The 72,089-nt window shown below is 37.9% G+C and overlaps 1 protein-coding gene and 2 pseudogenes across 1 annotated transcript; 2 read left to right on the forward strand and 1 right to left on the reverse strand.

The window, feature by feature from the left end:
* Positions 1–13,792: 13,792 nt before the first annotated feature.
* On the reverse strand, positions 13,793–21,010 carry LOC100723605 (olfactory receptor 2T11-like; annotated as a pseudogene).
* A 14,909-nt stretch (positions 21,011–35,919) lies between these two features.
* Positions 35,920–36,815, forward strand: LOC106025686 (olfactory receptor 2T8-like; annotated as a pseudogene).
* A 16,484-nt stretch (positions 36,816–53,299) lies between these two features.
* Positions 53,300–54,238, forward strand: LOC100735888 (olfactory receptor 2L5-like). The gene has a single exon (XM_003479749.3). The coding sequence runs from the start codon at positions 53,300–53,302 to the stop codon at positions 54,236–54,238; it is 939 nt and encodes a 312-aa protein (XP_003479797.3).
* The last annotated feature ends 17,851 nt before the right edge of the window (positions 54,239–72,089 follow it).

A 72,089-nucleotide genomic window follows, 5' to 3' on the forward strand; every position in this document is an offset into this window, starting at 1 on the left:
TATTGCACTGCATGAGGATACAAAAGTGAAATATATTAATTCACCAGAAAATTTCAGTATGGGGAAAGATGTAACAAGTTTCCTCAGTATTTTCCTACTAAACTGTATCATTAGGAGTTACCACATGGGTGATGGGAAATGAAGGACCCATCCATTTACCAAGACCACATGGTCACACTTTAAAGATGGAATCCATTGCTCTAGAAAGAGTTGAGCAAAACAGTATTACAAAACACAGATGTAGATATCATACTGCTGGCTGTTGGGTCCCCAAAGTGGACCCTCCCCTGGACAAAACACAAACAAAACCTCCCTGGAGCAGGTCTGTGTTTCACCCTGCAGGAGTCTAGCATTCAGCAGGAAGCTGGCCACTGTAAGAACTGATTCCACAAAAACCCCGGCAACATCCTGTGCCCTAGTCCCAATCAACCCCTCATACCTGTCCCAGAAAAGGTTAAAGTTTCTGCCCCCTCAGCAGGACCCATCTCCTACCTAAACTCCCCTATAAAAATTGCTTCCTCCTTGCTCAAGAAAGTGGTCTTTTCACCGTTGGCCCAGCTACACCTGGTCCACAGTAAAGGTATCGCTGTTTGCTTTGACCTTGCCTGCCTCAGTGGTGTTGGTTGTGCTCCACCTTAGCCTGACACTGGTGTTTTCCACATAGCATTGTGTCTGCAAGCATGGTTGACAGAACTGAGACTGGTACATATGGCATAGAGTCAGGCTGTATTTTTCAACAAGTAATGATGGCCAATGGAAGTAAGTATTTTAATAAATGACAGGAAGTCACTTGGGGGAAAGTCAGAGAGATCCTGAAGTGATATGTGGAAAAGAGTAAAAATCCCATGTGAGTGGCTGGTTCATGGTAGGGTCAGGGGCCAGAGGGAGAAGCCAGGAGCAGCTCATATAAGCAGCCAAGTGTCCCTTCTGTGGTGACCACTGCAGCCCCAAGAGGCCAAAGCAGGCTGCCAGGGTCCAGCTTTGGGGACAGCAGATTGGGCTCAACTGAGACCCTCCATTTTATTCTCCATCCACAATGTTGAGATCACTGATGCCTTTCCAGAAGCACAGACCAAACACCCAAACCTCAGCTTTCCTAAACCCAAGCTTGCCCTGTGACCTGGCACTAGGGACAGGTGAAGTCTCTGCATAGAGGGACACTGAACGCAGAGCGGCCATCAGACTGTTGTTCCTCTGTCTCCATTGGTTTTATCGTGTTGTACTTTACTGGATTTTATTATATGTGATAGTTTAAACAAAATTTTTTATTGGCAAATAGATTATATAGAAACCATTATTCATTTTCTGTTAGCTGGTTCTAAATACCCTGTAATATTTTCATCCACTTGAAGGTTTCACACTGTCTTGATATGTGTGATGCTATAGTATGCAAAGTTATATTCAAATATTTCAAGGAAAGAGACACGATGGTAATTACTATTAAGTTGGGTTATCTTATGGTGAAGCACTAAGTTGCTGAAATTGTTATGTTTTGACCTGTATTATTATGTTGTTATGTCCTCTTTTATCTCAATATCTCCCTTTTTTCTTAAAAAATATTTATTTTTTATTATTATCTCTTTAATTAAGGAAAAAGTCAAAAAATAGCAGGATATATTATAGTAACTTTTATTTCCTATTAACATTATTTGAAGCCCTGTAGTACTCCCACTAACTTGTTTTGACTGAATTTACTCTGCTCTGTTCTGTTTGATAGTATCAAGTTTCAGGACATAGGCAATTACTTTGAAGGCAAAGAGATTCACTATGATGCCCATTCTGGTTTGACTATTATCTTCTTTTGAAGTCCTGTAATGTCTCCAATGTTTTGGTTTTATTGGTTTTGTTCTGTACTATTTTGGTCAATTTTGTTGTAACTGATGATATAAGCAATTCTTTTTAAGATAGCAAGAGGCATTATGGTAACCATTGTTGATCAACTTGTATTCTGTTTTTACATCATGTACAATGTCTGTCCATTTGATTTGACTGACACTGTTTGGTTTTGTGACATTTTGTTTTATTCTCTTCAAAAAAAGTAATAAGAACTGTGGGAGTAATCACGGGAGCTGAGGGCATGTGAGTTGAGTTCCAGTATATTGATGCTAAATGAGGGAGAGTTTTGGACAGTTACACAGTGGTCAGGAGTCTTCCCAGCTTCCTGAAACAGTAGAGGTCGCAAGGGAAGTCCTGTGACTGGACCACAATTAGCTACCTCAGTTCATTCCCAGGAGCTGTGGGCCTAAAAGGCAATTTCCAATATGCCCAGGAGAAGCTTTGGAATATTACTTGAAACATGGAAATATAGGAAAATTACAAGACGAAAGACCAAAATGTAATCTCAAACCTCCAACCTATTCAAAGAAAGCCTAGGAGCCATGTACACAGAAGAAGATATAAGCTGTACACCTGAAATACCTTAAATAATAGCAACTGAAATAAAGAAGCAACTCTGGGAAGCTTTAAAGGAATTCAAATTAGAGATAATCTCCCAGGAAGAAAAGAAATGATAAAGGAAAAAACTTCTGAACACAACTAAAGAAGACACAGTTAAAAAAATTAGAGGAACAATGCAAAAAGATAGAATGAACAATATAAGAAATTAGAAGATAGAATGAGCAATATAAGAAAAAGAAAGAATACATGGAGCAGATTCAAAGAGACAGAGAGGAAATTGAAAATTCCATTGAAAGTTGTCAAAACCACCTTAATGAAAGTAAAAATAGAATTTCAGACCTCGAAGACACAGTTGCAGTTAGTGAACAGGAAAGGAAAGAGCTTTCTAAAATGACAAGGAATCAGGAAATAACAATTCAACAGTGCAAGATGATGCATAAAAAACAATATAAGATTGATAGGGATAAATCAAAATGAAGAAGGTAACACAATTCGTATCAAGAGGCTATTTACAGAAGTAATAGCTGAAAATTTCCCAAACATGAGAATGGAGACTGACATCACAATCAGTGAAGCATATAGAACTCCAAATAGCCATAATCAAAATAAATCTATAACCAGACATATAGTAATCACCATCCCAGAAATCCAACCTAAGAATAAAATCACCGTCCCAGAAATCAACATAAGAATGGAATATTATAAGCTGTTAGAGAAAAAAGACAGGTTACCTACAAAGCAGAACCTATCAGAATCACAGCAGACTTCTTTTTTTTTTTTTTTTTTTTTTTTTTTTTTTTTTTTTTTTTTTTTTTTTATTTAAGAGGAAAAAGAGAAAAACACAAAACAAACCAAAGCGGTGTAAGGGTACACGTAATACAGAACTACATAAACAAAACAAAGCAAAACAAAACAAAAACAAAGCAAACAAACAAACAAAAAAAAACCATAACAGTAAGAAATCACCTGTTAGTATATTACATATTATCATCTTGAAAATAGTTCCTCAAATCACAGTATCAAAGAATACAAGGTGGACATTCAAACAGGTAGACTGCAAACATCTGTGTTCAATGATCCACAAACATTGATACAGTCAGCTATTTAACACCCCTAAACACACTTGCTGTTATATCCGTTAGAGCTCTCTTTTTTTTTTCTTCCCCTCTCTTTTTTACTACAAAATTCACACCCTTTGGATTTCATTACTCCTTAGTGCTTATTACTTTTGGGGAAGGGGGGGAGAATACAGTCAAATATGGCAAAACAAAGCTGTCAGTCAATACCAAGGATAGACATAGCACATGGTGTAGAACACAGTACAAGTTTATCAACTATGGTTATCAACGTTGTCCCTTGTTTCCTTAAAAAGAATTGTCTATCTCATTAGATATTATAAAGTTGGACAAAACAGTAGAGAACAAGACCAATACAACTTAGGCATTGTAAACATTACAGGACTTCCAAAGAAGACAATAGTCAAACCAGAATGGGTATCTTAGTGAATCTTATTGTCTTCAAAGTAGTTGCCTATGTCTTCAAACTTGATACTACCATATAGAATGGAACAGAGTCTAATCGTCTAATCAGTCAAAACAAGATCGTGGGAGCACTACAGGACTTCAAAACAAGTTAATAGGAAATCAAAAAGAGTTATTATTTATATATCCTAATTATTTGAATTTTTTCTTTAATTAAGACAAACATAAGAAATGACTAATTTTTTTAAAACAATAAGGGGGAGATTGAGATAAAACAGGACATAACAACATAACAATAGAGGTCACAGCATGACTGTTTCAACAACCTAGTACTTCACCACCATATAACCTGACTTAATAGTAGTTACCATAGTGTCTTTTTCCTTGAAATATTTGGATAAAACTTCATATACTCTAGCTTCAAATATTTTCAAATCAAGAAGCCCACAGCAGACTTCTTGACACAAACAAGTCAAGAAGGATATGGCGCAAAGTATTTCAGAACCTAAAGTAAAACAACTTGCAACCTAGATTGACATACCCTGCAAAACTATCTTTCAAAATGGATGGACATAAGACGATTTCATGACAAAGAACAGCTGAAGAACTTCACGATCATGAAACCAATCCTGCAAGGAATATTGAAAGACATTCTAGATACACACAGAAAAAACAAAAAAAAAAAAAAAAAACAAACACTAAGCAAAGCAGAAAAATAAAAATGTGAAGGTAAAGATGCAACAGCAGAAAGGTAACATATCAACAATAAGCCAATATATAACAGTTATAAGCATTAATATAAATGGTCTCAATTCACCAAATAAAAGAAAAACATTGACAGAATGGATCAAGAAACTACATCCAACCATATGGTGTCTACAAGAAACTGATGTAATCCAAAAGAAAACCCATAGAGTGAAAGTCAAAGGATGGAAAACAATATTTCATGCAACAGGAAGCCAAAAAAATGTAACAATGTGAACTTCAAGAATGATCTGTAGAGATAAAGAAGGTCACTACATACCAGGTGGGGGAAAATTTCAAGAGGAAGAAATAACAAACTTAAATATATATGCACCAAATTTCAGAGCACCCAGGCATACAAAGCAAGTGTTAACAGAAATGGAAAACCATATAAGCAATAACAATTATAACAGGAGACCTTACTACCCCATTGACACCAGAGGGCAGGTCATTCAAACAAAATAAGTAAGTAAATAACATAACTGAATCACATCTGTGAACAAATGGATTTGATAGCCACATAAAACTTTTCCATCCAACAACATCAGAATATACCTTCTCAGCAATACATGGGACATTCTCTAAAATAGACCACATACTAGCCCACAGAACATATTTAAGTAAATGCAAAAGGGCTGAAATTATCCCTTGCATGTTATCAGATCATAGTGCCATGAAACGAGAAATTAATGATAAAAGAAAGTGCAAAAAAACCCGCAAACATATGGAAATTGAATAATACACTAGAGCAATCAGTGGGTCACAGAGGACATTAAAAAAGAAACTAAACAATACCTACAAAGAAACAAAAATACAAATACAACTTCCTGGAATCTGTAGGATGCAATGAAAGCAGTCCTTAAAGGAAAATTTATTGCACTAAGTTCCCACATCAAGAAAACAGAACAAATACAAACGAACTACCTGATGTTACACCTGAAACATCTAGCAAAAGAAAGGCAGGTCAAGCCCAAAGACAAAAGAAGGGACCAGATTGTGAAAATCAAAGCAGAAATTAATGCAATAGAGACTAAGAAAACAATCCAAAGAATTAATCAAAGAGTTGGTTCTTTGAACAAATTAAAATTGACAAGCCCCTTGCCAACCTTATTTTAAAAAGGGAAGAAAAAAACTCCAATTCATGCAAAAAGGAATGAAAAAGTTGAAATCACTACAGACTGCAATACAGAAATACAGAAGATCATCAACACCTATTTCAAAAATTCTACTCTCAAAGGTTTGATAACACAGAAGAAATGGACAGATCCCTAGAAACATTTGACGTAATAAAGCTGGGTCAAGAAGATGTGAAACTGCTAAATAACCCAATTTCTATTAATAAAATTGAAAATGTAGTTAAGTCCTTACCTACAAAGAAGAGTCCAGACAGATTCATTGCTTGATTCTACAAGAAATACAAGGAAGACTTAATGCGAACACTCCTCAAACTCTTCAATGAAATCAAAAGGGAAGCTATTGTTCCCAAGTCATTCCTGGAATCAAATATTACTCTATACCCAAAACCTGAGAAATACCCAACTAAAACAGAAAATGACAGGAATATCTACCTAGTGAACATAGGTGCAGAAATTCTCAATAAATAAAATATTGGCAAACAAGGTGCAGCAAATCATCAAGAAGATTATACACCACAACAAGTGGAATTCATCCCCGGCATTGCAGGGATGTTTCAATATACATAGATCAATTAATGTAATCCACCATATCAATAGAGCAAAATGTAACAATGATCTTTTCTATAGATGCAGAAAAACTTTTGATAAGGTCCAACAGTCATTCATGATAAGAAACTTACAGAAAAGTGGAATACGTGTCATTACCACAATATGATAAAGACCTTCTATGACAAACCAACAGCCAGTATCATATTAAATGGCCAAAATGTGAAGGTTTTTACCTTAAAATCAGGCACAAGACAACGATGTCCCTTATCACCATGCCTATTCAAGAAAGTACTAGAAATACAAGCTAGAGAAATTAGATGAGAGAAATAAAAGGTATAAAGATAGGAAAAGAGGAAGTTAAATTATCATTGTTCACAGGTGACATGACACTCTACACAAGAAGGCCCCAAAACTCAATTGAAAGACTCCTAGATATGATAAATAAATTCAGCAGTGTAGCTGGATACAATGTCAATACTCAAAAATCAATAGCAACATATTCAATAGCAATAAAATAACAAAATCACTGACAGAGAAATGAGAAGCCACACTCTTCACACTAGCATTCAAAACAATGATATACTTAGGAATTAATCTCATGAAAGAAGTAAAAATCTATACAGGGAAAATTCTAATAACCTGAAAAAGAAATTGAAGAGGATCGCAGAAAACAAAAGACATCCCTTGGTCATGGATAGGAAGATAAATATTGTGAAAATGGCCATTCTCCCAAAACTGTTATACATATTCAACACAATCTCAGTGAAGCTATCACTAACATACCTCATAGATCTAGAGAAACTACTCCTAAAATTCATCTGGAACCAGAAGAGACCTAGAATAGCAATTCTAATCAGCAATTCTAAGGCAATTCTAAGCAGCAAAGCCAAGGCAGGAGGCATCCTGCCTGACTTGAAATTATACTACAAAGCTGTTGTAATAAAATAAACATGGTACTGGAATAAAAATAGATCTGAAGATGAATGGAATAGATTAAAACATACAACCACAGCTACAGACACATTCAGCAAGCTTATCTTTGATTAAGGTGCCAAAAATGTTCACTGGAAGAATGACCATTTCTTTAATAAATGGTGTTGGAAAAACTGTCTCTCCATATGCCAAAAACTAAAACTAGACCCATGCCTATCACGAAACACTAAACTATAATCTAAATGGAACAAAGATCTGAATATTAAAACATAAACACTAAATTTGTTGGAAGGAAAAGTAGCTAAAAATCTTGAAGTTATAAGGGTAGGTAGAGAATTCATGAACAGGAATCAAAGCACATGGGAAATACTTCCTAGAGTCATTAACTGGGATCATGTCTTATTAAACAGTTTTCCATGTCAAAAGAACTATCCACCCTAGTGAAAAGAAAGTGAACAAACGGGGAAAAAATCTTAATGGTCTATCCCTCAGACCAAGGACTTCTGTCTAAAACATATAAAAATTTTAAAAAAATCAAACCCCCAAAATTCAAAACCCCAATCCAAACATAGGCATCTGAAATGAATACACAGTTCTCAGATGAAGAAATACAATTGGTAAATAAATACATGAAAAAATGTTCATCATCATTAATCATTAGAGAAATGCAAATTAAAATCACACTGAGATTCCATCTCATTTCTGAAAAAGTTCCCCGGATCAAGAAAACTACCAACTACTTTTGCACTGTTGGTGAGAGTGTAGACTGGTACAAACACTGAGGATGTCAGTCTGGAGATTCCTCAAAAACTGGGATTGGAAGTCCCATTTGATCCAGCTATTCCATTTCTAGGCCTATTCCTAGAAAAACTGAAAACATCATACCACAGCGATGTATGTGACCTCATATTTGTAATAGCTAGATCTTGGAAAAGCAGCACAGTTTGTAATAGCTAGATCTTGGAAACAACCTAAGTGTCCATGAAGTGAGGAATAGATTTTAAAAAAAGCTGTGGTATTTTCATGCAATGGAGTATTACTCAGCTATAAAAAATAATCACATTGAGATATTTATAAATAAATAGACACAGCTTGAGACCATACTCTTAAGCAAAATATATCAAACTCACATGTATAAGTACTGTATAGTCTCCATAGTGTAAGAAATGGTAATAGTACCTAAGATTTTATGGTAATCATAATCCCCCCATTGCTTTGAAGACTTATAATGTTTTCATTCATTAGTTGGAATGGTTTTATTCTGTTTAGTTTGATTTTATTATGTATGATGGTATGAACAGCTATTTTGTAGAAAAGAAGACATTTGGACAGCCATTGCTGATTTAATACTATTTTACTTTGAAATCCTACCATGCTGTTCTTTTTTTCCATTGGTTCTATCATGTTGTAACTTATTGGATTTTAATACTTGTGATAGTATAAATAAATTTTTATGGAAAATGAAATAATACAGTAGCCATTGTTCATTTTCTGTTGTTTTTGAATGCCCTGTAATACTTTCATTATCTTGTACAGTTTTATACTATTTTGTTATGTTTGATACTATTGTATGTGAAGTTTGCCCAACTATTCAAAGAAAGAGACATTATGGTAGGTACTGTTAATATCAGGTTGTCTTGTGTTGAAGTACTGTGCTGCTTATGTTGTTGTGCTCTGATCTACTTTGTTTTGTTCTATTTTGTCTTAATCTTTAAAATAAAAAAAGTATTAAAAATTAAATAAACTTTTAAACAGATGAAATTAAAGAAACAAAGCAATACCTGCAATTCAGTTAAAATGCATGAACAACATACTCTAATCTTTTGGATGCAGCGAAAGCAGTCTTAAGAGGGAAATAAATAACAATAAATTTCATATCAAGAAAACAGAAGAAGCACAAATAACCTGATGCTTCATCTGAAACGTCTAGATAAAGAAGGGCAAGTTAAACCCAAAGCTCATAAAAGAGAGAAAATTATAAAGATTAGAGCAGAAATAAATGTAATTGAAACTAAAAAAAAGAATTAATCAAAAAGCCAATTATCTGAGAGAATAAATAAAATTGACAAACCTCTAACTACCCTTATAAAAAAAGAAAAATCCCAAATTCACACAATAAGTACTGAAATGGGGGAAGTTACTGCAGATCCCACGGAAATTCAAAAGGTGATGAGTACTTACTTTGAAAATCTTTACTCACATAGAGTGGAAAACAAAGAAACATATGAACTACCAAAGCTCAACCAAGAAGATACAGCAATTTTCAATATCCTATATCAGCTATTGAAATGAAAATGTATTTACAAACTTACCACCAAAGAAAAGCCCACATCCTGATGGATTCATGGCTGAATTCTACAAGAAATTTGGAGAAGATTTGGTGCCAATAATCCTTAAGCTCTTCAATGAAATTGAAAAGGAAGCAGTCCTCCCTAAATCATTCCTGGGGGCAAGTATTACTCTGATACCAAAACCAGAAAAAAAAAAAAAAGACTCAAGCAGAAAGGAGAACTGTAGGAAGTCTCACTAATGAACATTAATGCAAAGATTCTCAATAAAATACTGTCAAATAGAATGTAGAAATTATCAAGATTATACATCATGACCAAGTGGGATTCATCCCAGGCATGCAAGGATGGTTTAGCATATGCAAATCAATAAATGTAATGCAGCACATCAACAGAGTCAAGAACAAAATCCACATGGTCATCTCAATAGATGCAAAAAAAGCTACCGATAGAGTGCAATAAATGTTCATGATAAAAACCCTTCAGAAACTCGGAATAGATGGTGTTTAACTCAATCTTATGAAGGCTATCTATGATAAACCAACAGCAACATAATACTAAATAGACAAAAACTGAAAGCTTTTAGTTTTAAAATTGGGAACAACGCAAGGATGTCCACTATCACCACTCCTATTCAATATAGTTCGGGAAACACTAGCCAGAGCAATCAGACAAGAGAGAGAAATAAGAGGAATAAAGATAGGAAAGGAAGAAGTTCAATTATTACTATTTGCAGATGACATGACACTATAGAAGACACAAAACCTCCATTAAAAGACTACAAAAGGTAATAAACAAATTCAACAGAGTAGCTGGATACAAAGTCAGTACTGCAAAACCAATAGCATTTCTGTACACAAACCAAAAACTCACTGAGAGAGAAATTATGAAAATATTACCCTTCAAAATACCATCTAAAAAATGAAGTACTTAGGAATCACCCTAACTCAGAATGCAAAAGAGCTATATACTGAAAAGTATGCTATACTAAAAAGCAGATTTAAAAGGCTGTTTAAAAATGGAAAGATATTCCTTGCCCTTGGCTACTAAGACCCAACATTGTAAAAAAGCACATCCTCCAAAAAACTGTTACACAGATTTAATACAATCCCAATCAAAATACCATTAACATAACTCAAAAATCTAGAGAAAACACTCCTAAAATTTATTTAGAAACAGAAAAAAAATCTAGAATAGCAAAGGCAATTCTGGGCTACAAAGGCAAGGCAGAAGACATCTCAATTCCTGACTTGAAAATATACTACAAAGCCACAGTGATAATATCAGCATTGTACTGGCAAAGAAATAGACCTGAGGATCAATGGAACAGATTGGAAGATTCAAACACAACTCCAAAGACACTGAGCCACCTGATATTTTACAAAGGGGCTAAACATTTCCACTGAAAGAAGGATAGCATCTTTAATAAAAATTTGGCTCTCCACACGCTGAAGACTAAAACTAGACCCATACTTATCACCATGCACAAAACTAAAGTGTAAATGGATTAAAGATCTAAATATTAAAACAGAAACACTAAATCTACTGGAAGACAAGGTAGGTAAGTCTTGGAAACATAGGGATAGGTAGCGACTTCATGAACAAAATGCAAACTTCATGGGAAACACTTCAAAGAATCAACAACTGGGAACTCCATATTATTGAAAAGTTTAAAGAAATCACCAACAGAGTGAAAAGAAAACTCAAAGAATGAGAAAGTATTTTAGCCAGGAATTCCTCAGAAAAAGGACTTTACTCAGAACATACAAACAATTGAAAAACATCAAGGCCCCCAAATTCAAGGACCCTCTCCAAAAATGGGCATTTTGGAGATGAACACACAGTTCTCAGATGAAGATATACAAATGACAAATAAATGCATGAAGAAATGTTCACCATCACTGGTCATTTGAGAAATGCCAATTAAAACAGGATTGAGATTTCATCTCACTCCAGAAACAATAGCTGCCATCAAGAAATCAACTGATAACAAATGTTAGTGAGGCTGTGGGGGAAAAGGAACACTGCTCCACTGTTGGTGGGAGTGTAGACTGATGCAACCACTATGGAAATGAGTATGGAGAATTCTAGGAATACTAGGATTGGAAGTTCCATTCAAACCAGCTGTTTCTTTCCTGGGTATTTTCCCAGAAAAACTGAAAAGGTTATATCACAGTGATATATGTGCACACATGTTCATAGCACAATTTGTGATAGCTAAATCTTGGAAACAACCAAGATGTCCATCAACTACGTGTGGATGAAAAAGATGTAGTATTTTTATACAATGGAATATTACTCAACTATTAAAAGGATGATCTTGAGCCCTTCATAGACAAATGGAGACAACTTGTGGCTATCCTTTTTAGTGATATAAATAATAATTTATAAATATTACATCGTGTCTCTAGTGTGATAATAAGAAATGCAGGAGTCATAAAACCAAAATGTGTAGTTGCTGTTGTAAAAAAGAGGAAAAGAAGGTGCTGTATAGGATATAACTGCATGTATGTTTAAGTGTGTAGGATTGATAAGCATATTATTAAATTTTCATCAGATAGTTGAACAGAAATGTTTGCAATCTTGCTGTTTGAATTCCATCTTTGTATGTTCCACTTTTGTATCTTGAACAACTATTTCTAAGAAGACAATATGTAATTATCAACTAATGATTTCTTACTGTTTATTTTTTTTTAATTATGTATTATCTCTACCCTTTTTCTGTTTTTTCTTTAAATAAAACCAAAAAAATAAAAATAAAGGATGTTGGGAAAACTTGGGAGTTATGCAGAAAACTGAAACTAGATCCCTGTCTCTCATCTTATTCTAAAATAAAATCAAAGTGGATTAAAACCAGATATAATAACAGAAACATTGAAATGCTGGAAGATAACAGGAGAAACACTTGAAGATACAGATAATAGGGAAAGACTTCCAGAGGAGAACTTTTAATAGCACAGAAAATAATACTGATGATGAACAAATAGGATTACATAAATTCAAAAGTTTCTGAAGAGCAAAAGGAACAACAAGCAGAGTGGAAGAACAAGCTACAGAATGAGAGGAAACATTTGATTCTAGTAGGAGACAAATGTGTAGAGTATATAAAATACAACAACACTTTAAAAATGACCAAAAAAAAATGTGAGCAAATAGATTGAATAGATTCTTCTCAACAGAAGCAGCAAAATGACCCATAAGTATAGGAGAACTCATCTTCAGGTTCTGCAGGAGGGGTCTCATCTTACCCCACTCAAAATGGCTACCATCACGAAGATAAAATGATAAGTTCTCGCTTGGATATGGGGAAAAATTTATCCTGCTACATTGTTAGTGGGAAGATAAACCAGTGTAAACACTTTTGAAATTAGTGTGGAGATGCCTAAGAAACTAAAACTAAAAATGCCATTTGATTTAGCATACACTCTCCCAGGCATATACTAAAAGAACTGACGACAGCATACATATGAGCATTTATTTATAGATGCAAAATTCACATTACCTAAGCTGTCGGGGAAAAAATTCTAGTAGCCATCGACAGGTGAATGAAGAAGATGTGAGATATTATATAATCTAGACATAAGGAAAAATGACAGTATGTCATTTGCTGGAAAATTAATGAATTGGGAACATGACCTTAGAAAAATGAGCCAGACTCCAAAAATTCTATGAGCTAAAGATTAGCAAATGAACAAATAAATGAGAGAAATCAGGGCATGAGAAAGTAGACTTCGGGAGATTGAAAAAGGGATCAGAGTTTGTGCATAGAAAAGTGTGGGAGTAATGATTGAAACTAATAAAGATATGACAGATGTATGTATCAGATGCCTCAAAGGGACCTCATCCATCTGTATTGCATGCAATAATATATATATATATATATATATATATATATATATATATATGAATAATATAAAATAACTGCAAGTTAATATCCCTAAGCAAATGTTTCCCATTGTTTTAAACCTATAAAAAATTGAGGGAAATTGACTATGAAAAATATTTCTAAATATATGAGGCATTTTAAATACATAAGTATATATTTAAAGTTCTACAATTTGATTATATTGATTCTTACAGAATAGATCTTAAAACATTTTAAAGTAATGAAATGAACTAATCATAGAAAATTTTCATACAAGGTATAATTTCCTAAGTGTTTGTTCAGCAGCTGCAGAGTGGAACTGATTCAGAGCAGGTAAAGATGCACTCAAGTGTTGGACCTGCATGCCTGGGTCTTCGATCCAGATTTACCCAGAATGCGCTAGGTGGTGGTGATGATGATCCTGATGATGATGTTGATGATGTTGAATGATGCTAACAAGAACTGAGATCCAGCACAGAGCTCCACAAATTTTAACACATTCCCTGCTCATAAAGAGAAGAAATTGAAGCACACGGTTGGGTAATGCCCATGCCATGAGCAATGGAGCTAGTATGAGACCCAGATAAGCTGTGCTCTCAAGTGCAGAAGACCTCTGGTGCCAACACACCTGTGAGAGCAGAAAATGCCCTGAAAGGGTAAGGGGGCCAAAAGGCACCAGTTATAGGATTCAGCTCTATGTGTTTGTGTGTGTGTGTGTGTGTGTGTGTGTGTGTGTGTGTGTGTGTGTGTGTGCTTTAACTGGAAATTATTTACATTGTTTTAAACAAACCAGGAGCAGTGTTATTCAGAGATGGTCACTAACCACAGGCAGGATAATGTAAAATTTGTCCTATAGTACCACCTTCTGCTCACGTCCAGAGAGACACTGAAAATGCCTGGGGAGATTTTGTTCATTGTGGAGACAGATCAGCCAGGCAAGGCAAAGGTGTAACTTTAAAAGTCTCAGACAAAATAGCAAATGACCTCGACTGCAGTTCCTGAGGTAGAAACTATTTAAGAATCCAGAAAGGCTCTATCTAGCAAGAGCTCTGAATAGAGAACCCACATAATGCCAATGGACCAGAAGGCAAAAACAGAGCTGCTTGCCTCAAGCTCATTAGCTGCAGCTCATTGTGCATCTGCCTTAAGAAGCCACTCCCATATTTTCCATGAGATTAACTCTCAGAAATACATAAATGATGGCACAGAGAAGTTGAATAATATACTCACAGGAGCACAGCTTGGAAATGAAAAGGCAAAGATTCAAACTCAGGTGGATTTCCTTCCAAGAATATGGCTTTAGTACCATTAAATTCCCTCTGAAAAGGGAGGATGAAGTAAAAATTAAATACAAGTAAAATATTAAGTTGAGACTGTGCATTCAAAACCTTGAGTAATAAAGAATTGGAACAAAGGTAGGAGATGGAGTATTTTAAAGAAATATACTAAAAGGAACAGGAAATTTATTGATCACAAAATGTATGTTTAGGGCAAGAAATTTTCCCCCTTTTAAATGGAAACTCTACTGTCCCAAAGCCATCCAGAAGCCTAGATTACAGAGGGAGGAATATTTTAATCTTCTAAACATGAATACTCAGGATCTGGAAGTGAAAGGTTGTCACTTTACGATGCCAAATAATTCTGTGTTCTCCAAGAAGCCCCCATCTGGCAAGGATGTTACATGTATAGTTTTTAATTGCCTCCAAAGATCAATTCATTGAAACAGAGATGTGACACATTCATTGCTTGCTGCAATTTTAGGCATTGGAAAAGCCTAAGTGAGTGTGAGATGTTGTTCTTATAGAAGCAATAGCGTTTATGGCAATAATGATAAAAAAATTTGCTGTTTCTTTATTTGTCTTGGTTGTTATCATTCATAATGAGAGTTAAAACCTGGAAGCTTACTCTTCACTAGGCACCCTACTGAGTCTATATCATGGGAAATCTCATGACAGGCTTACATGGAATTCATGAACTCAATCCCAAGTTAGGAGAAAGTGAGAGACTTTCTTTGTTCAATTTCTCCACTGTCTTTAAAACCATTAAAAGCTTTATACTCTATTCAACTTGTCAGATCCTACTCTTTTTATAACTTGAGTTCATTTTCATTGCAAGACCATCTCCACTGAAATTGCTTGATTAATATCTCAAGTGATTTTCCCATTTCTAGAACAATGATCACATATCATTTCACAAGTTATTCCAGTAAACTGTACTTGCACTAGTTGATTGTCCACTCCTTCCATATCTACTTTCTTCATTTGTCTCTCTGAGTGTTGTTTTACTTCATCAAATGATCTCTTGATCCATTTAATTCTAGTTTGGCCCAAACTGTTTCATGGTGAGTATGAAACGTTTTCCTATAAGAATATGACCTCAGCTAACTTTCGAAGACCACTTGAATTGACTATGTCTGTGTCTGTCAAAATCCTTACATCCTAAAGATTGTCAAATGTATTCCTGAGCTTAGAATGCCAATCTGCACTCCACTTGACTAAACATATGACTATATCTTTAATAGGATTTAATAATTATATTTAAAAAATTTATATTGCTATTCTGTGTCTTTCTACTCTAAAATAATACATTATTGATTACATACAAGATGAGGTGAGGTATTTGTAAAATATCTGATAAAATAATTGATATACTTTATTCTACATGAGATGCAATCTTAGAACCCCTAGGTCTTCTGGAGTGTTAAATTGATCATTTAAATTAAACTACCCAATGGACTTAGAGTTGTTATGTAAAATCACATTAAAAATGAAGGCTCAATCTTACATTTTCCCAGAAATAATTATCTTGACAACAAATGAATTGTTAATAAGCAATGCAGAAGTCTCTAAAACTTCAAGAAATAAATCTTCATTTTCTGTTCACTTAAATAAGAAATTAGTGTGTTCCAATTTTTCTACATTTTGTTTCAACATATATAAATACCAGTGAGCTAACTCTTCTTTGGTCTCTACCCCACACCAGTTTATTTGTCTTCCATAAAGCCTCTGGTGTTTTCTTTCTGCATCCATATTTGTTTCCTGATCTTTTCTCTGCCCCCACCAGGGATTTTTAAAAATCATCTTATCATGTCACACCCCTGAAGAAAGCTCTATGGAGATTCTTCCTATCACACTCAGAACTGAACCCCAAGTGCCTTCATGTGCCCTTGTTGTGTTCCATAGAACTGGAGAATTTTAAGTTTCTGCCCTTGGGTGCATAGCAGGTTGTCATTTGACCCTCTAAGCAGGGCACAGCAGTGTTCTCATATGTTAAATGTTAGTCTCTTCCTCTTGAGAATTTGTCTGATGTGTGATGCTCATTCATAATTGGTTCCATTAAATTTGTGCACTGATTATGGGCCAAGTATTGGGTAGTTGCTGTACTCATCCCTAAAGATTCCAAATTGATCAGAGTGTACAGTTCATTGGTATTAATTCCTAAAGGAAAACACGATTAAATTGTGTGATTTGCCTCTTTTACTTTGTTCATACCAAAATGACAATGGATATTTGGCACACCAAATTGGTAACTGTTTAGTATTTTTGTTTGGTTCAGCCAAGCATAAATATTGAAGGCGACCTGGTTCGTGGTGAAAGGGTTGCTGTGAACTCTGCTATTTCAAGTTTTTTCTCTAGAAACAGGAACCGAGAGCTGATCAATATTCTTGGTAATAGATTGGCTTTGATAATTTGTCCTCAGTCTTTATGCAACTTGTGAAATACTCTCTCACCTTTCAGAGTAAGACTCCAAATACAATGACTCCTTTTAATGTTCAATAGAAAGTCCATTGTGATAGCTGAGCAAATGGTCCCATGTGGATCAGAGATCCTGGAGGAAGCTCTTGGAAAGACCTGTCTTCTTGTGACTGAATATCTAGCTGCTGTGCATTCTTACTTTCTGAGATGAAGAGCACCATGTGCCTAGCCTCCAAAATGCCCCTGTGACATCCTTGTTTCTGAGGCTGTAGATGAGCAGGTTAAGCTTGGGCATGATGATGATATAGAAGGCAGACACCACTTGTCCTGCTCAGGCATGTGGAATGACTGGGGCAGCACATATGTGTAGATGGCAGCCCCATAGAAAATGCTGCAACAGTCAGATGGGATGAGTACATAGTGAAGACTTCTCTCAGCCTTCCCCAGAGCGCATGTGGTGGACTGTTAACAAGATGAGAGAGTAGGAGGTGGAGATGATGGAGATGAGGATTAGCAGCATGAGCTCACAGATGATGTACATTAGTGTCTCATGGGATGTGTCTGCACAGGCCAGCTTCACCACCACAGGTATCTCACAGAAGAAGTGGTTGATACTGTGGGAGCCACAGTAGGGTACATCATGGTAATGCAGATAAGCAGAATGCCATCAAGAGAGCCACCAAACCAGGCACCAGCAGCCAGTAGAAGGTATACCTTGTGGTTCATCAGAACTGGGTACCTGAGAGGGTTGCAGACAGTCACATAGAACTCATAAGCCATGAGTCCCTGCAAGAAAACTCTGAGCCAATCATGGTCAAGTAGAGAAAGATTTGGATTTCACAGCCCACAAAGGAGATGGTCTTCTCTGTGGAAACCATGTCCACCAGGAGCTTTGAGACAGTGGTGCAAATGAGAATGGTGTCCATAATGGAGAGCTGGCTGAGCAGGAAGTACATGCAGGTGTGGAGTTGAGTGTCCACCTGATTCAAGAATATCATGACCAAGTTTGCTGTTACAGTTGCCACAAAGATAGCAAAGATAACTGTACATATGATCCCTGTAGCTTCACTGTTCACCAGAAGAACAGGAGTGTGAAGTCAGAGGAGGAAATTGTGTTTCTCACTGACAATGCCAATGGTAGCTGCAGGGAGCAGGGGCACAGGAAGAAAAGCAAGACTCAGTGCTTCAATATTTGGAGATCGTGTGATGCCGATCACACTTCACAGGGTCCTAGGTAGGATGCAACTTTCCAGGGTAGAGCACTAGAGAAAAACAAAAAGAATTGTGCCACATAGAAGTAACTGTGGCTGTCTCACCTGATGGAGCTCAGCTATTGGACCTTGTATTTATGCCTCTAGGCATAGTTTATATAGTTTATGGAGACTGCCTGATAGAAGTGGGGCATGCTATGTGTGCAGCAGAGTTTGATCACCTGTGTTCATTCCCCATCTCTCAGGTTCCGAGGAGGTCTAAGGGATTCCAATTGGAGAAAAAGGTGGGCACTTCACTAATTAAATGATTGAAGATGAGTGAAGGGAATAACTCAGGGAGTGAAGGGTTAGGATATCCACAGATGCTCATGGATTACATCTTTCTTGTCTTTCCATTTTTGTTTCTTGTTGCTGCTGTTGTGGTTGTTACCTTAGTACTGCCTGATAGCTTATCTCATCATTTCATCATTCTCTAGGTGTTTTGCAGTCAGCTGCTGTAATTAGACTTTTAAAGAGCAGTTCTGATTATGCCAGGCTCCTCATTGTTCCTCATTACTACCATGAAATGTACAAGAGGAAAGATTCAGCCACTCTGGAGATCACCTTGGGTTTCTATCACCAAGAGACAATAAGACTAAGGAGTAGACCATGCTGTTTGTCAGCCTGGAGCTGTGACTAAGAGGCCAAGATCAAAGAGCTAACCTTGCCACGTGGCTGCCAATGTTCATGTGCACTGAAACCAGGACTTAACTTGGGATTGGAGCACAATGGAGTGGGTATGTAGGAGCAAGAGAGCAGCTGGCTGCATGCAGGAAGGGATTTTGTTCTCTTGCTCTTACCAGATGGATGAAAGATTTTTAAAAAGAGAAAAGGAAAAACAAACATACTCGTACTGAATTGTCCTCCTCCTCATGCAGCAGTAGCCCTTGTGACTTAAAACCAAATTTCTATGTATGTCAGAATTAGATTCCCATCCACATGAAGGCCAGGAACAAGGTGCAATGTCATTGTTTCTCCAGTCATAGTACTAAGGCCTTGCCCTATAATCTAGTGCTGCCTGAGTCAGTGAATAAAATCACACGATACTCAATATTCTCGCCTGTCAGATAAACATTTAAAATTCCTTTATTGTAAGTTTGTGTGACACATTGAAAAAAAAATTACCATTTATCTGAGATTGGAGTTTTATTGGTTGTGCTTTACTGTGTCATTCATACTAAGCTTTACAACAATTCAAGATTTATAATGCCAATAATAAAATTACAAGCACTTTCAGTAAAGCCTAATCAACTGCTTTGAGTACACCTTGAGTTTCTGGCAGCAGAGTTAATGGCCCTGGTCCTAACTTCACTGGGTGACAGATCCTGATGACTTTGTGGGCAGATGCAGGTGGGGCCTCCTTCACTGGCTGCTCAGAAGTAAGGGCTTCGTAGGAGGTCCCAGCCACCCATCCCCTCATGTGAGTTTTATCTCCAGGACAAGTGGAAATAAATATTATCTAAGAGACTTTTGTTGACATTTGTGAGTAAATATAGCATTCTATTTCAGACTTAAAACTTCTTAATAAATGTAATCCATACTAAGAGTGAGAGAACACATCTCATAATTATACTAGGGAATTCACACAGTTGAAATGAAGCATGCACACTTCTCAGTACACTCAGGGCTAGCTCCCAGTCTAATTCATCGTCATCTGTACCTGGTGTTCTAAGAGCTGTCCTCGGGCTCTGTTCTCGTGTCTTAACATGGATATCACATTGATGTTGGGACCCACTCTGCACCTTGATGCTCTCCATTTTAGTGCTCATCTGGTTCAGAACTCTTTACCTCATGCAATCTGTTTCAGTGTCAGAGATACAACACTCACTTCCTGCCTTTGTGCTGAGTACCCCCAGCTCACAACACCAGCACCCACTGGTCACCTAGCTGGGCCCCCACATCTGTGAAGGTCATGGTTTCATGTTCTTTAGGGCTTTGTGCAAAGTCACATCCCAGTAGGTGGCAACTCTCATCCTCCTTGCCAATCTCTGCTTCTACCCATTTTTTGACACCACTGGACATACTGTGTGATTAGCTTGCTTAGCATTTGTCTGTGAATTCTCCATGGGGGTGAGAGTGTTGCCTATTTTATGAACTGGGTACTCCTGTCATCTTAAAGAGTGCCTGACACATTGTAAATATTTTCTCAATCAATAAATGAAGGATATCAAAACACACAGTCAATACAAAGTAATTGTGGATATTTCATTTCTCTTAACATGCTATCTTCCTAGTAGTATTACCTAAAAATTCTGCATTTTTACATAAAATATGCTGAAGGAAAATACAAATGCCAGCCCTTCTTTTTAAATTCAAAATAAAATGCCCTACTAAAAAGACCTACCCCTATTTCCTAAAGCTTAATTATAGGAAACAAAAATGAATCACAAATTTCTGAAGACAAGTAGCAATAAAATTTAGTTCCAAATCATTGATATTAATATACACATATTTGTGACAAGTCCTTCCTGTGGCTTAAAACCAAGACATTTGTTGGAAATAACCAGGTTATCAACAAAGTTCATAAGAAAGAAGAAACTAGGGACTGAGGTGTAGCTCACTGACAAAGCATGTGCTTTTCATGCACAAAGGATAGACTTCAATTCTGGGAACCAAGATACAAAAATGAAGACAAAGAGACTCACCAGTTCCATGTCCTTGGAATCCGCCATCACAGTGGAAGCTCTTCATCCAGTTAAGTCCCAGTTATTATGAATAAGATATCTGTAACCTTAGAATTTTACACATCCATAGATTACATTGTGGATGTTGATAATATGAATTGAAGTTATATTAATAAGATTAAAAAACAAAATTATTCCACAGAATGTGTTAGCAAACTTTTACCTTCTAATATTGATAATATATGCCTTAAAATATTCTAGAGATTAATAATAATGTGCCACTTTGTTATTTTAATAAGTCTGTGTCAGATTTAGCAAGCATTGCATAAAATTTGATTTCCATGATTTCTATGTCCTGTTCTTCAGAATCAAATCTATTAGCCTTCTTTAATATATGGAAAAAAAAAACAATGCACACATTTTTAACTTAAAAACCCTGAAATGAGAACATTGCTCTGCATTAAACCATTGGCCTCTATGTGATCAAAGATTCTCTAATGAAAGAGGCAGGCAGAATAGTCTGAGAAAGTGTGATATTGGGAGCTGAGGTCACAGGGACACAACCTCTTTGGCTTCAAAAACATGAGTGGCTTCTTAGGAATTGGAAAAGATGGAACAACATAATCTCCCTTAAAGCTTCTGTGAAGGAATCCAGCCTTTCCAACACCATAGTTCCAATCAAGGGCACCAGTTTAACAATTCTGACCTGGAGAACAAGTGATATAATAAGCTGAATTCATAGTTGCTTGATACAACAGATATGGCCAACTAACATACTGATAATTCTTTTCTCAGATATTAAGCAAAATGAAGGAATTTGCTGCTGACAACCTGGCCAGGCATTATTGTACATGCTTACATAGTTGGGCATAGTTGTTTGAATGATCAATGTGCTCAGTTTCTGCAGTTATCACCGTTCTGCTAGGCGTAGAGAAAATGCAGCTCATAGCATTGAAAGCAGAGAGCTGGGGCTAAGCCTGTGAATCCTCAGTTTTGCATGATTTGGGGTGGTCGGTACAACTTCACCCTATACACTTTGAAGAAGGTTCTAAAATTCCAGGCTCACAAATCTCATGGTTGAATGTGTACCATTAAGAGTTACTTTTTATCTCCATGCAGACATAGTAATGTCCTCCACCACACACACACACACACACACACACACACACACACACACACACACACAGTCCCTTTAGTGCCACAGCATTGGGTGAGCAGCACCACAATGAGTCCTGCTTTTTGAGGGATCTGATAGTAGATGGGTGTTTCTGCAGTGTGTGGCAGGAAGAGATGGCAAAGTTCTCACAGGCACAGATGATCCCTAGGGATGTGACCTATACTCACAATTGAAAGAAGGAAAAGCAAAAAAGACCTTTCAAAAATTGACATGCAAGTATGAATCTAACTGAAGTATTCTTATGCAGAATAACTTGAAATGTTACCAGAGAAATCCCATCAACGATTTACTGAATGAAAACAATGAGTTAGCAGCACTTTGTTTATAGAATTGGCTTTAATTATTAGGTTTTCCTAGGTACAGATCTCCCGCAAATGGAGGGCAGGGATTTTTGAATATCAGTTTGAATATGACTCAAAGGAATATGGTAGTAGCTCTGTTCTTCAATTCCAATATTCTCATAGTAATGTTTAATCTTGTTGTAACCCACATTTCCATCTTTTCAGTAGAAGATTCCCTAAGGGAATTTTGGAGTTACAGCCAGTCAAATCTCTCTACCATAAACCTGAGAGGACAGCGGTTACACAGGACCAGAAATTTCCGGTATGCAGATTCACTGCTCATTCTTATCATACATCAATCACTGCACACCTGGTTAGGGAACACTTTTGACAGTGCCACTTGCACAGGCCATTCTAAATCTTGTTCTCAGACTCTGTTTTTAGTGAGGACAGCAGGGTCCCCTTCCAATCCCACCCTTGGGCACTGCCTTCCTATGCAATTAACTACCTGCTAGCTCCAGAGGAGGAAGTATCTCTGATAAATCTGGAAGAAGCCAGTGATGGTTCTTTACATGAGGCATAACTAAAAACAAAACAAAACATAAATACTTAATAGAAATCAAGGGGAATCAATGGAGTGGGAATGATTTTCACTACACTACTTTTATTTTCATTTTGCTTCTAAACGTCCAGTTGTATATTAGTTTGTCAAACTCACCAAATTCAATGACCTGTTTCCACTGAAATTTTTCCAACCTTCAATGCCAAAAAAAAAAAAAATCAAAAGAGTGTTAGAAAATTTAACATTTATACTTTAAAATGCTAGGCCTTGTAAAATAAAATGGCTTTGTTTCCTTTTCGCCTAATCATTTCTGACAACATATTCAATGTTAGGAAAATGTCCAGGTGTTTGGCATGCAAAATGAAGATCTCACTTTTTGTTTATGTGATGATCAAATCAAATAAAATAAGCTTCAGAAATGACCAAAGAAAGAAAAACATAATGTAGAATAACCTGAGTTGACACTATAAGCATCTCTCATAACCTTGATGGTCTTAGCTACTTACTGACAAAGCTGGTCCAAACTACCAGAAACAGTGTCTCCCTAGAGTCTGCACTTTAGCCTGAAGCACTGGTGGCTCCATTGGAATTTTAAGGTACCATGTGTAAATGCCTTTACAGAAACTTAATCATGGCATGGTCAACACACATGGGTCAATCTTTCAATAAAATTAACCAGGTACTTATATGTGCTTTAAAGATCTTGTTCTTGAACCATCTCAGCAAATGAAGCACATCGAGTTCTAATTTGCACGTAAGGCCCATGAGCCTCAAGTACAGACCGTCAGTAAAGTGATGCTTTTATTTTGTATGCAGTAGATGACAGCATTTCTATAAATGTTGTCAATAAAACATTGTATCATATAGACACAATTTCTCTTTCATTCATTGATGAGACAAAGCACTCAAGAAATGCTTACTCCAGTGGAAGAAAGTCTGTGTGAAGAGAAAAATAGAAAACCAAACAAAAATAATATTCCCACTACATTATCTGAGATAACAGTGACTGAAGCTGAGCATACCCACATTGTGGGTCCAGCACATCCAGGTCATGTTCTGCTAGAGAAATTCATAATGTTCCCCAAGAGACAACCACAACAGGTGAACTGTACAGGCTGCCCAAAGCTCACTGAAATGGACAACGCACTGTAACATACTTATACCATAAAAGCAGATGTTCTACTACTCATGCAGCCACGTGGACCAAACCTAGAAAACACTATTTCATATGAAAGACATCATAAGAAATAATTTACAGGGTATGTATACTAAGTTAAACTAATTATTTTGCTTGGAATACTTATTTCTGGATGGGTGTGTGGGCAGGCTCCTGATTATTGCTACTTTCATTTTTTTTTCTTATGTACACTCATTACACACCCAGGGATCAATTTTACAGAGTTAAAGTTGAAAACTTTTGTGTGTCTAATATGTTAAAATTATGCTTCAATAAAATGTTTGTGATACAGCTCATGATGTAACTTTTATGTGATATAACACAGGAAATACAGTGACACGGTGGGTGTTGGGACAGGTGAGAGGCTGCTTAGTGGTGATGTTCAGAAAGGTGCCTAAGGAGATGGCATTTGTGCAAAAGCAGGGCACAGGAAGATGCAGGCACAGAGCCCTCCAGGGAGGAAGTGCAGCAGATACCACTGTCCTGCAACAGGGATGGTGCATTCAGACAGTGGGACAGAGTTTGGGATCCAAAATAAATGAGCAAAGAAGACGAGTCTGAAAACACAGAGAAAACAGATGAGGGAGGGCCTTGACTGTTGTGATGTGGAAATGGAAAGTTTCAGTTGTTAGAAAAAGCCATTGTAGGGAGTTTCATAAGGAGAAGACTGATCAGGATAAGTTTTGGAGGGTGTTATTACAACTACTTTATGCAGAGTGAACTTCAGGGAAAACTCCAAAGCAGGAAAATCTCTGCTAGAGGATTTTTATAGGGAGACCCTTGCAGCATATGTTAGAGGTTTAGGAACAAGTGGTCAGATGTCGACAGCTCAGGTGTACTTTGAAGTCACGGATAACAGAAGGTGAAGAATGGATCATGAGAAGTGGCAGGACAATGGAGTCTCATCTCAACAATCTCAGGCTTGGAGAACATATATGTAGATTTTGAATCTATGTTTCAATATTGAATAAAGCAGTTTTTACAAATTTAGCTGAATTTTATTTTTATGTTGGTGAAGTATATTGTGTTTGAGTCTTTCAAGTTAAGCAAAAGACACCAAGACTACAATGTGATCACATGTATTGGGAAGTTCTATCTCGGTACAACAGTGAAGGTGTATTTCTAGCCTTGCCAGATGAAAGACAATTGCCTCTGGTGTGCCTTGTAGATAGGTAGGGAGGAAAGGGCATCTGTGAAATTAATAGCTGCATGAAAAATCCCAAGAGATGTGCTAATCTGCTCATCTATGGAAACCACACCTGGTAAATCAGTTTTGATTTAAACCATCCTTTGATTAATCTTCTGGTAACTAACAAATATTATCTGAGATTCCTATTGCTTTGTATAGGTCAAATAGGAGAGCTCAATGAAGATGTTATGAGAATTACCATACTACATCTTTCAAGTCTTTCCAAAGACACAGTTTTTCCCAGGGATGCCATTTTTAAATTTACTATTTTCCCAGGTAGAGACAACTCTGATATTCTCTATTAGCCCTTTCCCACCATAATGCTTCACACTATGCAGGCTAAGGAACCAAGAACGGGGCTGAAGGTTCTCCCAAGTAATAAGTAGATCTATCTCATTACGTGTTAAGTTACAAAAATGAACACAGGATTAATTCTGAAACCAACTAGATTCATTCTAAGTTGTACCTTGGCTAAATCTCCATAGATCACCTGGCGCCCACAGGCCCCTGCTCTTCTTGGAGGACCACAATGATGTTTCAGATATCCTTGAACTGGTGTTTAGAAACAGTCTCCAGTAGTTTCTGAAATTTCTGATCATTTCCTTTTGAATGTCCCCAATGTATGTTACCCTTGTCATGAGTCATTTTGGAGAGGATGGCAAAAAAGTTTAGTAATATAACTTTATGGCAATACATTAAGGTCATTATTCTAGAGGATCTGGACTGCTCTTCATTCAAGGGGTTCTAAGCCTATAAACTGTCTTCTCTGGGGATTGGTTGAGGAGCCATGATTCTCTATGATTGTTAAGAATATTTTTTCCATTTTCAGAGAGAGAGAGAGAGAGAGAGAGAGAGAGAGAGAGAGAGAGAGAGAGAGGAGGAGGAGGAGGAAGAAGAAGAAGAAGAAGAAGAAGAAGAAGAAGAAGAAGAAGAAGAAGAAGAAGAAGAAGAAGAAGAAGAAGAAGTTTGCAAGTTTCCAGACTTCCTAGTTTACTTCTGGGAACACAGTGATTAATTAGTCATGGTCCTAGGACTATATGTCTCTGGTCATATTGATCTTTGATTTGCATCTGCTATCCATTACACTGTATGCCCCTTTTTCTTGGTAGATGAGTTTTTCCACTAGGCCCATGGCACTCCACTATCCAATTATGCCCACTGTATTTAAATATTTCATTTGAGTAACTGTGCACCACACCATAAGTGTGGGCATACAGAGAAAAGTAAGGAAAAGTCTCTTTAAGGGTGCTGGTGCTCCCATCACAGGTCGGTTGCTTAAGAAATATTCACAGAGCACATTTTTCTGAACCTTCTCAGTGTGGAGGAGTAGATTTTGTCTCATAAATCTACTTTAGTGGTGCCATTTCCCTGAGCTGTTGAGCAGTGAATTCTCAACAAGAGTAAGTCAAGGAATATGAGACATCTCCAAATGATTCGCAGTGTGCCATCTATTTACCAACACTTAAACCAACAAATAAACTACTAGTACCACTTTTAACTCTTCAAATTGTGTATTTGTTATGGCTTATGTCTAGATGTCCATCAAATTCTCTTGCAATCATAGGTGGGGCTTTAGTAGAGATGGCTGGATCTAAAATGTGAGACACTGGGATCAATCCATGGTGCAATGCTAGAATCAATGGAAATACAATTCAGGGTGTGAGTGCTTCCTATCTTGAGTCGTCTGGGACAGAAAGATCTGTGATTGTCCATTGTTGTGTTGCTCTCTTTTGCCCACTATAAATTGGTTCTCCTCTGAGATGCTCCTCTGACAAGCTGCCCTGTCATGGAGCCAGCCAATTGTGAAATGAAACTACAAACTGTGAGCTAAATAAACCTTTTTTCTTTAACTTTGGACATTGGACATTTTTCCTCAGCAATAAGAAAAGTAACCAAGATATTAAACACAAAATTTTTATTTAATGGGGCTATATCGAGAAATTCAACCTGATACAAGTTTATGTTTCTTCCACTATTATTTGACACTCATAAATTCCATTCCAATATCCGTTCCTCTTCTCTTGTAAGAACTGAAAACGTTTGAAGTTCTTTGGAAGTTTTATATACTTTCTCTTGGATCATGCTATGTCCTCTCTTGAGGAACCTTCTTAGATTTGAGTCTGGTTACAGGCCTAAACGCAAAAGTGGGTGGGAGGATCCTGAGGAGTAGTGCCATCCTGTGGATTGGTGACTCAACCAGGGAAGGGATTGAACCATTGGTGACTGAACCATAATTATCTCCATCCGAAGCACAGGACCAGCTCTGTCAGGCAGAACTGGTGAGCAAAACATCACAGAATTTGGGTATGAAGGTACCTTTGGCACTGAGGTTGAGAAAATCTCTTCCTTTAGCTAAATTATCTCATTAGAATTTAGGTTCAATGTCTACATCCTTCAGGATTATTCCAAATCTCTCCAATCAAACTTCGCAGTTCTCTTCTTTTCCAATCAGTGGCCTCACTGTAACTACTGATATTAATCTGGTGATTCCACCAATCATGTAATAGGTGATTGTTTTTAATTTTTTAAGTTTCAGTTTTATGGCTATAAGAGAGAAAAGGACACTGTAAAAATGCTTTAGGTTGCTGCGATAGGAAATTTGACTCTTTGGGCTTTTTCTTAACTAGTTTGTCCAGAGATGTTAAGAGCAATCAAATAATATAGTTATATTTCTTAGCCATCCAAAAGTGTTCAGAGTACTGTGTATAGTCACGAAGTCCTTTGCATCTCCCATGTGATAAATTAAGACATTCCAATGGGTCTATGTTGTGTGCTTATTTAAAGATCCCACAGGCTCTCAGTAGTCTCTGCATTATCAGGAAGACAGACCTGTCAACTTCAGGTCTCAACAAATTAGAAAGCCAACCTCAGGTACATAAAACCAATTAGAGAAATTTATCCAGCAATTCCATTTCTCTAGAAAAATAAAATATACAAATTTTTGATAGAAAATACAGATGTAATTATGCAAGGATTTAGTACACAGACTTAGACACTCCAAGGTAGAAGATTCCTCAGTGGCCTTCAGCAGGAATGAAGAGCTGGAGGACTTGGTGACCACCAGTCCCGTCAGAGTAAGCCACAAAGCAAGGGGATGAGGGGTGCAGCACCAGTTCCAGGTTGAAAGCCTGGAGGGTCACAGAGTGTCACTGGTGTCAGTCTCTAATGGGAGGATGAAGAAATCAGAGACTAATGACCAAAGGCAACAACAAGAAACGATGCCCTCTCAAGCTCACTGAAGCACTTCAAAAGTGAGCACACTTCTCTCTTCTTTTCCTTTTACTGCACTAAGACTATACACTTATTTCTTCACTCCACCCAACCATTACTGAAGATATCATTCAATAGAATTTCAATATTTTTTTTAAAACTCAAAAAAGATGAAATTAGGAACTTTAATAGAATCTTATTCACTAATACTCAGAGAAGCATCATTCAACAGTAACACAAATAAGTAATCGTAGTAGTTCAAATGTCTAAAGACAGGTAAGTTCATCTGAAATATCCAGAATAAGACATCTATAGGGACAGAAAGCAGAGTAAAGATTACAAAGGGCTGAAAGAGAAAGAATCAAGATTGGCTTTAATTTCTGATTATGTGATAACCATATGGAGTGTACATTTTTTTATTTTTGGTAATGCCAGCTTTCTAGGAATTCTGGCTAAGGAATGTGATATATAAAATTAAAGAGCAGTGTTTCAAATTGGACCGCAATCATACAAAAGAGGATACAGAAACATTTCTAATGTATCAAAACTCTTTTTAAAAATATCAATGAACTGGTCTGCTTTAAAAAGACTAAATTGTGTCTCTTCTATATGGAAAATAACATTTCCTGAGTTGCAATTACAGAGTGTGTAGGAGAACATCGATGGAAAAGCGTTATGGCAGGCAGAGAAACTGTCACTAGATGAGTGTAAGGTGGTCTTTCCCATAGGAGGCAGAGACCTCAGCCTACCTGAATTCCATGGGAGATTTTCTAGACACATCTCAGAGATGAATTGCAGGGTTGATCAGCAAGAGACAGGCAGATTTATCAAGTAGAATGAAAAAAGTCTTCACCTACAAAGGGCATGCCTGCTTAAAGGCGGAGTGCTTTCTGATCTGGGCTGGGGATGCTTCCATGGTCCCAGAATATCCTTGGACATGTGGTTTAGGAAGTGTATCCCTGGTGTCTCTCAGGTGACTTGTTAGAGCCTTATTTTAAAACACCATCTGTTTGCATGTGTTTGAAGTTCAGAGATGTGGTATTAAGCTACTCATGTGGTAACCTTGAGGGGAGAAATCTGGGGATTTTGTGAATTCATATTATTAGAATAAAGCAGGAGAAATGGAGAAAACATGGCAGATAGATGATAGCAGGCTTCAGGGGCTCATTGAGATAGTCAACTTATATTCCAACAATAATACAGCATGGGGAGCCCCAAACAGAGGGAGATAGATCCCTGACCCAGGAACAAACAAGCTGAGAGAAACCAATTAAATATACAGTCCCAGAGCTACTACTGAAAAATCTAAAGTCTAGGTGCTTCCACTGCAGCACATGAACTCACGCAGCTGAGACTTACCAAGCTACCCGAAAGCCAGCGGCTGCTTCAACTCACAGGTGATGCACTTGCACTGAGGACTGGGGTGGCTGAACTGAAGAGAGAGCTGAGCTGGCAGGGAACCTGCATCAACCTGCAGTGAGTGACAGGATTAAAACACTTTCATAGGAAAAGGGACACAAACAAACTTCAGTCAGCTGTTCCCATCTCAATTGCGCTTGGTGGGGAGTGCTTGACCTGGGTCACAACCCGGACTGAGACACAACAGGTTAGCCCAAACCAAGTCTCTATACCTGGCAGTGCACCCTAATGCAGTGAAGCCCTCCGCAGATTCACTTACCTGGAGGGGAGGGCCCAGCATACACTACCCCAGTCTCTACCTCTGTAGTACATTGCAGTGGGTGGGAGCACCTATTCAGTGTGCTTCAGATGGACTCTAACCAACAAAGAAAGAAACTGGGGCCTCGTTTATACACCTGCATGGAAGAAACAAAAAAAATATGAGAAGAGGAAGGAACAAGAAAGAGTCCCTAGCCCCCAACCCTGATAACATTGATCCAGAAAAAGTAAATGCAAAGGAGATTGAGGACGGCAAACATGCAATATCAGACATGGCACCAGTGGACATAAAGCAATATCTTCAGATCCTCATAGACAAATCCAAATGTGCAGTATTTAACCAAGTAAAGCAAGATATAGATAGAATAATAAAAGAAATGTTAAGCACCTCTCAAGAAAAACAGATGGAAGAATGGAGGAATATTAAAAAAGGAAGAATTATTTGATGAAGAAAATAGAGAAAATATAAAATACATGAAGCAGATTCAAAGAGATTATCAGGAAATTAAAAACTCCATTGAAAGCTGGCAAAGCTGCTTGAACGAAACTAAGCATAGATTATCCAAACTGCAGGATAGGTTTGCAATGTGGGATCATGAAAGGAAATATTTCTTAAAAATACGAAGGGAAAATGCAGTTATAATACAAAGGTTAGAAGACAACAAGAGGACCTTTAACTTAAGAAAAAAGAATGCAAATGAAGAATCAGGGGTACAAACAAAGGAACTATAAAGGCTATTCACAGAAATAATTAAGGAAAACTCCTAAACATAGGAAAAGGAAAATATATTCAGAGGTATGAGGCATACAAAACTCCAGCCACCTATAACCAAGCAGATCTACAACCAGGCATATAATAATCAAGATCCCAGAAATAAAATATAAGAACAGAATATTAAAAGCTGACAGAGACAAGAAACAGATTACTTACAAGGGAAAGCCCATCAGAATTACAGAAGACTTCTGGACACAAACCAGCAAGTTGATGATCATGGAGCAAAGTATTCCAAGCCCTGAAAGAAAATAACCTCCAGCCCAGATTGATGTACCCTACAAAATTGTCTCTAGAAATTAATGGAGAAACAAGTTGTTTCCAAGATAAAGAGGAACTGAGGAAATTTGCAACCAACAATCCAACTCTACAGAATGTGGGACATTCTAAAGAGAGAGAAAAGCACCAGGATTTCAGGAACAATGGCAGAGAGGCCCCAATGAATGGAGCAAAATCCAAAATGAAGAACACAAACAGACAACTGGAAAAAGAGAGCAGAAATGAGGCAGAGAAGGTTGGATATAATGTCTAATATAAACGGCCTTGACACACTAAATTAAGGATAAAAGAAAAATCATAGGCAGAATGGATCAAGAGGTATGGTCCACCAAGATGCTCTTTATAGGAAATATAATTAACCTGATGAAGGGTATATGGACTGAAAATCAAATATGAGAAAAAGGAACCTAACTTAAAGGTAAAACAATGCATTAACTTGATTAAAGAACTTAGATGCAAAAATCCTTAACAATGGCTTGGCACATGGAATACAAATCATTTTTCAAAAATGTGTATATCATGACCATGTAGGCCTCATTTTGTGAATGAAAGGATGATTCAGCATTTGTGAGTCATTAAATGTAAAGCATCACACAAACAGAAGCCAAGACGAAGTCACATAAGCATGTTTGTGATTGGTTCATTGTCTAGTGCTGGGGTAGGCAGTGTGAATGCTGTACCCGCCCAGGGGTGGGGAGCTAGAATATAGTTTCAGGGAAGGAAGAAGGCATACTTTTTTATTTCACTCAGTTCACTCTTGCAACTTGTGGCTGTCATGAATTATTGTCCCTTAGCCAGGCCTCTCTTCCTTGGAACCAGCTGAGTGTGGATTGAGACTTCCAAAAATTGTAAGCTAAATAAACTTTTCCTTCCTTCATTTTGGTATGTTGTCTCAACAACAAGAGAAAAATAACCAAGATAGCATTTGGTACCAGTGGAGTGGGGTTGTTGTTGCGACTATACCTAACCATGTGGGAAAAGTTTGGAAAGGTTTGGAAATCTTGCCTGAAAGAATGATCCTGGGACAGCTTAGGCTGCTTTGCATGGGAGACTCTGGTCAGAGCTCATGAGACCAGAAGGCTGAGAGAAAGCCTGCTAATAAAGGCCAGGTTTGGGAGGTTTCTGCTGGGAAGGACGGCGGTGGTTGTTGGACTCCAGTTGATGAGTGTCATGGCTTGGCAAAAAGTTTGTCTGCATTTTGGTCATGTCCAGAGTCTTTGCCAGAGACTAAGATTAAGGATGGTAGACTGATTAATCTGACAGAAGAAATTTCAAGGCAGTCAAAGGTTGAGGCCATGGTATAGTTATTGTTTGGGGCTTTTAGTCAAATTTATATTATGAATCAAGAGCAAAGACCCTAGCAGGGTGATTTAAAAAGATATGAGTTTGCTCAGTATGTGGGCTGTGGACTGTAAAGGCAGAGCTGAGACACTGACTGCTGAAAAGGAACAGGAATTTTTTTAAAGGCCTGCAAGCATCACAGGAAGAAGCAGAGGTTGAGATCATACTCAGAAGTGACATACATCAAACTCACACTGTAAACATCACATTGTCCTCTGGGGTGAGAAATGGAAAAAATAAATAAGATCACGGTGAACAAAAGATCTTTTGAAATGGAAAGGTATTGTTCAAAAGCAAAGAGAAATTGGTGAGGGGGAAAGGAAAAAGGGAAGGAAAACATATATATATATTTGATAGTTAAAATATTTATACTACTAATTTATCTCAGTTCATTGAAAAGATTTTTCAATTAAATACTCATATCTTGAACTGTGAGTAACTAATTTAAAGACAATAATACACAATGTATTAGCCATTGTTACTCTTCTATTTCTTATTTTCTCTGCATCTGCATTTGTGTCTGTGTCTTGGGGCATGTGTGTGTTTGTGCGTGCGTGTGTGTGTGTGTGTGTGTGTGTGTGTGTGTGTGTGTGTGTGTGCAGTACTGGGAATCAAACTCAGGGCCTTGCACTTGTCAGGGAGGAGCTGTGCCTTTGAACTGCATCTCTGGCTCCTGATACACTACTAACAAACTGTTATTGAATTTTTTTTTCTCTTTAAGAGCAAGTTTAAAAATCATACAACAATAAAGGTTTTGGAGAATTCTTCCTAGATATGCAGAAGTCCTCAGAAGGAAGTGAGGTGAGTTTCTGTTTTCCTTGATAGAGCCGGGATTTACCTGACCGATTTCTAAGGAAGTTACACAGCACAGCATGTCCCTGGAGCTTAGCAGTGATGTCTGGAAAGTGTCATTTTTTGCTAACTGTCAAAAAAAAGTGATTTTTATTCAAATGTGACTATTTTTGGTAAAACTGGCACTATTTCAAAATATATAAAAGGAAAGTCTAGAAAGCAAATAGATAAAGGTCTTGCATATGCACACTACAACCACCGTGTGACTGCTCTGTCCCTCTTGGGGATGGAGACTCCCCAGATCAGAAGATCTGTCCTTGGACAAATGACATGAGCTTGACCATGAGCACTTAGTGTTTGCTTTGGTACCAACTAATTCACCTTTCATTACAAAATGCCGAATGTCTGGGACTCCTTTCTTTCAACTCTTATGAAGAAAAGATTTCTCAAAGTAATTGATTTTATGATCATGTCATAATATAGAAAAGAGCAGTAATTTCTTCTTTGTGAAAGTGTTACATCTTCTCAAACAGGTGATTCTCAAATTTGGAGAAATATAAATATAGATGTTGGTGCTGACCATGACTTTCCACGTACTTACTAAGCAACGAGTACACCCTGGGAGACCAAACCACTCCCTTTCCATTCAAAGCAGAGAAAAAGTAGAATAGATTGAAGTTAGGCTCATTCACATGTGCTTTCATTGCAGAAAGTAGATGCCATGTAAAATGTTCACTTTCTTGACTGTTTTATGATTTGAAAGACCTGTTAGTCTGTACTTCTAAGGTTACTCTGCCTTCTCCAAGACTTGGTCTTCTCTGTTACACTTCACTTTTTATTGATTGATGGAAATATAGTTTGGAATCTGACATTATCATGTAGAGTCCTCAACACAAGGTTGAGAAGTGATTTCATTCCAATTTGAACAGGACATTGAATGCTGTGAAATGGATGGACCTTCAAAGACTGACCATGACAGGGAGAAGCTGCTCTGAAGTTTCCAGCACTAGGCAGTTTCCAGAGCACATCTGTGAATGAGGCATGGAAGGCAATGCCCATCCCAGAATGGGAGTGATCTGAAACCCTGGGACCAGAGGCTGAGGTCTTCAGTGCACTGGATGTGCTTCTTTCCACCACGTTCATCCTTCTGAGGACCACGTCCCTGGAGTGGCCCAGTCTCAAGGTGAAGTATAGGTCAGGAGCTGAATGCATGGACCTCACCTTGTCTGAGCTGCACCTGTGATCAAGGCAGGGTTGAGGAGGAGGGGAAAGGTGTCATGAAAACTTCCGTTAGAACCCAGAATCGTTGCTTTGCTCCTTAGTTTATTTTAAAAACCCTATTCCCTGTGCAAATACATTTACTTGCATTTTACATTTCATTTAAATGACTTTTGTTACTATTTTTCTGTATCTGGACTTCTTACAGCATGTACAAAGAGCTTCAATAGCCTATGAGTCAGTAAATATCCCTGTGGTAGAACATCTCAGGAGACTGCAGTACCGCACCTCTTTGGTTCAGGCTGGTTAAGCGCAGCTCAGCCAAGGTGAAAATGGGGAGCCAAGACTGAAACAATCCTCCCAGCAATGATAAAGTGAGGCCACCCCCACTGGACCTGAGCCCTTCCTTCACAGACATGCTGCCTGGGGTAGAGCTGCTGCAGCCCCTGCCTGCTGGGTCCTTCTCTCACTTTGTGTGAATAGGGCATTCAGTGATTTCCTGGTAAATCTTGAACTGCAGAGAACCACGTAAAGCACCTGCTTCATGCATTTCATACAGAAACCCCTTGTTAGCTGTTTCACTGTTGGGGAACTAAATTTATGCCAGGGGATGCTCCCATCAGGCTGATTCTCATAATCTCCTGTAGGTTCTGTCAAACCCTTCTCCTATTTGTGTATTATTTTCTGTGGAGCATCTTCATTATTCAGATCAATATCCTGGGTAAAAAATTGAAAGTTTTGATGTCAAATTTTGCTCCCATGCTTCAAGTATTATTGAAAGGATATCACAGGCACTGTTCTAGTTTCAGTCCTTGCTGAAAAGCTTTCTGTGAGGAGAAGACAGTGCATAATCCTTACTTCCTCACACATTGTCAAAGGCATTACTGCGGTGTAGAGGAAGCACACCAAAATTTTTGTATCACAATTAGAAACAGTTTTGGAAGCAGAAGAAAAGGAGTTTATAAAACTTCTTGCATTTTGAAGACAAAGAGAAGAAAGAACAAGAAATCTCTGTATTTCAGGGTAAGAATTATTTTCCAATAATTCACTAATTTGAGGTTGCACCTGTCTGTTAATGACATTTAGCACTGGAAACAATGCTAAAACAATGAAGACGGAAACAATGAAGACATAAATCATTTTTGCTAGTGTCAGATGAAGAATCTAAAAGGGATTTCATTTTTTATACAATACATTTCTAGGAAGGTGCATTTCATAAGCAGCATTGAAATTGAAGACCTCTCATCTCTTTCCACTGAGAGCAGCATCTCTGCTTGAATTCATGGCACATGGGAACAGCACTTCAGATTTCATTCTTCTTGGACTCTTCGACCACACCACAACCCACCAAATGCTCTTTGGGTTCATCCTAGCAGTGATGATCTCCTATGTCCTCGGCAACACCCTCATGGTCTTCCTGATCAAACAGGACCCCCGGTTGCACATGTCCATATACTTCCTGCTCAGCCAATTCTCCCTTGTGGACCTCATGCTCGTCTCCACCTTTGTGCCCAAGAGGGCATCTGCTTACTTGACTGGAGAGAAGTCCTGTGGATTGTGGGCTGCATCTTATCTTCTTTCAGACCACTGGTAATGGAGAGAGCTTCCTCTTGGCAGCCATGTCCTGTGACCACTACTGGGCTGTGTGGCATCCACTGTGGTATGCCATCCTCATGAGATGGAAGTTGTGTCTGAAAATGGCTTGGGGATCCTGGTTCCTGGAGACAGCTGATAGGGTCATGTAGGCTGCTGCTACCCTCAGCTTCCCATTCTGTGGTAACCGTGAGGTTGATCATTTCTTCTGTGAGGCCCCCACAGTGGTGCATTTGGCCTGCAGTGACACCTCTGCCTTTGAGTATTTCATGTACATCTGCAGCGTGCTGATGCTCCTCATTCCCTTGTCCCCCATCCGGACCTCCTATAGCCTCATTGTTGCTTCTGCCCTGCTCATGCACTCCACGGAGGCCCACTAGAAGGCATTTGCCACCTGATCCTCCCATCTTTATCTGCATGAGACCCACATCCTACAAGTCAGCAAATCATGATAAGGTTGTGTCAGCCTTCTTTACTGTTTTTTCTTCTATGGTGAACACCATGCTTTATAGTTGAAGGAAGAGCAAGTTCAGGGGAGCCCTGAGGAAGTGTGTGAGGCAGCTTGCTGTTTTAGGAAATGAATGAAATGGCATTGCGTTGCTCCAGCACTAAGCACTTCTTGAAGCTTGTGCTGGGGATTTCCTACCCTGAAGTCAGATATACACACAGGGGGTCTGTTTGATGCTCTTTCCATTACAATTTGGTTGACTGAGTCTTCAGAGCTTTGATTTATTTACCTTCACTACTAAGTCAACTTGTTGTTTAGCAAAACTCTGTGCATTAGAAAACTTCAGTATAAAATTTTATATCATGCTCCACAATACATTTCTGTTATGAAATGCAATATTGGTTCAATCATGGGGATTAACTGTTGTTATCTGATACAAATCAGGGATTACTTGGCCCTCAGTTGGATGAGCATATGTGTGAATCTTCTTCAAACAGTGTCACTGGGCTTCCGCACAGGGACACACATATTCTCAGGGACATCTGGTCCATCTCCTCCCAGAGCCTCTTCCACTCACGTGCCAGGGAAAACCTGCACCCAACCCATGGGCACTGATCTACTCTTCATCCAGGCCTTTTAATTTCACTGTTCTAAAACTTTGTATGAGAGGATTCCAAATGTAGATCGTTCTTGCGTTTGACTTTTATTCTGCAAGCATTGTAAGATTTACAACATTTCCTACATGGTTGCACATTCCAATAGTTTACACTTGTTTGTTGTTTTGTAATATATCATATCTCAGTATGATATATTTTTATATTTCCATTACTTTGTTGAAAATAATCTGTGATGTATTTAATTTGGAGCTGAGATGTTTAAAGCTGCTATAAAACTTTTGTGTGATCATTTTATTTCTCTTGGTGCATATCTGATGAATTTTTTTGTAAAATGTTTTTGAAGAATGTAATTTTAGAGCTTTCTCAGGGTTGCATACAATTCATATGCTTCATATATTACCAAATTATTTTCAGTTTAGCTCATTTATTGACTTTCATGAAGCTATGTTGATTTAATTTGCATGCTCCCACTGAGTAAACATTTAAAAAGCTTACAAAGTATCTTCTTATTGCTTATTTTTCTAAATAATTTTTAAGAATTATTTAGTGTTTGTAAATGGGTTCTATAGCTACTCAAGAGTAAACACATCTATTGATCCAAGGCGAAGACATGCACAAGAAACTTTGAGGACCAAAATTATACTTTGGCATATTAGACATCCTTGTGCATATCCTAACATAGCTGCTGTGATTCAATGCCTAAAGTTGTTATTTTAACTGAAAAGTCTATAAATTTATTTCCCATATTTCTAACTGGAAACATCAGACTTTTCATTTTAGCCATATATGGTAACATGGTGTACCTTCTGCACTGGGAGATGAAGCCACCCAACATCCAAGTGTTTTTCATCAAAGCAAAATTTTGCTAAAACATAAAATTACAATAAAGAAGGAGAAAGTAGGACCTCAGATATGCAGGGACATTTCTTATCTTTTGATAGCAATTCACTGTGAAAGTGTAATAGGTTTCAAGCAATAAACTCTACACTTTTAAAGTGGTTGCTGAGTTACAATGGCATTCAGTAGGATTACACTTCATTTTTATATCTTTCATGAATATATGTGTTTACAAACATTCTAAAGACGAAGTAAGTCAGTTATAAATCACATCTATTGCTGTATTTAAAGATGAATCATTTAATTATTTTACTTTGATTATGTTTAAATATTCTCTGAGTCTCATGGTTCCCAGTGTCTCCTTCTATTGTATTGTGTGTACTGGGAACTGTCCCTGCTCTCATGTGACATGAGAAGTACTGTAGGAGAGTCTGGAGGAGACACTGTCAGGAGCACACAGGAGAGGTAACACTACTCTATTTAGAAAACATAACAGGAGACCCTGGAATAAAGGCTGCAGGAGGAGCCTGTGGGGACCTGAGTATCCCTGCAGTCTCCTGTGTAACTGGAATACCCCCATGCCCATGCTGTCCTTTTGGTCTGCTCCAGTGAACACAGGCAGACCCAGATGGAAGGGTGGCTTGGATGAGCACTTGACAGACATGTTACCTGACTCTTTGAGCAAAAGGGGTTTAATTCATAACATGATTCGGTAACAAATAAATAGCATTGTAACACCAGTAACAAAATTGTTAACTTATTTGACATAGCAAAATAAAAATATTGACATTAAAAGTCTTCTGTTACTTTGGGATTGGATTTAGTGTCTTGTTTTATTTTCCTTGTTAATTTATTACCCATCCTTGTAAAATGCGTTCAGCTCATTTTGAGAGACAAAGAAATGCTTGTTTATCAAACATTCCTTGTCCACCTCTCTCTGACATCTGGTGGTCCAGACATCTGATGTTAAAATATCTTGCATGTAGGAGCTTGGAAGGTTGGGAGAGTGAGGCTACACCCTTTGCAGCCACAGAGTAGAGAGATGCAGATTCTCTTTTTTCCTGCTGAAGACCAATTGACTTATGTAACAATCAGAACACATTCAGGCAAAATCACTTTGAGAAAGTCAGTCTGTCTCTTCTGTCTGTAACCCTGTATCCTGTGGTCTATGGGAACACTGGATTCATTCACCACCCTAGGAAAATCCTGAACTCTTTTTTTTTTTTTTTTTTTTTCTTTTTTTCTGGTGGAAAAGGAACTCAATCTAGTCATGTCCAAGATCTTGTACATTTTGAAAGATTCACTGTAAAATGTCCCTTTGTATCAGGAACCTGGCCAAGGTCCTCAACTTCTGTGAGGGTATGTCAAAAGGATGAAATAAAAGAGACAAATTTAGTAATGAATAATAGGGGCTCGGAGGTCAACACATGAGGCTGGGCAAAGACACAGACACTTCAGCCCAACCACTGCTTATTGGCTGTATATGATGTAATGGGGAGATACAATGATGGGGATCTAGCAGAAGATTCCGGATTGGTGGAAGATTCAGAGGTGGACACTTCAGCCGGGATGACTATGAGGGGGAGATGGTCTTAAGCTAAGCCACATCTCACTCTGGAGTGTTCTTTTTCAATAGCACTTTTAGTTTAGTCTTAGTGGCTGGGAGATGATGGCCCATCCCAAGAGTTAAAGGAAAGTCTCCAAGTGGTGGTATCATAATCCCAAGCCTCTATTTATCCCTTATGGAAAATGATTCAAAATTAGCCATTGTGAATTCCTGACCCCTAACACCTTGCCATATAATGAGCTTTGGGTACTGAGGCGTAGGATTGAAATGCCTTATGGGAAGAAGAAATGATGGAGGCATGCCCAGGAAAGAAATTTTATTTATGTATTTTTCCAGGACAACAACTCCTCCTTCCTGATCATATCCTTCTCTGCCAATTCTGGGCCAAAAGCAATCTCCTTCCCCTGTGATACTCACAGTCCTGTGGGTCCCCAAAGGCTGTCCACACAGAAGGAACTCCTTCTGGTGCTTTCTGAGGACAGCCTTGTTCCCTCTGCTAATGTTGCTTTACGTGATGGTGGCAGAATTGTCCCCAGAAGCCACAGGCCAGGGCACTTGAGCCAGCAGGCTCTGTCTTCCTCCTTCCCTTCTGTTCCCAAACTACTCACCCCCTTCCCTGTCCTTCGTCCTTCGTCTCAGCTCCTGTCCTGAGGCTCCTCTCACCACTTCCTGACTCTCAGGGCAGCAGCAATGAAGGCACTCCTGGTGCAAATGGCAGTTCTGGAGGCCAAAGAACAATGTGAGTGCAGCCAGAGACAATGCTGTATGGAACCCTGCTGGTGAGGGCACAGTGGGAAGGTCAGAACCAAGATCAGCTCTGCAGGGTGGAGTGCTTTCAGGCAGCCCTGGATGATAAGAACAGACCAGCAGGGGCAGCTCCTGATTACACTCTGTGTCACTCAGTTTTAGCTGTGCTTCGCTGAGTCTCCTTCCCAGTCTTCCTCTGTTCCTGTTTCTTGCTTCTCTCTTCATTCTCTTTAATACACAGAGACTGAGTTACATGTGCTAAGAACTCAGAAATGTTAACCAGAACGTAACAACTTGAGAAAGCCTAACACATTCAGAAGCAGAGTCCTGTGTCCAGAAGGACAGGAAAAGTGTGTTTAAACTAAGGGAAACTGTTTTGCAGAGTTTAATGGCAGTGTGCTTTTTGTTGGAATCACATTTTTAAAAGGTGAATATTCATTGTAAATTGCGATCACCCCATATACCCATATATAACATATGGATTCCAGAAAGGTTTTTTTTTTTTTTTTTTTTTTTTTTGAAGTTTGATAAACTAGCACAAAAATTACACTAGATAATTATAATTGTTTGGCCTAAAAGCAAACAAATTATTTCATAAATGTTTACTTGGAAGTCATACTACATAGTTTCTAAATGTTCCATTTAATTGTCTTGATCTCACTGCATAGTCTTAAGGCATGGTCAGAATAGTTTACAGTAAAGACTACTGGGTAGTTAAGCTCCGTGGCATACAGAGCAAATGCCTGTCTCCAAGACACAGACTGCGTTATGCTAAAGGACCCATACAGGTGATTTACTGGCTCTGCCTGCAGTGCAGTGGTTGTGTCTGATAGTGCCAATGTGTTTTTACTTTTCATTTTGAGTGAAAGTACATCTCTGTCAAAACTATCTGTCATAAAATGGTTACTACATGCGAAGAGATAGAAGAGGTAAAATATGAAGAAATGCCCTGTTTTTCTGAACTGCAACATCGGTAGTGACCCTGTTGGGTACAGTGGTGCCCCAGACTGGGAGATGGACTCCTGACCAGGTGACATGGACATGACAGTGCATCCAGTGTTTCTTTGGTTGCTGACTAATCAAAACCTAGTGCTAGAGTGGGACTTGTTTATCTTGATCATTGTAAAGTGGAAATTTCTGATCACAAGAATTTTATGCTAACACCAGAAATTTCTTCTTGTTGAAAACGTACATTACTTTTCTCATGGTACTCTTGAATTTGAAGGAAAACTACAACTCAACAGATGCTGTTGGGGCTCTTTAAAATTCATCGTAAGTACTTAGTAAGTACCCAGCACATTGTTGAGGACAGAGATTAATCACAATTAACCTACTTACGGCCATAAATGCAGTTGTCCTCAAGTTTTCCCAGTATGGACTGCTCTAACATTTTAAAGACTCCTCATTCTCAATTTTTGTAGTTATTTATTGCCTGCCTCTGGCATTTCATCCTCCCTTTCGTGTATTTTGTCTAACAAATGACACAGTCATATTTGAAAGCTATGATGTACCCATAATTTTGAGTAGAAACTGAGAAACCCATGGGCCAACATCTGAATTATTCTATGTGCAGATATTTCTACTACATGATCATCTGATTCACTGTGCAGTGTGTGGCAGATATATAACACAGCTTAATATTCTTCCTGTCAAATTTTCACTCCTTCCTCCTCCTATTAGTGACCACTGAGATTGATAATCTCACTTTTGTCTGATTGCTAATGACTGTGTCATGGGCAACCACTTATTTTATTTAAAAGAATAAAGGATTCAAGGCTACCTCCAAGGACATAGAGGGGATCCATCTGCCTCAAATCAACATCTCTTATGTTCAGTGGGTGAGGGTATTTTATAGTAAGCAACAGAGAACAGAGGAGTGCAGAGTAACTGTCTATGTCTACAACGTCATTATCACTCAGAGCCTCCTGAAGCTCACCAGCCCCTTCCTGTGGAAAGGAAACTGAGAACCCTCTTCTGTTCCTGGCATCTGCTCATTTGGTATCTTTGTCTGGACACAGGAGAGGAGCAGGTGTTGGTTATGTGCTCAGCAGGAGAACGTTTGGAGCAGTTGCTTATCACTATAAAGATATTTGTTTGTCTGCATTGAATGACTCCATTCCAGGTTAAACATGGAATTCAGTGGTACACATAGCTTCAAGACCTGAATAGCAATCAGTAATAGAGGAGAATCAGTTCTGAATTCTGCCATGTTGGGCAATTTCCAATACACACTTGAAAAGTGTCATAAAAAGAGGCTGTTTACCTCTTGCATTCACTGTTCTTAAGACAATGCTCTTTTTGTGGCCCATTCCCAAACTGAAGTCTGAGTCAGGGGTGTGATGAACAAACTGCACAATGTCTTTCCCCCTCAACTAATAGTGAAAGGAAGACCAGAGCTGGGAGAGGTATGTTTTATGTGTCACAGTTGGGGCTATAAAATTAGGAGATGAAGCAAAATATTAGATGATTTGACTTTTATTCCCTAAGGAATCAAAAAATAAAATCTTATGGCCATATTTTCATAGTCACAGGAAAATACAACATGAGAAAGGTAGAGAGGAGTGAGAGAGAATCTGTGAACACATTTCTCACAGAAATGGAAGTGTTCTAGTACCTCGAGGCTGGTAGTCTCTGCTGGGTACGGGCAGATTTTCACTTTGGGTTGGGGCACTTTAGGTAGTAATGCAGGAGACCCTCTTTGTCATTATAAGTGTCCTATATCATCCAGATATCCTGGTGTGGGGACATTTGCAGAGGAAGTTTTCTCATTTTTCTCAGAGACAGAGGGAACCTAGTAGTGATTATATTATTATAACAGCACAAGACCTTTTTTCTTCTTCCAATTATTTAACTGATTCACTTTAGGTGGACAAAAAGAGAAATACTTGCTAATCTTGGTGCCACATGCTCCTAATTCTATGAATGGAAACTGACGCAGGAAGATACAGTTTAGTCTAAGCTGAGGAAGGTAGGCAGATCCTGCCTTGAAATAAAATACAAACACAGGTGGAGCTGTGTCTCTGTGGAAAAGCAGCAGTGCAGCATTCACAGTTTAAAAAAGGTATATGATATCATTTCTTTGTTATCAATTAAAGTCATTTAAATAGTCAATACTATGTGCTTATGAGGAGCCCTCTAAAGGTGAGTGGGGGGAAGTGTGTCAAATGGTGTAATTCTCATGTAGGTAGGTATGTAAATTTAGACTCAGAATTCATTTTCACAAAATTATACTTCATAATACTGTATCACATAATAAAAACTTTAGAAGTACACTTTTGTTGCATATGTTACCTACATAGAGATTTTACTTGGAAGGAGATGCATATGTGCTTTATCTATGTTGATGAACTCCTTTTATATAACAAGCGATCATTATTTACAATTTAAATCTGAAAACAAATGATTAAATAAATATAACCATGGTAGCTTGCAATAATTCCTTGGGAATTATTTCATTACATCTATTGAATGTAGTATGATGATAACACTTTCCTTAATGCAGTGTGAAATTATATCAGTAATACTTATTGCTGGATTTTCATGCTATGTTCATGCTAAATGAAATGTAGTACCATAACTGAAGTCTCAGAGGTCACAACTTATAACATCAGCATCCCTAATACATGACACCAGTCTTTGAACACATATGTGATTGGATAATTCACTGAAGCACTTTTCTCAGGTATATTAGGGATATTAAAAAGAAACATCCTGAATCCACATTTAAAATTGTAACTTCCCTTCTACCTTTATATATTGCATACTCACATAAATTCAGTGTGGCAACAGTTTATTACAAATGACTCTATAATCACTTCTTAGATCCATTGACTGGTGATAGTCAAGACATATTTTTTTTCCATTCCATGGGATCAGTTCATCCTGGCTAAGCATTCTGCATTGAAACTGCACATAAAAACATAGCTTGTTCTTTCTCAGTACATTTTATCTCCAAATTGTAATCACAATCAGCATGTATATTCCCCACCTTAAAATTGTTTTGAACTGATCACTGAATACTATATAGTGGCTATAGGATATTAGCCTACTCTGGAAAGGCTGTTCAGCACCACTTGTAGGAAACCATTCCTTCAGGCTTATTTCCTGACCTGAGAGAGGGACCAATCAAGACTGAAAGACAAAAATACATGGAACTAGTTTATAATGAGGGGGCCAGGGAACTCTTCCCTCCAGTGAACAGAGAGCACAAAGGGTCTCAGTTGCTTTGATTTTATTAATTCAGACTTGGAAACAAGCAGTTAAATTAGTGCAGGATTTGTCTGCTTCTGAATATGTAAAGTATGTGCCCAGGTGAACCCCTGCATCTCAGCTGTGCTGGCTGTTCTCTAGCATCTACAACATGCTATCATTCCTGTTCACCAAATGAGCACAGCTCGCTGTGTTTCTTCTTTGTGCTCAAAGATGTGGTCAGTTAGGTCTCAGTTCTCATTATCTTGCCACCACCTATCCCCCTTTTGGTTTTTGTAATATCAGAAGCTGAATATCAATTACTGCTGTTCATCCCTAGGGCATATATGTAGGTATTCTTCTTTGTCTTGAGGTCTTTCCATTAAAGACTGGCCCTTAATCCACAGATACAGTTCATCTGTACTAGCTTTTGTCAGGACATGGCTCACTCTGATTGTGTATACTTACCCATTTGTCCCCTTTTTGAGTAAGTGAATGACTTGAAGTGCAAAAGGAGCATACTGTTGTAGTTTTGTACAACATAACTGAAGATGGCAACAATTGTGACTGGCACTCAGAGATACTTACCAGAGTGCATGTCTAAATGCCCTTGACAGATCCTGGCAGGCCTTGACAAAGGACAATGTTTCCTGCCTCCTCGGTTATTTTCTTCAATTATCATATGGGAGATGACTCTCACACTGCAGAGAACTGCAGCATCAATATACAATGGTAAATCATCGGGATGCCTTCTCTATGGTCACATGATTTAAGAGGTTATCCACACTATCTGTCCATTTCCAGTGATGATGCAAGCAAACCTATACCCTCATGGCATCAGCGTAACTAGTCCTTTACATTTCTGCCTCTCTGTAGGCTACCATAACACTTGTAGTTTCCTGTTCTTTTAAATACTCTTTTACTTTTTACACTGTAATTCCACCAGTATGCTACTTATGTCACCAACAGAAGTCAAAACATTCAGTGTAAACCTTGCAGAATCATGGCCAGTTTGTGGCTTACTATTATATATTTCTCCTTTTTGTTTTTGTAACTGCCATTGAAATAGGCAGTCCCAAAAGACATTGTGTCATCATAAATCATTTCATGTTTTTAACAACTTAGTTACCAGTGCCAAGTTCTGAACTCTAGCCACTCTCCCCACTATCATTCTTCCTATGTAACCAGATGGATTATTTAGTTTGAATTTCCTCTAGGGCTATGCATAAACCCTGCGAGATAAAGGCCCATTCAGTATCTCCAAAACTAAGGGTAAGTTGCTTCAAAGAGTTGATAGCAAGCTGTATATTATCCCTATAATCTGTTATGCAGCCTTGGGGTAACTTTTTGTTTTAAATAGGATCCAAAGCCTGACCAACAAAATTGGTACACAGAGTGGGACAGTTCATCATCCTCTCTGGCAACACAGTTCACCAACATGGTTACATAGGCTTGGCAAAGTCAGCAACAGGAGCAGGAAAAGCAAAATAAGGATGAGTATGCAAAACTAAGAGGTAATGAAAAAGAAATCTTTAAGATCTATAATTATCATGTACCAGTCCAGTCGAACTGCAGTGGAAGAGGGGAATACAGGCTGTAGAGCATCCATTGGGTAAATGCTTGCATTAATAGCTCTTAAATCCTAAAGAAGCCTCCACATTCCTGACCTTTTTGACAAAACAAATGCAGAAGTATTCCAAGGGCCAGTGAAAGGCTCACTAGGTCTCAACTTCAACTGCTCTTCTGTTGATATCCATAAGTGGGTTAAGTTCTCTTTTGATATGAGGATATTTATTCATTCAAATGGGAACATCAGCTTCTAGTGAAAGAGTGGTTTTTGGAGGGGGAAGCGACAATGACATCTATTACAGTCTTTTTTTTTCTCATATCTAAAATTTACTTGTTCATTCCTCTGATAGACATTTGTGATTTGAAATTGCTCTGCTGATTTTTTCCATGCAGATATCTGCACCAGGATCCATCAGTCCCTGAAAGCATTTTCCCTTAATCTCAACAATACACATGGGTGACTGGCCTGTGATATTCTAAGTGAAGAACATCTCCACATGGGAGGTACTGCTACTTCCTCCATTATATGAGATTTGTTATTAACAGTGGCTTGGGATTTGATGACAGGTAAAATATGGAGGTGGACAAAATAAACTCATGGTTAAAACACCAGACATCATGAAACAACCACACCTGAATTTCCCCCAAATAGTCTGAATCAATAATCCCAAGGAGTATTTTAACACCCTGAAGGTTCAACTTGCTTTTTACTAAGTCTAAACCCATAGTACCTAAGCACAGATGCCCCAAGATGCCCTTGGGGATTTTCCCTCTGCCAATCCGGGTCACTTGTTCAGCAGTGGATGGTCTAAAACCTGCACTTCCTGGGATTCTGTTGTAAAGGGACTCAGCTGTCCTTTAGAGTGCCACTGAGGATTGGGCCTGCAAAACTGTACTAGGATATGCCTTTACTTGTATCTTTATCCTGGGCCTCAGGTCTCATACTGTTTTCTGTCAGTGGATGCCACCATTGTGCTATTTAGAATGACCTTGATTAGCCCAGTGACTTCATTTACACATCTAGGTGAGAGGTGGTATTTTCTACTCCAGGAGAAAGACAATTACAGACTTTCTTATCTGGGGTTGAGGGCATTGTTTACAAATATGCCCCATTTTACCACAATCAAAACACACTACATTTGAAACAGTTAGACTTAGTTTATGTAAACTGTCAATCCACAAATTCTATCCCATTGCTCTGGTTGCGAATGCTTTTGCTTTTTTTAAATTCTGAAATCTCATCTTCATTTTCATTCTGAAATTAACCTCATCTCCCTGGCTGAGGAAGTGTTCTGCATGCACTGACTTTTGCTTTTTTTTCTGGTTGGTTTGACCCATCTCTGCTGTTGAACTCCATGTTGTTTATTCCCCACACCTTTCAGTCAGGCAGACTTTCCCTGTACAGGTGTCTGGATAACACTTGTAGGAAACCAGCCTACTCTGCTCAGGTCCCTGAGCCACTTGTAGGGTACCACTTGGATGCCACTTGTAGGGTACCACAACTGCTATTTTGTTCCTTGATCAGGAAGTGAATATGGGTAAAAGAAAAATGAAGCACAGTGGATTTAAAGTGCAGAGACCATAATATTGTTCCCTCTAGTGAGTAGAGAAACCTAAATGTTTGGTTCACCTTGTCTTTTTTCTTTTATTCAGATATATGCACAAGTAATTATAGTAGAAGAAAGCCAATCTGCCTCCTTATCAAAAGTCTTTCCCCAGGGAAACAACTTCATCTCAGCTGTGCTGGCTTTTCCCTGGATCCTACAACACACCATCACCTCTGCATGTTGCCAAAGGGACACAGCTTACTCCTTTGTTCTCACAGAGAAGGTCAAGTAGGTATCAACTGACATTATTTGGTATTACACAGTTGAGTATTATGGATAAGAATAGTGTTTGTCAATGGTTTTTCAGTGAACATAACATACTTTTCCCATTTATGAAGAACAGAGACCCTGTGGTTTTCTATCATGACTGGATACAGATTATGTTTATTTTAATTAAGGGAAAAACTTAAAAAATTAGGATATATAGTAGTAACTCTTTTTGATCTCCTATTAACTTGTTTTGAAGTCCTGTAATACTCCCAAGATCTTGTTTTGACTGATTAGACTCTGTTCCATTCTGTGCGATAGTAGCAAGTTTGAAGGTATAGGCAACTAATTTGAAGGCAATAAGATTCACAAAGATGCCCATTCTGGTTTGACTATTGTCTCCTTTGGAAGTCCTGTAATGTTCACAATGCCTAAGTTTTATTGGTCTTGTTCTCCACTGTTTTGTCCGGCTTTATAATATCTAATGAGATGGACAATTCCTTTTAAGGAAACAAGAGACAATGTTGATAACCATTGTTGATGACCTTGTATTCTGTTCTACATCATGTGCTATGTCTATCCTTGGTTTGGACTTACAGCTTTGTTTTGCCATATTTGACTTTATTCTCTCCCCCCCAAGAGAGTAATGAGAACTGAGGAGTAATAAAATCCAAAATGTGTAAATTTTGTTATAAAAAAGAGAGGGAGGGGAAAAAAAGAGAGCTCTAACGGATATAACAACAAGTGTGTTTAGGGATGTTAAATAGCTGACTATATTAATATTTTTGGATCATTGAACACAGCTGTTTGCAGTCTCTCCGTTTGAATGTCTACTTTGTATTCTTTGATACTGTGATTTGAGCAACTATTTCCAAGATGATATTATGTAATCTATTAACAGGTGATTTCTTACTGTTATGTTTTTTTTTTGTAGTTCTGTATTATGTGTAACCTTACACTGCTTTGTTTTGTTTTGTGTTTTTCTCTTTTTCCTCTTAAATTAAAAAAAAAAAAAAGAGGACAATCAAAAAAAAAAAAAGAAAAATAATTTGTGGCTATGTGTTTTTATTAAAATATTTCATCTTCGTGCACTTTATTTTAGTAAAAGCAAAATTGGAACTAAAATCATCTATGTGAATAAATCATAAATATGCAGTTATTATACTGAAACATAAAAATGAAACATGCCCTGGCATATTAGAGGCAGAACGGCACGCGATGCTTTGAGGGAGACTTTCTGCTCTTCCCCATGGCGTCGGCCCTCCAGCCTGGAGAGGATTTTGGTGCCCGTCAGGAATCTGCCCTCCACTTGGCCTCAGGCCAGGCAGCCTTCTCAGGGACTGGCCTTCTTCTGTCCTGGTCTCATTGGACATTCCCCAGAGCTCAGCCCATCCTAGGCTTCTGGGAACAGCTACAGAAGGAGAGGAATCATGGTGCAGTTCATTCTGCTTGGAGGTCTCTGCAATGCCAAGCGGGGGCATGAGAGGTTAACAGAAACATTTCTTAGGATGATACTCAAAAATATTAACTGAAAAAAAAAATACATTGTTCATGCATGACTGAGGACAGCCGTCACTGTTCAGCTTAACTTTTCACAACAACTCATCAAAGACTCTGGCAGAGGTGACGAGATCTTGAGTGTGATGCACTGCTCAGCGGATGAATCCACATATGTTCACAGCTAAACTTGCTCTCAGGCGCTAAGGAAAGGGTAGAGGTGGGCGGGGCTCTGTGTCTTTGAGGCTGCCTCTCCTGCTCACACTCTTTCCAGCACTGTCTTGCTCCTTTCCACTGTGCAGTGAGAAGCTTTGCTTCTCCAAGGCCTGCAGCTTTGTGGTTTCTGTCTGGGAAGCAGCAATCCTGAAATGAATGCAAAGCCAAAGTAAGTCTCTGTTATCTAAGTTGTATCTATGGAATATTTTGTTTTATAACTTGAAAGCAGATCAGAATTGTAGATAAGAAAAGCAGTTTTTCAATGTGGGATTTACCATATGGGAGTAAGATTCTGGCATATGTGTAAAAGAATTTAGTTTTAGAAGCACATCAGAAGATGGGTTCAAGGATAAGCTGCTCCACTTTGCATTCCACAGTACAACAGACATTTGAGGCTATGAGGTACTGACAATATGAACTGACTTTGGAGCCAGTCCTGAAAGCAAGTGTCATAGTATGTGTTAGTAATTACGCAGATGGAGATAGCGCTATTAGTGATGGGGACTCTAGATCTGTAGCTGCTGTTCAGTATTGTCTTAGGTCAAGTCATACCCTGATTGTGCACTGTGCATTTTCTCAGAGGCAGCCTGAAATCACTCATGGTTGCTTCTCTGCACACTCAGTAATATTAAAAATAGGATTTGCTTTTCCAAAATGTTAATGGCTAGAGTTAGACCAAGATTTAACTCTGAACTCACATTTAGTGATGCAATTCAATACAATGTAAAACTAATTCATTCTAAACCAAAAAAATTAAGAGACCTACTTATTGAATATTTATGTATTCATGAAGTGTATTTGCATTTACTTATCTGCTTAGGTATTTATGCCAATGCATCATGGTGGAACTTCAGAGAGATCTATCATTTAGAGACATACAAACATACAAAATAATTGTTGGATACTTTAGACTTTGTCATCCACTAAAATGGCTCTTTATACTACCAGAAATACTGGAAATGAATATTACACAACTATAAAATGAGATCATTTATAACTAGTGAGAAAATTATCCTAGACTCCTATCCAGTCTTTTTGTCTTCTTCAGTGAGTATGTTGTGGAAACACTTGCAGAGGAAGAGACCTAAGTGAGTTCTTGCATACACCGTGCGATCTCACCTCACAGACCCATACTGTCAGTTGAGACTCTAAGAAACTCATTTTGCAATGTGGTGAAGTCCCTGAACTGAGAACAGTGAAAAACATCTCTAGAAGTATAGACAGCCAGATGCAGGCATGAATGGAATTGTGAGAGGATGTACGGTGGTTTTGCAGAATCAATAACGTAGAAACCATGCCTGTAAATCTGACTTAATTTTCATTGTTAGTGTGCTTAGACCTACCTAAGCCAAGCAGTCAGTTTAAGGGTTTGTTAGGAGCAGCAGTGTATGTGAGGCATCTGGAGAAGAGAAAAATGGTTCATATTACTGAAAACAGTACTTAGATCATTTCATGGACTGGAGAACTATGCATTCATTTAATACTTATTTATACCTTTGATATTTATTGCTTTTAGACACTTTTAAACATAAAATCTGGATTTTCTTAGAAAATGACATGCAAAGTGAAATTAAAGGGGCCATTTTGTGAGTTCATATTCTTATTTCACCCCTATAAATGATCAGAACAAATGCAATAATTGCAGCATTACTGTGGAGATCTGTCTTTGCAAATCATCTGATCAAAAGGGACAAAGTGTGGGGGTCTGTGCTGCTGTGGAAACTGCTCCACGCAGGCTCTTGGGGGCACTGCTTCTTCATTCCCAGCTCTTTCACTTGGCCTCTTTGTGACCAAGAATGTCTCTGATATTGAAGGTTTAAGGATTGCTACTATACTGGAAAAGTATACGTATTGTGTTAATACAAGCATTATAAAATGGCCTTTCTCAGCATCTCATTTTACAGAGTGAATAGTAATAGAGAAAAGGTCACTGCAATGAACTGATGCACATTGACTGCATTTCCACAGAAGGCCACATAAGGAGAATTTTACACATGATGGCGAACATGCACCTGCTTTACCTTGAGGATTATGAGGTCGTTCCTCTAAATATTCAACTCAAAGAGACATTTTATCATTGGGAATGAGACACATGCTTCCATTGCTTTTTCAGAACAATATTTTTTTAAAAAAGATATTTATATTTGTTTTATGTTCTGTTTGAACACTTGTAAAACCAGTTGACAAGTAGTACACAACAAGATTCCAAAGTAAGTACTAAACACAAGAATAATTTTAATTGAGCAGTAATATGATTTTCACACACTTTCTCAATTATATGGAAAATTATATTTTCAAGAATTATATTTCAAAGAACATAAAAAATTATATTTCAAAGATTTTTTTTCATTTTTTTCATTTCTATATTTCATTACAGTGTAGACTCATCTTATTTCAGAATCACTAAATATACTAAATATATTCACATAAATAAATACAAAAATATTTATTCCTGTTTTAAATGTGTGGTTATTTTTTAGTATATTAGTATTAGTATTAGTTAGTAAATCATATTACTATACTTTCCAAATTTTGGAATAGTCATTATCATTTTCTCTATGACTGTAATATTTATATTTCTCACAAAAATTTACAAAAATGTCAGAGTTCTCTATCTTAGTCAAGATATATTTTCTTTTTCACTTGTTTCTTTAATGAGGATTTTCCTGCCGAATGTGCAATGCTCTCATTTTAATTTTTTTGTTTGACTGTTTTTATATTGTTAGTACAATCTAATTACACTACATCTAAGTTATTTGTTTTAAAACAAAAAATTAAAGGGATACTACAGAATTTCAAAATAAAATGATGGAAGATTAACACTATCTCTTGATTTTGATTTACATTTTCCAGTTGATAACCAATACCGAACATCTTACAGCATTCCTGTTATCCATTTGCCTCTGCAGGAAGGAATAGAAACAGGCAGAATGATGATCGGCACTGGAAATAAAAGTTTGAAGGATCACAGTTTCATACAAAAGGTGTGCACACCAAGAACAGACCTAGGCTTCTGAGCAAAGGAGATTACAATGGCACCTGAACTAAAGCAAATTGGAAAGGAGTGTTTTGGGGCAAAGAGTATCAGAAAGGGTGAGCATTTCTCTGAAATGCGTCCTCACCCTGAGAAAGAGCAGAAATAGTTTTGAAAAGGTGAATATTTAAAAACAGTATCATGCATGAGCATATTCAACTTTATACACAGTGCAGAAAGGGTTAAATGAGTGCTTTTACAGGTATCTTTAAGAATATAATTTGAACATAAATCATAATTTGATGTCATTTTAAGCAATATGTTTCACTAAAGCATTCACACCAATTGAAGTATTAAAAATTGATTTTTGTGACTTTTCAGGTATCTTACAAAGCATTTATATCATTACCAGATTTTAATAATATAGTAGTCTTGAAAATGGCATTTACTTTTCCAAAATGAGTCTTAATTTAAAAACTTCACAATTGATTAATAAACTACTATTTAATTACATTAGGAAATTTGTCAAAATTGGTAATGTTCTATACTTATTCAATGCTATGTCTGTCTTTAGGATAATCCATATGAATTAAACATGGAAAATTACACTGAGTCCACTGCTGACTTCATCTTACTGGGTCTGTTCCCCTCATCAAGGGTTGGCCTTGTCCTCTTCATTCTCATCGTCCCCATATTCCTAATGGCCCTGGCTGGCAACCTGGCCATGGTCCTACTCATCTTCCTGGACGTCCATCTCCACACTCCCATGTACGTCCTGCTCAGTCAACTTTCCCTCATGGACCTCATATACATCTGTACCACTGTCCCCAAGATGGCTTCTAGTTTTCTATCTGGAAACAAGTCCATCTCTTTCATTGGGTGTGGGGTCCAAAGTTTCTTCTTCCTTACTATAGCAGGTGCAGAAGGACTGATCCTGATGTCCATGGCCTATGACCGGTACATAGCTATTTGCTTTCCTCTGCACTACTCCATCCACATGAACAGAAGAGTGTGTGTGCTGATGATCCTAGGATCTTGGGTAACAGGTGCTATTAATGCCTGTGCTCACACAGTATACATTCTCCAGATCTCCTACTGTAGGTCCAGGACCATCAATCATTTCTTTTGTGATGTCCCAGCCATGTTGACTATAGCCTGTAGGACAACCAGAATCCATGAGTATACAGTTTTTTTGAGTACCATCTTCTTTCTCCTGTTCCCTTCCACTATCATTGTATTTTCCTATGGGAAAGTTTTTCTTGCTGTGCACCGCATGCGTTCCCAGGTGGGCAGGAAGAAGGCCTATTCCACCTGCAGTGCCCACCTCACTGTGGTGACTTTCTACATTGTACCTTTTGCTTACACTTATCTCCGCCCAAAGTCCCTCCGATCTCCGGCAGAGGACAAGGTCCTTGCTGTCTTCTACACCATCCTCACTCCAGTGCTCAACCCTGTGATCTACAGCCTGAGGAACAAAGAAGTGCTTGAAGCCTTGGGAAGAGTGATTTACAGAATCTTCTCTTTTAAACTGTAGATGAATTTTTACTTCAGTATGTTCACAAATGAACCTTGTAGAAATTTATTGATGTTATATCTAGAACTAAAGTTAACCTGCCATAAGTATATATTTAGTATCTGTTACTACAATTATGTATTCTAGATCACAGTGTTTAATACTTTTTCCTCTATCCCATCTTAATAACAGTCATACATGGGTTATTGTTGTGTAGACCATTAACCTGGAGAAGTGAAATTGAAAGTGCTGAAAGCTTTGGAAACTTTAACAACATGGATGTGATGAAAACCTTTCGTAAATGGTTTTTGTATATTTAAAAAATATATACAAATTACAGCAAAAACACATGGTCAGAAACCCCATTAACAATATCCTCTGTCCTTTAAATTCACTTGCCTATCCTTGTTCCATCTTCTGAAGAAGCTCTGGGGCCTATTTCCTATGATTTGCTGGGCTGTCTGGCCAACTTTATGTCCCAAAATGTTAGCCTTTCCTTGTTGTTTGGTGCTAGATATGGTGCTGAATCTGGTAGTGAAAGTGGATGGAGATACCCCATCATGATTTTCACTGATTTTAAGCAGTGAGCAGAACTCTGCATTTTTTGTAATTGCTCATAAAGACAATCAAGCAGAGGATTTTCAGAGCTGCTCATAATAGGCAGGATTGTTGGGTAAGTGTGTTTGAAGAACAAGAGGGTGTTTGGATGAGGATTAGTAAAAATGTGTCTTTAACTGTAATCATATTTTAAGAAATACTTAATATTTATATTGTGATCATGTCATGTTAACATATTGTATACAAAGTTTATATGAAAAGTTTAATATACCAATTGTTGTAGTTAGGGATTATGCAGAGAACAATTAGAATCAGGACATGAAATTTATAATATTATTTTATGATGGTCACCCAGAGTTAACATAAATTACAGGAAATCTATCCATAATACCAAAGACATAGAAAGTTTAGTCAAGAGCCTGAATCCCACAGCAATATCCTGCATGAGTCCAGATGAAGACCCAGAGCTCATGACAATGCTTCCTACAAGTCCAACTGAAGATCAAGAGTCCACAAGAAGGTCTACAACCAGTTCATTTTATGGATCTGTTCTGGGAAGACCCAAAGGTCAGCAGTTGAAGCCAGAAAGTCTATGTCAGCAAGGTGAAGGAGTTGTGCTCATAAGTTAAAGGCGAGAAGTCACACTTGCTACAAAGATCAGGGCTGTCCTGAAAAGCACCACAGCCATCCTCAGTGAGACAGAGGCCATAAGCTCCTCCGAAGATAAGCACAGTTGATTACATACCAGGAAGCCAGCATGAGGAGTTCATCCTGGACAGCAAGTGGCACACATTTTCCCCTCTAGAGCCAGGAAATAATGCTTGATGTGAGGACTAGGGCTTCTCTAATAGAACCAATGGGGTCAAGTGGCAACACAGTGAAACCCTCAATGCCTCAACATCTCAACAGTTCTCTCTTCTCCTTCTTCTCATCTCTATTTATGCTGGCAACTTCCCTCAGGTGGAACATCTACATTCAGCACAATTATCATTTAATTCAGCTGGTGTTAAGTTGATCACCAGTTTTTAATCTGTAACACCAATCCAAATTACAACAATATCTGTAATGGCCCTGTTTAAGGAAAAAGTATATTTAATATTAATTTGCACAAGATATACTGTATGGTTTCCACATATTCTACTTTTAATAACGAAAATTTGATCATTCTTTCAAAGCATTTATGCTGAATTAGAACAATAAAGACTATGAAGACATTTCTCTGCATACATAGAATTCCTTTTGGCCCTCAGAAGGAAAGAGGATAAGTTTGTATTTTCTTTGAGACAGACTGAGACTTACCTTGTTAAGTCCTATGAGTGCTTTATACCTAAAATTTTGACCTGGAGTTCAGTAATGCTGCTCAGAAAATGCCAACTCATTTGCTAATCTTTACACTGCTTAAAAGGTCATTTCTTTGCAAAAGAGAACATTTCTAGAGAACCTGTCACTATTTGACAACATATGGAAAGAAAAAATGTAAAAAGTGACTGGAAAAGCCTTGCTTATCCACAATACAGCAGCTGGTGACTGCTGTGTTGCTCTTGGGGACAATAGTTTCCCGGACCAGATATACTCTTGGACAGGGGAGAGGAGCAGGTTGATGAGCAGTTGGTGTTTTCTTGAGTGCTGATGAATTAAAAGCCGGGGTTGCACAATGGCAGAAGGTTGGAGTTGTTTATCTCAATTCTTGTGAAGTGGGAATGTATGATTATAAGAATTTATATATTAGTATCATAATTACGTGAGACAGTGCTTCTTTTTGAAAATGAGGCATGATCTCATTCATGTGATGCTCAAGTTTGTTGGAAAATAAAAGACAAATTAGATTTGCTTCTTACCAGTGTTTACCAAGGGCCCATAAGCACTTAGCACACCATGAGGTACAGAAATGCTTCCGGTCCCTGCCAGATATAGAGGCAGTTCTATAGTTTTAAGGCAATCATTTGTGTCTGTTTTGGTTGCAAAGGGTCAGTTGTAATTTTTTTTTTCATCCTGGCTTTTAAAATTTAAAGACCATTACTCTCAGTTTCTAAAGACATTTACTTCCTAGCTCCAAGACCAAATTCTCCTTTTAACATTATACCAAATGATTCAAATAGGATTTGAAATCTGATATTATCAACTAGAGTTCTTAATTGAAACTGAGAAGTAAGTTCATTTCAAGTTAAACAGGAAACTGAACGCTTAAAATAGTTTAAGGCCTCGGAGGATTACCAGGAAGGAGAACCCTGCCTGAGGATTGCTATCTCTGCAGTCTCCAGTGCACACCTGAGAAGGAGTCCTTGAAAGGCAAGTTCTTCTCCATATGGGTATAAAAAAGCCGCAGGACCAAAGAGGTAGGCCTGAGGGGGTAAACCTTGATGGCATTCACTAATACCAATCCAGAGACACAATTATAATGTAGCAGCGCACTTATGGAATAGCAAGCTTAGGGCTATTTTGTATAAAATGCAAATGCTTATGCTCATGTTCTCTGTCACATAGTCAGTCCTGAATGTCTGCATTCAGTTGCTTCTCCTAGATAGTACACTGAGTCACCTAGTGATGTTTCTTGTTCCAAGGATTTCAGGCCCAGGACAGACTGGCTAAGGACACGTTGACTCTATTTTCTCCACACGAAACCCCGTTCCCTCTTTCCTGATTGTTTCTATATTATAGTAAACAATTTCTTTTAAGTAAATCTATTCAGAATGACCTTATTGACAATGTACATATCGAATCACATAATAACCTGCCACCTGCTTTGTACTTCCTGCTTCAAAAGGTATTTAAGAGGAACTCAGAACTGACTCTGGGCCAGTGATTTACATTAGTTGCCACTAATCTATTAGTGTAATAAACAGTGTAAAAAGTCTTCCATTTGGTTTGAGATTGTATTTTCCATAATAAAATGTTGATCTATCAGGATAAGGAACCTAGTGCACAGAATTCACTGAAACCTCAGCTGCACCCCTGGGGAAGTCATCCTGATTTGTGCCATAATTTTTCTGTGAGCTATTCACAAGAATTTAGATACAACAGTGGTAGTGACTGTGTTATAGATCATTTTTGGTGATACAGGAGTCACATGAACCCTCTTTCATCTACTTATATGGGTCACTATGAAGTAGATAAGATGTTTAGTTCAGTTATAATGGTTGGGGAAATCAACATGGCAGATGAAAACATGTGAAATGACATGATCTCAGTTCCTCAATTAAGGAAAAATATTACATCCATGATAATTCGACAGACATTGAGCAATAGACAGAAGAGAGTAGATGAGGGCATAATGGTTGATACATTGTCCCAAATGAGAACCCTAAAAGCTGAATGAAGTAATTCAGTAGCTCTAAGTCATAGGATATAGAAGACATGCCTCACTGCTCTAGGATATTGCTTCATTATATCAACACAAGAAGTTTAGAAGTTTGACTAAGTGAATCAGCAGGGGTCAGTGTCTTCACTTTGGGAACATCCTGAGCCTGAGCAAGAAGAGGACTTGGAAATGGAGTGAGTGCTATGCCCATCTCAGCACAGCTATCCTGCAAACAATATAAGGGGAAAAAGAAGCTTGTTACCCCACTTTTTGCTCTTGTTTCTTTTTGCTGTCTTATGCTGCCTTGAATGGTTCCCTGTTTGCCACACCACCCTGCCTTGGAGCCAGCCAATTATGTACTGAAACCTCCACAAACTATAAGCTAAATATACCAGTTTCCTTTAGCTTTGGATGTTGGGTATTTTGTTCCAGCAACAAGAGAAAAGTAACTAAAACAGAGTGACAGAGCTGTGGTCATGGAGAGTTCTTTGACCCACATGGACCTGGGCTGGTGGAATGTGGTCCCTGCCAGACAGAGAGGCTCTCAGTAAGGTAGAAGGCAGCCTTTCTCTTTGTGTCATCTCCAACATCTTTCAGAGATGTTTGCATGGGAGGTTCTTGGAAATGATTCCAATGCCAGTTCTCATTTATTCTCTCACTGGAAGAACCTGGAATTGATTATAATAGCACAAGGGTATGGGTCTCTATATTTTCTACTTTTTTTAACTGATTCTCTTTAAGATGAAAAGTAATTGTGCTGTGAGGCTTGGTAGCATATGATCCAAACCATACAGATTAGGTAAATTGAGGCAGCAACTCTACAAGTTCCAGACTAGACAAGCATTTTAAGGAGACTGCATCAACATAAAAATTTTAGAGTCCTGGAGATGGACCTTAGATGTAGCATCCTCACCTACTGAATTCAAGGTTCTAGGTCTAATGCTCAACACTGTACTAAGAAGTAAATTAAATAACACTGTTTATGTATTGTGGATATAAAATGAAATGAATTATATCAAACTTTATAGTACTGTAGGTCCCAGGATTTCTTATTGGGAGGAAATGGGAATAAGTATGTCAAATGATACAAATTTGTATTTAGGTAGGATTCCTAGGTTTAAAGATCTAATGCATAGTTAAAATTATACCTAATAATATATTTCATGTTAAATTTGGGGAAGAGGAATTTTTAGTTGTTCATATTACATAAACACCAGTAACTATGGAAGATTCTAATTGTGAGAATATGCCACTATAATAATTAATATTTTTAAATCTGTAAACTGTATACCTCATATCTTTCATATAAAATGAATAAATAAATAAATCCATCCAGGTTGAAACTGAAATGTGGAAAATTTGTTGTAAGAGAGGGAAAGAAAAGTGCCCTGAAGAATACAACAGCAAGGGTGTTTGGGTGTGTTACATAGAAGACCATATTAATATTTTTGGTTGAATTACTGAACACAACTGTTTGCATTCTCATTGAATGTTTGCTTTGTGTGTTTTGATTCTGTGACCTGAAAAACCGTTTCTAAGATAATAGCGAGTAATCTATTAACTGGTGATAGCTTACTGTTTTTTTTTGTTTGTTTGTTTGTTTGTTTGTTTTTTGCTTTTCTGTAGTTGTGAATTACTTGTACCCTTATACTGTTTCGTTTTGTTTTGTTCTGCTTTTTTTCTCTTTTTTCTTTTAAATAAAATATTTTAAAAAATTGTACATGGAGTTATTTATCTACAATTTTGTTAAGTTTATCGCTTCCCTTAACATGGTATGCAGCTCTCAGCTGATGCATCATGACATCTGTGGTTTCCTCTGTGCAGTTCTACCCTCAGACTTTCTGATATTTCTCTGCTAAATTGAATGCAGTCCCCTGGTGGAGTCCTCAGTTCAACACTTCACAGCATCGAGTATGAATCACTCATATCTTCACTACATGGCACTTTAAACACTCAAAATTATGTCTGGAAAGACTGTTTCTCCTTTGTCAGGATTACTAGGACTATTCATTGAAATCCACTTGTGAGATCCCATCTTGAATTTTGACTACTTATCCACTCGTATTTGCCCCATATTTCACAGTAATGAAATGTGAGATTCAGAGAATTGTAGACTTCTCTACTTTGTCATCGTCTCATAGACTCACTGTCTTTTGCCTCTCATGGATGATAGATTTTTCTTTTTAAATCACTGGGTTTTGTTTACTGATTATCCAATGTGCATGTAAAATATTCCCATGTCAAAGTATGTGTTGAGTTTTTTGAGTCCGTGGCACTTTCAAACAGTAATTACAATACTATCAGTGTGTAAAATTTCTACCATAAAACATGATCAAAAACCATGGTATGACAAGTAGGTTGGCCAGTTAAACCAAAAGGGAAACAATAAAAAAAGAATCAGGATTCAAATATAATGACAGGTTCAAATCAATCCAATTCATCCATTATGTAGCATATGAATGGTTCAATTTCACAGTTAAAGATGTAAATTAGAGACTGGACTAAGAAAAATATCCAGAAGTATGAAGGATACAAGAAGCATATCTAATTCAAAAAGAAACTCAACAACAAAATTTGAAGTACTGCAAACCATTTTCTATTCAAAAGTAGGCCTCAAGAAGCAGGAGCAGCTATATAATTTTCACGCAAATTGATTTTGAATCAAAAAGGATCAAAGAAAGAAATAAGGCCTCTGTTACTGGCTAATGGAGCAGCTGAACAGAAAGCCATAACAATACATCTTCATACAACACTGGAACACCTATCTTCACAAAACAGACTCTACAGGACCAAAGAGCTCAACGTGACTGTGGTGGATGAACCTCAGCATGTCACTGTCCCAACAGATCAGACAAAATCAACAAAGAAATTACCAGAGTTGAAGTGAGTCTTTTTGCAAATGAATATATTAGAGAACTCAGGTTAAGGATAATAGAAAATGAATGCATATTGAGAGCATTATATTGAGCAAAATATATCAGACACACAATCTTAAATATTACATGGATTCTTACGCATTAAAACTCCAAATTACAAATAAATTAAGATCAAACTGAAATGTGGATAATATGAAATGTGGAGAAATCTTGTGGAATAGAAATGAAAGCAAAGGACTGCAGGAGGGGACAAGGAACGAAGGGGAAGACACATGCCTAGGATTTAGCTGTGCTACCTATAAACACCAAACCCCTCAGTGATGATAATAATCACATCCTGCGGACATTAGTGATACAAAGTTTGGAAAGTGAAATTAGTGCATTCACTTCTCATATGTAAAGATGCTGAAAATAACTTGCCTTTTGAGTTTAAGAAAATTTTTGAAGATAAATTTGAAAATACAAAATAAAAAGGAACACAATAATTTGCCAAAGAGAATGCAGAATTTTTTATTTCCTGAAAGTCTGAGAGATAAGTGAACATTTAAGGTGCAATAAAAGTTTAACTTTTGAGTTTCAGCGTGTAATTGCCTACCTCACCTATAATAATTTCATTTTATGATTCTCTCTAATTAGAAATTTTAAAAATGATTTCATGTACATTTTGAAAGGAAATAATTTGAATTTATTATCATGTCTGTGACACTGTAAGAACTTTTATTTATTCTCATCAAACTCATTTCATCTTCATGTACTTTCATTCTGCACCAGCAACATGGGAAATAAATAATGCAAGCAGGCCATTGCAGTCATGCATGCACTGAATCACAACACGTGCACAAATATGCCCTGGTGTCTCAGAGGCAGGACGGCACAGGATGTTCCGAGGGAGTCTGTTTGCTCTTCCCCACAGCATAGGTCCTGGCAGCCTGGAGAGCATCTGAGTGCCCGTCAGGATTCTGCCCTCCTCTTAGCCTCAGGCCAGGCTGTGTGCTCAGAGACTGGGCCTCTCCTGTCCTGGTCTCAGTGGACATTCCCCAGGGCCAAAGCCCATCCTTAGCCTCAGTCCACAGCTAAAGAACATGAATTGTGGTGCTGCTCAGGCTCCATGGCGGTCTTTGAAATACCAAGTGGGGGGTAGTAAGAAGGTAACAGATGCGTTTGTTAGGATGCCACTTGGACAAGTTAATTGATAAAATTACTGTGTTCATTCATGTCTGCAGCACAGCTGCATCTATTCTACTTAACATTTAACAAGATTTCATCAAAGGCTCTGTGAGAATTGCCTGGATATTGAGCGTGATGCACTGTTCGATGGATGAATCCACAGTGATCCAGAGGTAAACATTCTCTCAGGAGCTAGGGTCAGGGTGCAGGTGGACAGAGGTTGTGGGTCTTTGAGGCTGTGTCTCCTGCTCATACTGTCTCCACCCCACTTAGGCTCCTGCCCACTGTGTGCAGAGGAGCTTTCCTTTTGATTTGCTGTTGTGAAGTTCCTGCCTTAAAGCCAGCAGCCATTCAAGTGAATGCAAATCTAAATGAAGCCTCTCTGATCTAAGCTGAGTAAATGGAGTATTTTCTTCAGCAACTTGAAATCAGGCCAGAAAAACAAACAATAAAGGCAGTTCATTTTCAATGTGGAGAAGTAATAAGAGGTATTAATTCTATCTTTGATTTGTTATATGAGTATAAATTCGGGCATGTGCTTTACAGAATTGTTTCAGAAAAAGAATGAATGGTGATTTCCAGGATAACTTGCAATACTTTTCATTCTACTATGCAGTAGACATCTGGAAAGCTTTGAGGTGCTGACAGGACCCGATTTTGGAGTCAGTCCTCAGTGTGTTCCTGTGGAGGGTGACAAGTGGTGTCAGTGGAACCTACAGAGTACTTTCTCTTGCATGTGCTCTCCATAGATTGCAGAAGAAACTTCATAGCTAATGTGTAAATCCACAGTTAGGATAGTAGTGCACTTCTTCTTCCCTTCTTGGATTCTATTTTTTTTCTTGCTTTTTAGTTCTTTCTATGATTAAAGTGTGGTTTCCTGGACCTTAGTAATCTTACCCCTATATTCTGCTTCCTTCTTTATCTCCTCTGATTCCATCGTATTATAATCAAATATGTGGAAATTATAAACATTATATACCTATGAAATGTGAAATTCAGGGCCTATGGTAAAAGAAAACAGCCTGATTCATATTATCTGTGCATTCTGTAAGCTTTTACATAATTTTAATGTTTAAAGAATACTTTGACTAGGATACATGTAAAAATATGAATAGTAACTTTAAATCCAATTTGTGCTTTATTGCCTAAGTTTTTCAGCTTACTTCTATTTTTACATTTTTTGTATAGATCTCAGAGTTTCAGCAATATGGTACTACTAGTGACAATAATATTCTCTTTACAGAGCTAGAAAAGATTAATTGAGAAGCAAATAGGCATAATTTACCAAAACAGTTTTAATTTTATACCATTGTAAAATCAAAGTAGAAGGGAAGTACCTTGGTACCGCTGATGGTACTTATTGTAGATAGAGGTGGTGATGCTAGTGAGGGGAATAATAGATCTAATCTACTGCTCAGTGCCATCTTGGGCCAAGTCGTGCCCTGAGTGTGCACTGTGTATTTTCTCATAGGCAGCCTGCAGTCATTTACATGTGTTTCTTTGCACACTCATGAACCTTAATGACTGGAGTTCACCTAATGAACATTAATGACTGGAGTTCCCCTAATTCACCTAATTTAGGAAACTGGAGTTTCCTAAATGTTAATTGCTAAAATTACAGCAAGGTTTAACCACTAACTTTATCTAATTACTCAATGAAAAAAAAAGTGTAGAAGAAAAAGAAAAATTTCACTCTCAAAAAAATTCAAGGGACCTACTTATGCACTGAATTTTTATGTTCATGAAACATCTTTCCATCTACTTACCAGTTGATGTATTAATGCTAATGAGTCATGGTGGGACTTCATAGAGATACTCAAATACACAAAATTATTACTGGGTATTTTAGATTTGTTCATCCACAAAATGGTACTTTTATACTATTGAAAATATTGAAAATAAATTATATGTCATTATTAAATGAGGTCATTCATTCATAAGTGAGGAAAATAATCTAGACCCAATATAGACTCCTGGTCTTCCTCAATGAGTGTGTTGTGGAAACACTCATGGAGAAGGAGACCTAAGTGAGCTCATGCACACACTGTAAGAACTCTCCTCACTGACCTTGTCTGCCAGCTGAGATCCTATGGAACTCATTTTGTAAAATTCAGAATTCCAGAGAGTAAGGGTCACCTTTATTCTCAGAGCTTAGACCCACCTATGCCAGGTATGTCAGATTATGGAGTTTATCAGGAGCAGGAGGAGAGTTCAGTTAGCAGGAAAAGAGAAAAGTGCCTGAGATTTCTGAAATGACAGATCACTTCATGAACTTGAGAGCTATTAATTCATTTAATTTATATTTATATATTTGATAGTTTATTACATTTAGAGACTTTTAAAAGTAGAATTTGGAATTTCTTAGAAAACTTCTTGCACCATTAAAGAGGCTTCTTTGTAAATTCACCATCTTCTTTCCCTTTCATAACTGATCAGAAGAAGTGCAATAATCATAGCATTACTGTGGAGATCTATTTTTGAGAATCCACTGATCAAAATGGAGCAGCATGGGGCCTTCACTGCCATGGAAACTGCTTGGTGCCAACGCTGGGGGCCTGTTCCTGGGTTCCCAGGTCTCCCACCTTCATTCCCAGGTCTTCCACCTTGTTTTTCTGTGATCAGGAAAGGCTTAAATGTAGGTGGTTCGGGGATTACTGCTGTTCTAAGAAGACTCTGTTGGAAAAGTCTGCGTATTTATTAACACACGAAAGGCCTTCACCACTATCTCTTCTTCACTTTAAGTAGAAACAATAAAAAATGGTCTCTGAATTAACTGATGAATGCTGACTTCAAAAGGGAAACATGATTCTTTCTTTTTTTTTCCCCACACGTCAGATTTTGGAGAATTTTACGCTGCAGAGGATGAGGTTATTTCTCTGTAATCAAATTACCCTAGTGCAGACTTTTTATTGGGAATGAGACACAAATTTTCACTGGCTTTTGTCTAAACAATATTTTTGTACTAAGATATCTGTTTCTCATTCAAGCAAAATAATTTCCTGGTGAAGAATGATACACAGCAAGTGCTAAAGTAATTTGTAAACATAAAAATAATTTTATTTAAGTTCCAAGATGATTTTCACATACTTTCTCAACCGTCTACGAACGTTGCAAATTGATATTACAATTAATTTTTCTTCTCAAATTCACTTCTGTGCTTTATTATTACAGTGTGGACTCACTTTATTTCAGAATCATGATTTAGAGATACTAGAAAAGCAAAAGACTTTTAAAACGTGTTTTGATATATTTATTTTTATTTTTGTAAATACACGTTAGTGGGCACTAAAGAGTACTTCAGGAATACTATGTGTAAGATAGTACACTTACATATTACTTCCTCTACATTTGTGCATGCGCGTGCAAACCTGCATAGGTGGTGTGCTAGGACCGCTCACTTACAATCTCTGCATCTCAGGTTTCTCCCTTATAGTAGGTCATGGTAAGTGTCCCCTTGGAGGGAATACTTTCAGGATTAGACCCAGTGGCACCCTGGATAAACCTTGTCACATTTATGGAGACAGCGTGTGAGGACAGGCAGCAAAGTCCATGCCCCCCCTCTGTCGTCTCAGGCAAGACCGAGTCCTGAGTCACAGCTTGATGCTTCTATGCAGCCTGACCATGTCCTCAGTGTCCTCTTGTGCACTCCATCCTCTGGTGTGAATGCAGGCTCCACAGAGGTCCACTTTCCTCATTTCTAGGGGCAGAAGAGGAATCAAAGTGAGCTGGAATTTGTAAAATAGGTTTTCTACATACACAGATTTTTTTTTTCTGTATGAAAATGTTCCTTCGCAGTATTGAAAGAAACACCTGATCTGTGTCAGTTCCTGTGGAAGGAACAGTGTTCCAGTATTATGTGCACAGCAAGCTACGAGGCAATTTTCATGATGCTTGTCTCCTGGTCCATATATAATCAGAGAATGCAGATCTGGTTCGTGATATGGGGTGCTAAACATCAGATCAGATGTGGCATTGTTTTTCGATCCCGTGTTCCTTTCCAGACTTGAAATTATAAGTGACTTGTCATGCACAACATGACATTTGCAGAACTACTTACAAAAGTGACAAAACTTGCTGCAGTGCTCATAGTGTTAGTAATATATAGCATTAGATTTTCTCCTTCTGAAAATTACGTTTCTGACCCAAATGAAGCATGACTGCATCTGTCTACTCTCATTGTTTCTAATCAAGTTCATAACTAATGTGTTCTCACTTTTTTTCCTAAATTGCAAAGAATACTGCTTTACTTATGTCAAAATATATTGGGAATCCACATTTAGAATAAAGTAGTATATTCAAAGAGGTTAAGTTATTGTATTAGTGTTCATATACTTAGTTAAATGTATGGTTTAAATCATTTCCACGGACACAGTTCTGTAGAACTAAGAATATTCCTACCTTATGCATTTTTTAACCACCATGTGTCTCCAGAACATTTCTAGTTTACTGAACTGAAAGCGTGTAATCATTAAATAACACCACTCTTCTCCATTCCCTGAGTCTCTGAAGGCCCCATTTCATAAATTGATTTCGTGGGTTTTGAATGTAGAGGGTACTTCATGATGTGAATTTACAGAACATGTATCATTTTATGGATGACTTCTTTCAACCTTTCATTGGGAAAGGGTTACCTGCATTTATCCACTTTGTAATATGTGCCAACATCTGTTACCTTTGGAAAAAAAATGAGCATTCCGTTCTCTATGAATAACATGCTTTCTTTATGGATGCTTCAGTGTATGAACATTTATATTGGTTCTGCCTTGTAGATAACATGAATTATGCTGACGTGAAAATGACTAAGGATATCTCTAGTGCACATCCCAAGGTGGACTTAATAAGCACATTCAAATTCTGCTCCAATTTTGGAGTGATCACTAATATTTTCACTGTAACATTATTATTTCTGTATCTCAAAACAAATTGAGAAAGATGGGTAATCCTTTTCTATCTGTGGAAGAACTTTCTAATTTATTTGTTTCTTTAATGAACACTTTCCTGGTGAATGTGCAGTGCTATCATATCATAGTTTTGATTTCTGTTTTCCAATTTATGATGTATTCTGAATATCTTTCAGTGCGTATATTATCCATTTGATTGTGGATGAAGGGAAGATGGTCAGGAAGAGAGATGGTCAGCATTAGAAATTAAAGTTTAAAGTACTATGACTTTTTACAACAATCATATGGCACCTAGATTTCTGAATAAAAGAAACTTACAAGGAAATCTAACTTAAAGTAAATTGCACTGTGTTTTGAAGCAAAGATTGCAAAACAGGATATATATTTCCTCAAAATGGGTGCTCCCTTGCAGAAATATTAGTGAGAAGTCTGAAAAAATAAATATGTAGGAATAAAAATACATGAGCATATAAAACTACTCATGATATGGACTGTGCTAAAATATGTCCAAGTTCTTTCAAGCATGTATTTAAAACATATGTAAGAATTTGATGTCATATAAATCTATATGTAGCTGTAAAACATTCAGACCATTTGAAGTTATACTAAAGCACAAAATTTCTGTGAATTTTCACATTTCTCACAAAACTATATCATAGACATTGGTTTTGTGAAATCAGTCTGAAAAGAAAATGAGTTTAATTTACTAAAATTTGATTCATCAAAAAGTTAAAACTCTATAATCAATGAACAAATGGAAAACTAATTATGCTACGGAATTTGGCAGACGTGGTAATCATCCATACCTACTCACTGTTGCCTCTGTCTTTAGGGCTTAATGATAGGAATATAACATGGAAAATTCCACTCACTTCTCCACTGTTCTCATCCTACTTGGCCTATTGCTCCATCAAGAGTGGGCCTTGTCCTGTTCATTCTCATCGTCCCCATCTTGCTAATGGCCCTGGCTGGCAACGTGGCCTTGTTCCTGCTCATCACCCTGGAAGCCCACCTCAACACTCCCATGTACATCCTGCTCAGTCAGCCCTCCCTCATGGACCTCATTTACACCTCCACCACTGTCTCTGAGATGACGTGATGGACCATGGGAAGATGAGAAGTTAAAGAAGAGACAGCTGGGGTCAGAAGTAGCTCTTACTCTTCTGATGGGAGGAGAAGAACAGCCCTTTCACTGTAAAGACATTTATTTATATATTATAGAAACAATGTCATATGACAATCCATTGTCTTAGCATCCCACCATTCAGATTGCCTTGGTGCTAGCAGTTTCCGGCCTGAAGCAGCTCCCTGATATGGCTTGTCCAAGGCAGTTTTTTCTTTTGGAACTGTCATACCCCAGCCCTGCATGCTTCCAACTTCATTGGCTCCCAACAATTTCAAGTCAGGCAGTAGAAATTGTGTAGATCTCACAGTGATGGACTCTGGGTCAGCAGATCAGGTACCTCTGTAATGGGTCAGTGCTGTTCCAGCAAGACCTCTGCCTTTTCACCAGGTGAGAGCCATACCACTCCTCAGCTCCAGCGCTGTCACTGCCATCACTGCATGAATACAAGACTGTCTAGCCCCAGTCTCTTCCTCGGGAGGCATTGGTGTCACAAATTTTTCCAAGGTAAACATATGTGCACACATGAGAAGCATGAACTAGTTTCTCTGTGTAAGTTGGATTAGAATAGATTCAAAATTTAATGTTGGACCAAAACTATACTAATCCTGTCACCTGCATGGTCCTTTGATTTCTTGTGTGCTCTGGGAAACAATTACTAAGAATTTCAATGTGGCAAAAGTGGAGCATGTAACTGAACAGTTTATCCTTTTGAGTGCGGCACCCTGTGCAAGTACACAGGTCACATGACCTGAGGCCAGTTCTGTAAAGCACAAAATGCCTGTGTAGGAAGGGAAGGATGTTGTACAAACATGAAAAATTAAAAAAAAGCATTTCAGATATTAAAATCCTAACTTCCATAGTTCAGTGTTAAAATATAGGATATTTTGGGTGTGATTATTAAGTAATAAGAGAGTTTTTAAAGTGAATGGAGTTGCTGATGTGACTGTAATACACCACATGGTTTAGAAGCCTTTGGTTTATAGGAGGAGTTTGAAAAAGATTGAATATATAGACTAGAGGAGCCCTAGAATGCTGCAATAATTCTGTCTTAGTTAGGGTTTGTAAGGTAACAGGCTTAATACAGGACACAAAATTTATAGGATTATAATACTCCCCCAAATAATCAAATGCAGAAGAGTGTAGTAGATATATTTACACACTGGAGAATCAAAGAATCTAGATCTGCATTGCACAGCAATATCTGGCAGGGATCCAGCTGAAGAGCTGCAGCTCATGGCAATGTACTCCATGGGTCCAGCTGCAAGCATAGAGCCCATGACAATGTCTCATGGAAGTCTTTGTAAAGGACCTGCACTGGGAAGAACCAGAGATCAGTGGTGGAAGCTAGACAGTCTGTGCCAGGGCAATGAAGGATGTGTGCCAGTAGGCTGAGGATCTGCACTGGAGCTAGGAATTGATGCCCAAAATACAGAGCTTCTCTGAAAAAAACCCACAGCCATCTTCAGTGACAGTGAGTAATGAATCTCCTCTGATGACAAGAACATCTGAGTTCACATGAGGAAAACCAGCATAACAAGCTTCTCCAGGAGATCAACAGCACAATTTCCCTCTCACATTCTATTTTTTTTTTGCTATTGGCAACAATCTTCAAGTGGGCCTCCCACATGCGGAGTCGTGTTGGTCAACTGGGTTTTTAAAGTTGACCAATAATTAATCCACACCATATCACCCCTGGTCAACTTGATAACCAGACACATTTCTTTAAATTATAGTCTCCAGTGGAAGATCTGTGAAAAGTTAACATGTCTTGAAGTATGTAGTTTTACATTAAAAAAGCAATATACATATAAACATTTCATATTTTACTAATTGCCATACCAAAAGCAAATATTCAAAAGTGACTCAAAATACAAGGTTCAAAGCATAAAATTTTGATTAAATAGACAAATTACAAACTTGCATCTCTAAATTACATTAAAATTATCTTACTAGAGCTATTACAATCATAATTTTTCTTTCCTTTAAATTTTAACAACAGAGCATGCCAACACAAAGAAATTTCCCAAGGGAGGTCTTGCATTTCATATACATTTTTTTTTCCTCTTTGAAAAAGGCCTCAAGTAATTTTTCCACTTTCTGGCTCCTTCTCAACAATCAATCACTTTCTTCTCTGTTTCATTCAGAAGATCCACAGCTCCCCTGGGTCTCTAACCCGAACCCTCTCACCAAGTGGTTCAAATCACCCAACCAGCTCTTCACTCTTAATTTTGAGCATAGATCAAGCCAAAAGCTTTCAGCAGTAACCATGCTACTGTTTCAAGGGTGGACTATGCTGAAATTTTTCTGTGACCCCGACAATATCGCTAAACACACAGAAATGAACACCCACCTCCTGCGAAAGCACAACATACAACCCTGAGATCCAGCAGCCCATGCAGCCTTGCTATGTAGAAGCTTCCTGAGCTGCTCCCAAGCCAGCAGTATTTCTGTCAGTGTTCTGATACTCAAGGGTCCCTCACTCAGTTCTCAGGATGTGTGGGCTGCCCCTTTGGCAAGTCTCTAAATACCTTTCTGACTTAATTCCAAAGGTTCTCAGTCAAACTGCCAGTCAACACCATAGAAACAACTCCACTCTCAGTACTAGTTCTGTTGTAGTCATGTCCACAAGGAAATGCTTTTAATACAGGACACAATTTATAATGCTAAGAGAAAATGTCCAAGTCAAACTGAAAGAAAGACTCTTCACATTAAGGAGAGAAGAAGAGAGCAATAAACTTCAGGCTAGGGGACTGTTGAGGTATCATTCCCAAAGGCAACAGCACTGAGTTTGCCAAGAACTTAGTTTATATAACATTTAGACATGGGAAGTGCAAAACAATCAACAAATCACTACATAATTAGTTATAGGCATTGAGTCATACACTGACAGACAAGCTAGTCTTGAGCAGATTTGTTGAGACAAAGGCATCACTCATCATAATATAGAAACATTTCTGGAACAAGGTAAGGGGCCTCTTTCAGAGTGAGTACAACTAAAGGTGTCCTTGACTATCCTGGGGCACCTTAAGGTACAGACAATAACTCTGGCTCAGTGATTATAAGAGGTAAGCAGATAGGCTTCAGGCTCTGTCAAGGTCAACTGAATTCAGCAGCAGAAACTCAATCAGAGATGGCTAATTGCTCTCTAATTTGTATCATGAAACACCTATAAACTTGCTAGTTTATAAATGTTCTCACGTTATAATTATGCCTCAGTAATAGGATTATTTCATAATATTCACCTAAAATGTCAAGTGCAGAAGAGTGTAATAGATCTATACACACACTAGAAAACAAGAGAACAGAGCTGAAGCCCTGGATGGCAAGGTGATGTCCTGCATAGATCCACCTGAAGACTTAGAGCACAGAACAATATCTCATGCAAGTCTGTATCAATGATCTGCCCTGGGAAGGCCTAATGTCAGTGATGGAAATTAGAACGTCTGAGACAGCAGAATAAAGTATGTGTGTCAGCTGGTGAGGGATCTGCATTGGAGCCAGGACATGGAGTTCAAGGTAAGGACCAGAACTCTAAAAAAGAGAACTGAAGAGTTCAGAGCAGAAAATTCAGTATGACAAACTTCTGCAGGCACCACCTTCCCCTCCTGTCATCTGTATATGCTGTTGAAAGCAATCCTTGGATGAGCCTTCCACACCTAGAACCCTCTGATTCAATGCACTGGGTATTACAAGTTGGCCATTAATTAATCAACCACAGTGATGCTGGTGAGTACTCAGAAAATGACAATGATAAATTAAAAATGGGAGCTGTTGAGAACAAGGACCCGATTTACGTGTGGAATAGAGTCCATATTGTTATTATATGGCAGAAAATGTGTTTCCATTTTGCTAATGAATTAAGACCCTGAAGGAAACTGGAATTAAAGATGGTGGACTACTTAATCTAATGGAGGAAATCCCAATGCAGTCAAACATTGAGTCCATG

Source organism: Cavia porcellus, unplaced genomic scaffold (genome assembly GCF_034190915.1).
Source record: "Cavia porcellus strain 051 isolate PalLab524CR breed Dunkin Hartley unplaced genomic scaffold, mCavPor4.1 scaffold_2, whole genome shotgun sequence".
Classification (NCBI taxonomy): Eukaryota; Metazoa; Chordata; class Mammalia; order Rodentia; family Caviidae; genus Cavia; species Cavia porcellus.

Bases quoted from the DNA above. Each gene is read 5' to 3' on its own strand.
- LOC100735888 (XM_003479749.3), top strand. From the start codon at position 53,300: ATGGAAAATTACACTGAGTCCACTGCTGACTTCATCTTACTGGGTCTG.